This window comes from Magnolia sinica, chromosome 11, assembly GCF_029962835.1.
Source record: "Magnolia sinica isolate HGM2019 chromosome 11, MsV1, whole genome shotgun sequence".
NCBI lineage: Eukaryota > Viridiplantae > Streptophyta > Magnoliopsida > Magnoliales > Magnoliaceae > Magnolia > Magnolia sinica.
Window position 1 is genome coordinate 72,462,627 of NC_080583.1, and position 60,948 is coordinate 72,523,574.

Consider the following 60,948-nt stretch of genomic DNA (forward strand, 5'->3'; position numbering starts at 1 on the left):
TTTCAGTGTATTAGTTAAGACTTTTCTCATTTGGTATCAGAGCCAGTACCAATGTCTAACGTGAAAGGAGCTACCTAGTCATAGGCCGGAGTGTTGCCCCACGGTACCTTACCTAAACCCCCAACCCCCTACGTTTTTCGTTCCAAATGCAAAGATCTGGATTATGGGTTATCTGCGATTGGGATCACTCTTTTACAAATCCAAAATTATGTTTCTACATTTCTAAGTATAGATTAGCTTACAATCTCAATCTAAATTCACAACATAGACATTTACACCTTGTGCAACAATGTGTGTTTGCTTGGATAATATTGTGCATTTGGGACCTATAACAAAAATAATATTTGTGTGTAATATTCTGCATGTGGGACCCAGGGTAGAAGAGTGGGAAGGAATACAAACACCATGATTGGGTCCCACACACTAACTAGTTGGATGCACTACTCAGTGTGTGTGTGTGTGAGTAAGTCTCAAGTCCAACGGGTTGGACCACAAAGTACAGTCTAACTAGGAGATAACATTCAACCTATTCAGTGCATGTGACATCCAATCCAACCCTTCCAATAGGTTGGTCCCATCATGAGGATCGCCTGGTGTAAAAAATCATCCCTATTTACTTATCAGGTGGGCCACACTATAAAATAATGCCTAGCTATTAATAAATAACAAAAAAGAGGTGTGGTGCATTCGATGAGTATATATTGTTCATCTTTTTTACAAAGTAATCCTCATGATAATGACAACATATTGGACGGGTTGGATGTCACACACACATGAAAGGTTGGTAGTTATTAGTTGGGTGGACCATAACTTATACTTCAACCGGTTGGACTTAAGTCTCTCTCTCAACAATTTTTTTTTTTTAAACACGCACACACACCACCACACACTCATGCCGTAGTGGGATTTCACCACCTATGGGTGTACTCGAACCCTCGACCAGGTGTTGAAACTCTCAACATGTGTGTGTGTGTGCGCGCGCACGCACACACACACATATATATTAGTGCTCCCTTATGAACCGAGCGTAGGGAGCTATGTGGGCACCTAAATCTATACCGACAGTTCCTACCATCAAGATATAGCCTCAGAAGACTCACTCCACAATTCTCTCTCTCACATATGTGTGACTATTGACACTCTTTCTCCACTTTGTTTTCTGTCACGTATGTGAATGCATAAGCATGCTAGAATCGATAAAGCGACTTAATCTAAACCGAATCAACTTTTGACCCTAAGCGCTGAAATAGTCAGATATACCCAATATGAATGTATATGATTAGAATGTTAGAAGATCAGTCACTCAGAAATTTGTAATGGCTAGGCGATAATCAAAGGGTGGGGGTTCTTCCTCCAAAGATGAGTTGCTTCGTGCCTTTCGCAGAAAAAAAAAAAAAAAAAAAAAAAGTTTCAAAATACCGGTGCAATCAAACAAAAGAAAAAACTCACAATTGGCTACTAGGAGCGACTGTAAGAATGTGTTTCTTGAAAGAACTACTTGATATCGGATAAAAGACAAATCCAATGTATGAGCGTTGATTCAAATTACAACTAAGAACTAAGAATTATCGCTACTCCTAAGATAACTGAGATAAAAGTAAATTGATAAATTTAAATGGATTGGTATTTGATTCGAGCTTGGTCTGTAGATTTTCTCTCATATTTATAGATTTATGTTATATAACTTATTCTTCTAGATATTTCTATCATTACTCTAGTGGTTACGGTAGTCAAAAAGCCTTGCTTTGGATCCTTTCCGTTATGTTTTCCTTTTGTGACTGTTCCTCTCCTATCAAATGTACTCTGTTTCCTTCGGTCATAGTTCACTATTCTCGGTTGTATTCCGTCTCTCCACCACAATCCAAACTTCTATTTCTCTCGAATATAGTATCTTGCTGGTCAAGCATCCTCCTCTAATGATGTGTATCATCAAATCAATGCCAGCTATGATTCGATACTAAATCCCTCAGAAAATCTATTATGACAGCTCATATTCTAGGTGTAATGCCACATGTCATTTCCTTATTGGCTTTGCTTTAATCGGTCAAAAATAAGGTACAATAGTGTCTACACACATATAGTATAGATATGCATATGTATATGCATACATACATGCATTAGTGTGTGTGTGTGTGTGTGTGTGTGTGTGTGTGTGTGTTCATCATTACAAAGTCAACTTGTGTATAAAACTATAATGTATTTGCCTAGTGTATGATCCTAACCTTTAAAAAAAAAAAAAAAAAAAAAAAACCCTCATGCACACACCCCCCACACACTCATGCCGTAGTGGGATTTCACCACCTATGAGTAATCGAAGCCTTGACCAGGTGTTGAAACTCCTAAGAGTCTACCACTGGAGCAAGAGTAAGGACCCATATGATCCTAACCTTAGTGTACCACAAATTGGAGGAAGTCATGTACCGACTACCCATTTTTGTACCACATACAAAAGTGATTCGCAATCTAGATAACCTTTGTGCCACCACAAGGAGGGCCACATGGATGTTGGTTAGAAACCTAGTGATGTGTTGCAATTCCAAGTGGTTTAATGGCCCCAACTTTCTCCATCAATCTTTAAGGCTTTTGGTGTATTGGTTAGGTTTGTAAAATCTTTTTTGATACCTATATGTAATATAGGTATCAAAGTGACCACCACCCACTAGTCATAAAATTGCCATAAGAGGCTATTTCACTTTTTTTGGAAGTGCACACCACACACATATCATATTACAATATCTTCAATAGGATTAGGGTTTTCCCTCTCCTCTCTCTATTTATATTAATAAAATAAAAATATCTAGCATTCCACAGGACTACCTAATACAATATACCCTCACCCTAATAATTGTTCAAGATTTTATCACCATGAGAATGGGACCAGTACATGATAAGCTGAAACTGTTTTCAAGGCAATATATCTTTTGCGTGGGCACCAAATGTAGCATAATTTCGAAAACGTAGTTGTAAACCGGGAAGTATGCCATTATAAAACAGCCTTACAAAAAAAAAAAAAAAAACAACAATCACTATTTTGGGGAAAAAAAGGATGTTATCTGTTGTTGTTCAATCGGAACACACGGCCACACGTATTATCCGATTTTGATTAAAAGTGTGCAATTAAATTAGGTGTCGGGTGTGCCAAAGTTGTGCTTGACTTGAATCAAATTAAACGCTTGTGACTCGAGGCACTAAACTAGTCAGATTAAGAACAGATTTGTGAAGATTGGCATGACTGTTTAGTTACCGATTGTTATAGTGATCAAGCAATTTTTGAAAGGGAGGGTTAGTACTTCTGAAAGAGATCTTTTTTCACTGAAGACAATGACTTTTCTTTCATCAATGATAGCTTAGATGTGTTTTTCAAAAAAGTAATAAAGAAAGAAAAATTAAAATAACAATGGATTGTCAACTTTATTAATCAATGTCAGAGTAGAATAATTGACAATGAAATAAAATAAGCATAAAAAATACATGTAGTGGTCTGTGTTGGAAAAACGATCGTGGGAAATACTATATGATTGTGAGACAATCGTGGTGTGAAGTCCGCAAGATGTGACGAAATATGTACTAAGTTAGAATTAAGTACTTTTAGGATCCGACGACTGGGTTGTGGATATTTAAACTACTCCTATGTGTATATTACAGTGATGTACTGGATAGAAGCGAAACTAAGCTAAGATCTAATAGCTCTGAACTTACTGCAGCATGGTTGGATATAAGTAGAGGAATTAAGCCAAGAAACTAAGCTAATAAGTGTCCATTAAAGATGAAAGGGATAAATAACGTAGAGTTGAAAAGAGATTTGATTGATTTGTGTTGATCGGACCTTAAACTCATCTTCGACTGTTGCTTTTATAGATTTGGAGAGATGGTGGTTTTGCGTATGATTCACCAACGTGAGAGATTTAGATAGTTGGCCGTGCATATCCTTGATTCTCCACATAAGCCCAGCCCATTGTATTATGCCACGTGTACAAGAAATCATGTACGCCTCTTGCTATTCCGGACGTGCATAAAAGTGCTTACTGGAGTCTCTAAGCCACTTGACTCTTGCATAGAAAACTTTGTTAGAGTCTTCATGTCATGTCCCGAATTCGGAAACCGGGCTCACAAAATTTTTGATCGCCGAATCCGGCGCCAACAGCTTCCGTAGTACCCCATTCTCGGCTCCCGGTATCTATACACCAAGTTCCAATCCTGGGATCCCAAGAGGAGGATTTCAAATATGATTTAACCATGAGCATAACCCACGAACAATAACCATAAGAACACCATCACAAAATCCACTATGATAAAAAACTTTGAATACAAGGCGTATGAAAGGGAAATATAATATAATGAAAGTAACAAAAACTCCAGAAGCTCGGCTGCACGCTCCAACGGCGGCGAGACTATAGCTGCGTCCTGGCGTCACCTGCACGCATCAATCGTGCATAAGCTTATAGAAAGCTTAGAGGGTGGTGTAAGTGTGTGCGCAATATGAGCGTGCTCAGAATGCAAGGTCAGAGTAATACGGAATCATGCTGATGAGTACATGAATGCAAACAGTCGTACCAAGGCTATGCGGTGTAAGATATGAATGCTATCGGCCATATTAAGACCATGCGATGTGAGATGCAACTCAAGCATGCCAATCCTCATCCAGATCCTCATACAGCTCATCAAATATCATTATAGTTCTCATTCTGGATAATCACCGGGGTCTAGTATACTTTACGCCAGCTTGCCGCCCCTATCCGGACGCATAACTGGAGAGTGGAAGAGACCTCACTATTCGCCTGTTAATATCGGGCCCAGCTCGTCAATAGCAGACTGATTCCTCAAGTTGGTCAAACTCAACCTAGAAATTGCCCCCTCACTCTGGCGGGTAAGGTCACACCCCTTTTCCAACCGACCACGACACAGTGGGAGACGAGGCCTACTGGTATACGGCCCTCGCGCGCTCATGTATCTACTCGATCTCAATGTTGGAGTCATCCTCTGGTACCATTGGGTTCAGGGATTTTCACTCAGGGACATCTATGGTGCCCCGATGCTAGAAACAATATTTTCGGTATCCAATCCGGCCACCCACGATGTGTCTGTGGAGGCTATGACCCTGATATTGTTAGGGCATACAATAATCATAATGACACACATGCAAGTGCATGAATCACTCTACCAGACATGCGATAAATCCTGCGTATACCGCGCGCTCATGAAGGGCAACTCCACATATCAGGGAGCCCATAAACAATCTGTCCGAGGGCATATGCTATGATCAGTTACTCCTCATATCAAGCATACATATGATGCGTATAATCATGAATCATGGATTTATATTAAGCATGTTATATAGTGATGGGCTCTGTGCATAGTGAAAATGGGCCTAGACGGCCTACACACTACAAGTATGGGCCTATCAATGGGCCTTAGGGAGAGTGACAATGCGGACATTTAACCAGCATCATTCATACAATGTGGACGTCAAACCATCATTGCTCCTAAGGCAAGGCCCGTTGCAAACATCATTATATACATCATGAAGGAATCACACATTGTAATGGACCTAAATACATCCCATTGGGCCTTAAGTACATTAAATGGGCCGTATCACATAGGCCTTATGTTCATCAAGTGGGCCGTATCAGTGAGCCGCACCAACGGGCCTTATGTACATTGCAATGGGCCATTCACAATGGGCCTTATACTATTCAAGGTAGGCCTCAACAATGGGCCTCGTGTATATCAAATGGGCTATGTCAATGGGTCCCATGTTTAACAACCGGGCCGCACCCAATATAAGTGGTGATAATAATTACCACTATTAAAATTCTCAAGGCCCGCCATAGCATTTATTTCTCATTCAACCTGATCATAAGGTGCCAAGGATTTCAATAGTTGGACAGTTTGGATGAAGAGTGTGGTCCACATGATAAATAGATTTGTCTTATTTTGGTCTCAAACCTAAAAATTACCTTTAAAAAAATGGTTGGATGGTTGGATGAAACACATGCATCATAGTGGATCCCATAGGGATGGGAAGGATGGATGACAAAGATGAGGTACATACCTCGTGGTGGGGCCCACACTAATGGAAGGTGTGGATCACAATACATACATAAGTGGGTCCCAAGTAGGACCCTCCATAATGTTTATTTTCCACCCAACCTGTGGATAAGGTCACACAGGTCCTGGGCCCACCATAATGTTCATTTTCCACCCAACCTGGGGCCCACTGTAATGTTTATTTGCACCCAACCTGTCGGTAAGGTCATATAGACTTGGGGCCCACCGTAATATTTATCTGCCATCCAAACTGTTCATAAGGTCACGTGGACCTGGAAGAATAGAAAAAACAAATTTCATATTTGATCCAAAACTTTTGCAACCCACAAGGGTTTCAATGGTAGGCGTCCAATCCACTGCTTCCCTGTAATGTGGGCCACCTGAGCCACGTATACGGCTGATTTTTGGGGCGGCCCACTGCCCTGAGGGGGCCCACCAAATGCACCATGTTGATGTTCAACGCACGTCATAGTGGGGCCCACAACTGGGGCCGTGGGTCCCAGCATGCCCATGCACGCCAGCGTCCACGCAGACGCGACTGCGTCCTCGTGTTTGCTGCTGCTTCATGTCTGATTGTTTTTTTTTTGAAATTAACAAATCTTGCGGTTTTTCCCAGTGGGGCCCGCATCAGATAAATCCACTCCAGCCATTGGATTCCACTGTCTAAGACCGACCAAATGAGTCCGATATACGGCGTGTTTTGGTGTATAGAAACGTCGGAGTATATGTTGACGGTAAGGCCACTGTTTTCTACGCTATGGCCCGCCCGATGATCAGATTGGCCTCATTTTTCGGCTCAACGCCTAAAATGGGCTGATCAATGGAATGGACGGCGTGGATTCGATTTGTATATCAAGGTGGGGCCTACATGAGTGGTCCACCCAAGGCTTGGCTAGTAGTACACCCCAACGTTAGTTCACGCTTTCACTGTTAGCCACACCCACGGCTGCACGTTCAGCGTCCAGAGACACTGGACGATGTGGAATAACATAGGTACCATGGTGGGTCCCACATGCAAGTGGCCCACCATGCATATATATATTATTATAATATTATCCTAATATGAATATAATATATTATATATACTATATAGACGGTGGATCTCTCTTAAAATGCGGTGGGCCACACCGTTTGATGGATGGAGTAGATTTAACACAATTCGGTAGGGCCCACTACATTCAAGGGAGAGGAAAAGGAGAGAGAGAGAGAGAGAGAGAGAGAGAGAGAGAGAGAGAGAGACCCCGCCACTATGGGCCCCTCTTGGTTAAATCACATACATCGAAATGGGTCCCACGAACAAGTGGTCCTTAAGATTGAAATCAACGGTGGATCACCCACCTATCGGCCTTCTCCTTGGTCCCTTAGCCTCCTTAGCTCCTTGCCTTCTCTTTTGATGGTGGTTGATGGGATTTTGATGGTGGGAAAGAGAGATGAGAGGGTGGGGAAAGTGGGCCACACTTGTTGTTGTTGTTTGGGAGAGAAGAGAGGTTAGACGTGGGATGCTTGGGAGATTTGAGAAATGAGAAAGAAAAAGGGGTGATGGGATGATGTAAGGAAGGGGATGGGAGGTATGGGTGAGTTTGATGTTTTTGTAAAAAGGGGATGAGTTTGTTTGAAAAATTGTAAAAGAGGGATGGTGAGGGGAGAGAGAGTTGACTTAAGAGAAAAGGAGGGATGGGTTGATGTACTTAGGGTATGGTGTGTACTTGACTTGAGTGATTGATTGATGGGACACATTGTAGAGATTCCCTCGAAATTCGCAACGTGCGGCATTTTTCTCAAAATGAACGTGGACCTACAACTTCTAGCCTGGGTATCGGATCGGTGCGCGAGTCACAACGTTGGAACCGCGACGACAGTGCGGTCGCTAAGGTACAAGTTTCGGTTCAAGCTGACTTCGGTATGCGAGACCTAGCTTAGGGTCGCGCGTAAACGTCGGATATGGGTCGAGGATTGCCGGAATTCGAACGGAGGGACCGCAGAAACCTATGGAACGGTACGGACTAGGATATGGGTCTTACACTTCATGTCATTGGGCTCTTGTATTTGTAAAGAATTGCTTTTGGTGAGACTCTAACATTTAATGCTTGTTAGAGATTTTCTATGATGAGACTTTGCAAAGAATTATTTTTTATGAAAGTCTAGCATTTAATACTCCTACACGTATGTCTCTAACTCCTCTATTCAAAGTTCATCTATGCCATATATGGCATGACTGTCACGTGACATCTTCTAGATTGTTTGATCTGGCTATAATTAGTCGAGTGTAAACACTATTTACAACATAGTTTAAAAACCTGAAAACTCGACTCGATATTAGTTGGTTATTTTGACTTGACGACTTAACTCAATATTTAATTGGGATTTTTATAGTAAAATGCCCTCATGATTCAAAATTTACCAAATAATGGCTCAAATGGCCCATACTCCTGAGAGGTGCTTTCTCAAAGGAGAAATTACAGTACTACCCTCCTTTTTCTTTATGAAGTGGAGTATTTAGAATTGTTGGGCTCATATGGTATGTGTTTGACATTCAACCCATCCAACAGGTGCACAACAACATGATTATTTGATGAAGCAAAAATATTAGGGGTCCCATCACAAGATGAGCCAATAAAATAATAATAATAATAATAATATATACCGTTTGAAACAACCAAATTCAAGTGTGGCTTATCTGATGATTTGATTGACCTAATTATTGGTTCGTACCATTATCATGGTGGGGTGCATATGTTGGATGAATTGAATGTTGCGCGCATACCGCATGGGCCCCATAAGTCTTGACTTTCACTAATTTTTAAAGAAAAAATTAAATGAGGGAAATTTTGTAATTTTCTTCCTTAAAAAGCACCTCCTTGTAATTTCGAATCATTGAGGCACTATTTGGAAAAATGTTGATCCCTCACGATTTTTATTTATTTATTTATTTTTTTGTAAAAATCCGTATTTATGTATTAAATTAACATAAAGATTTAAATATTAAATATGTATTTAATATGAAATAAATACAAATTTTTGGCTGGTAGAGTCACTTGACCCTGTTAGAAAGGTCATGGGTTCGAATCTCATGCTCCTCACCCTTTTTCTTTTGAAAAAGAATCACCCAGCAACAGACTCGGCGAGCCAACTGACAAGTCAGACCAAGTCTTGGTAAGTGAAGCTCACCGATGAGATCCGTAGTGACTTGGCTCAAAATCTTGTCGAGTCGAGTTGATTGAGCCAAGTTTTGAGTCAAGTCACTGAGTTAGAATGATGATCTACACAGGCACTACCACATTGCATAACATGATGCAAAGTGGCCATTCCCATTATGACAACTATAAATTTTTTTTTTGTTAGAACCATGACGTAAGAGCATATGATAAGATTCAACATTTGAAGAGGATTCTGCATACACTTGGTCGATCACGACTAAATTAAACAGTTCAGAAGATGCCACGTGGCAACCAAGCCACATGTGATATAGATAAACTTCAAAGGTAGGAGCTAGAGACATGTACATGTAAGAGCATTAAATGCTAGAGTTCTATCAAAAGTATTTCCCTACAAAGTAAGTCCCATCAGTGCAAATCTCTAGCAAGCATTAAATGCTAAAGTCCCACCGAAAGCTACTCTTTGGAAATGCAAGAGCCTAGTAATATGAAGACTCTAACAAAGTTCCATATGCAAGAATTCAGTGACGTGGAGACTCCAGTAAACATTCCTATGCACGACTGGAATAGGAAGAGGCACACGTGATCTAATATAATGGGTTACACTTATATGGAGAATTAAGGAGATTTGCATGGCCAATTATCTAAATCTCTCACATTGTTGAATTATTTGCAAAGTCACCGCATCTCCAAATCTATAAAAGCGACACTCGAAGATGAGTTGAAGGCCATCTCCAATACAAATCAATCAATTATCTTTTCAACTCTACATTATTTATCCTTTTCATCCTCCATGGACACTTATCAGCTTAACTTCTTAACTTAGTTCATTTACTTTTGTCTAGCCATGTTGCAGCAAATTCAGATCTATTAGATCTTAACATCTATTAGATCTTAACTTAGTTTCGCTACTATTCAGTACATCGTTGCAATACACATGTAAGAATAGTTTAAATATGCATGACCTAGTCGTTGGATCCTCAAACTACTGAGTTCTTACTTGTACATCTGTAATCACATCCTTTTGACCTCACATCACAACCATCTCATGATTGTCTGGTATTTTCCACGATTATTTTTCTAGCACAAACAACTGTGGGTTTATTTCTTCTACTTATTTCATTTCTCTCTACCAATTATACTGCTTTGACATTTTGACACAAATGGATCGAGGATAAGGCCTTCTTATCAAGAGTATTTCAATCATTATCATTCATAGTCGGCTTTCGCTCCTCAAGAGCACCATCTTCATCTTGCTTGGTTAATGAACTAATCATCTTGATTTTCCATAACTCAAAGTTATTTTTACCTGAGTACTTCTTAATGTCATATCTAGTGTTTCCCATTAATGTTAATCCTACAGATTCAGGCCTTTGCCCCAATGATTGCTTTGATATCACTTGTTGGAAAAAACGGCGGAATCACACAGAGATGAATCTAGGAATGCAATCCAAAAGCACCAAACAAACACAAAGAGAACGCAACAATTTAATGTGAAAAATCCTTTTAGGAAAAAACCACGACACAAAGCGATAGAAATCTACTATGAAAGCATAAATTGCAAAGAGAAAGGACTTACTCGATTCGAACAACCTCGAATCTCATACTTGCTACACCCTTTGAAACCCTAGAGCTATTTAGAAACCTTTTGGAATAGTTTAGGAAGCTTTAGAATACTTAGAGACACTTTGGAGTAACTTAGGAACTCCTATTTATAGATTAGGAACTCCAACTTTCGCACCGAGTTGGAATAATCCAGAAACCGCATCAAATTTACGTAGTTCGTGCACAATCTGCGTAACCTTAGGCTGGCCGAACCAGATCTCGGGCTAGTCAACTGACACTTCGGCTAGCTGAACCTGTCCTTAGGCTGGCTGAATTTTTCGTTAGTTCCAAAAGAATATGTTGTTGGATTTTCACCCGAACTTTCTCGGGCTAACCGAATTTCCTGCAAATTTTCACCCGAAGCCTGCTCGATGTTATCGAACTTGTTTGACAAATTTAAGACATCTATCAATAACACTCTCTACAAAGTAAATCTCATTAAATGCTAGAGTCCCATCAAAAACAACTCTCTGCAAACGCAAGAGCCAAAATGGCGTGATGACTTCAGTAAAGTTTCTTATGCAAGAGTCCAGTAATGTGGAGACTCCAGTAAACATTCCTATACACGACCGAAATAGTAAGAGGCATATGTGATCTCTTATATATGTGATCTAATACAATGGGCTAGGCTTATGTGGAGAATCAAGGAGATTTGGACAATCAATTATCCAAATCTCTCATGTTTCCAAATCATGCACAAAGCCATTGCCTTTCCAAATCTATAAAAGCAACTTCAAAGATGAGTTTAGGACCCTACCAACACAAATCAATCAATTCTCTTTTCAGCACTACGTTATTTATCCCCTTCGTCTTCTATAGACACTTATTAGCTTAGCTTTTTAGCTTAGTTCCTCTACTTCTATTTAGCTATGTTGCAACAAGTTTGGAGACATTAGATCTTAGCTTGGTTTTGCTACTGTCCAGTGCATCACTGCAGTATGCACGTATGAGAAGTTTAAATATCCACGACCTAATCATTGGATCCCCGGATTGCTGAGTCCTTGCTTGGTACATCTTCAATTAATTCTTGAACACCTCGAACCACGATCGTCTAGTATTTTCCATGGCCATTTTCCAACACAGATTGTTATAAGTATTTTTATTCTACTTATTTTATTTCTCTATATTGATTGTACTGCTCTGACATTCTAATTAATAAAGTCTGTGATCTAGCTTTATTTTTAATTTATCTTTCTTTATTACTTCGTTGAGAAACATGATCTAAGCTATCGCCATTGAAAGAAAAGTCTATCTTCAAGGCCAAAAGATCTCATTCAAAAGTACTAACTCTCCCCTTCTAAAATTGTCTAATCGTTGTAACAATTGGTAGCTAAATAGTCAGGCCAATCTTCACAGATCTGGTCCTAATCCGCTAGTTTGGAGCCTAGGGTCACAATTGTTAAATTTGATTCGAGTCGAACATGACTTTGGCATATACTCGACACCTAATCTAATCTCACACGTTTAACCAAAATTGGGCCGTTTGTTTTACATGCAGCCACATGTCCAGGATTGAACAACAATAGATTCCACCCTAGATCTCCATATTTGATCCGTTACAAACCTTACAGCTTCATAGAGATGCAATTTTTAAATTCCCACAAAATACCCATGTCTCATAAAGCACCGCACCTTAACTTGACTCCAAACCCAATTAAGTCAAGCCGACTCGAAAACTCAGATGAGTTTCTTAAAAATGCATATGGTTTTTTCTGAGTTTGTTTTTTTTTTTTTTTTTTCAATATTATTTCATATTAAAAAGCATAAATAATATGTACATAATGTCAAAGTTTCATCGAGTTGTTTAGAGTTTTTGTCAAGTTTTTCTCCAGTCGTGGTGAAATCTGGTTGAGTCGAGTCAACTCAGACGAGTGAAATCGGGTGGAGTTTTCAAACTATGCTTGGAACCATGAAAATGCCTGAAACCAGAATGAGCCCAAAATCCAGGACTCATTTCAAAGCAACAATCTTTATTACTTAATCAATAGTGATACCTTCCATGTTCAGCTGGTTGCGGGCCTGTGGCAATGCAGGAAGTCTTTGAAAACATGAAGCTTGGATTGTGCTATTGATTTTTCAAATCACCTCGAACAAACTCCACAATCAACTGGGCCACAAACTCAGGCTTCTCTACATGAGGAAGATGGCCGCAGTTTGGTATTTGATGTAGAACTGAATTCGGTAGTTCGTCGTGCAATCTCTGCATGGGATTAGTTGTAAAAATAAGGATTCTTAGTCGATTATCACAAAAATGATATGGCTCAAAACGAGAGATAAATTGTATTGATACATGCTTTCCTACATACCATTCATGCAAACATCGCCAAGGGTGGCAATGTACCGGGTAGCCCACCCAACCCAATGAACCCAACCCAGGTTTGGGCTAGTCTTGGGCCTTGGATGCATGGCTCGATCAAATTTTCAGTTAGGTTCGGGCTCAAGTCATTTTAGCCCGGGCTGACCCGACTTTATATGTATATTTATTATATCCTACAAATATGCCATTCTAATATTGAATATAGACCATTTGGCTTCATTCCTTTAAAATGTCCATTTCTTGTGCAGGTGTGGCCCACTTGATCATTGGATAGATTAGGAAAATCTTGGATACAAAAGTCCAATTGCTTTGGTTTTTGCAATATGGTCCATCCATCTGGTGGCCCACCAAATTAATGGTCTTGATCACCATAAACAAATCCCATGTGTTATCATTCTTCTTCATTTGTATCTATCATGCCATCCCATCTTCCATTTGTTGATGTATGTGTTTGAGGGCCCATCACCAACTAGAATTTATGCAGAGTAATGCTCCAATGCTCTCCTAGTTGCATCGGTTCACTCGGACAGTCCAATCGATCCATCTGAACTGTCCATAACACTTTTCTAGGGCTACTTAGCAAAAATAGCATTGATCAGATGATCCAATCCATACTTGATTTGACCTAATTTTTTATAACCACCCTTTTTCTAAGCCATGGATGGGATGGTTATGATTGCTTAACAAAAGTGATTCTTTAGAGTTATAAGCAATCCATGATGGTTCCTAACAAAATAGACGGATCAAATTGGTGGTGGGACCTGTTTTGGTGTAAATGATCATGACCATCCATACTAAAGTTCATTGATCAAATGGTTAGTGTTGGTCAAAATGTGGTATGTTTGGATGGTGGCCCATAAAACTGCGGTCGACCTAATGAAGAGTCTGGATAATGAATTGGACTGTATCAGTATCCAATAGAACTAGGAGCACTATAAGCATCTCTCATCTACAAAACCAGAAAGCATCAAAGCTGAAGGAATGAACTAACCAGTGCGAGTTTGTTGCTGATGATCTGATCATCCTCACCCCAAATAATAAGCGTCTTCTGCTTCAACTGTCAAATGCAACCATCAATAACATCAGAACATGAATCAAAGAGAATTCTATAACACTTATACCTAAGACTCATAGCCTACTCTGGTAAAGCTTATGGTGGTATCGAGCAGATGTCGGGCACATGTGATGTATTCACAACATCCGTCTATCAGATGCGTCGCCTCAGAAAACCCTTAAGACCCAAAACTCAGCCCAATTGAAAACTAAGATGGTCCCCAGCATAGGGAATGAACTTAGAGGGAACGCCCATTCTTGAATTGCACAGGGCCTACCTGAGTCGCAAAACATCCTGAATTTTGGCCAAACCTTTCATCTGGACTAGATTAAGGGTCTGACTGGCCTTGATTAACATGGTAGGTGTTCCCTCTCAATATGTTCCCAGTGCTATGGCCCATCTGAGTTTTGAATTGGGCTGATTTTTTGGGCTCTGGGGGTTCCCTGATGTGACATCATATGGATGGATTGGATTCCATGAAGGATCCACATCTGCCCTGTTGATATCAGTACCAAGGTAGTGTGCCCCTTCGTTTAATTCCTTAGGTATGAATTAAGACAACAAGCAAAAGGCTGTTTACCCTAGAAGATGGATAGTTTTCATCATCATCATCATCATCATCATCATCATCATCATATATATATATATATATATATATATATATATATATATAATGAAAGCACTGTTTGGATGTTCAGCTGATCATAGGTGTTTGCCTCCATAGAGACCGTAGATGACTCAATTACTACAGTATCAAACCAGACTGTTTGAATTGTGGGGCCCTTTTTCTTTTTTTTTTTTGATTTGTGGAGCCCATTGTGGATGGAGGAAAGCCTGGAAATTTCAGAGCTTAACACAATTATGACGGTCCAACCTGTGGCCATCAAATGCACAAATAGCCTGGTCAGATTGTCTAAATTTAACTGGAAAGATCTGGTGGTTAAGATGGTCTGGTTGATGTGTTTCTAGCCCATGCCCCATCTGCAATAGGGCCCACATTTTGGATGGGCAGAAGATGATTACAACTACAGCCAGAAAAAAAAAAAAAAAACCTATGATCATAAAAAGCAGCAAATATAAGATCTGGTGGATGAGATCCTCAACTTTTGTGTTCTTAAAGGCCACAAAGTCTCTTTCCTTTGGATCATCTTCCTGAAATCTGCAACCAAATGGGCTTTTTCCTGTGCCATCATTTGGCAATCCTTCTTCTGGGTTTTAAATCATGAATCTTGACCTATCATCAAAGTAACTTATATGGAGCATTGTTTGGAGTATCCCTGATATATCAATAATATTCCTGATATTATCTGTATCTCCAGCTCGGTGATACCGGTAACACTGGTAGCGATACCGATAACACTGGTAATATCAGAAATTCCAGGTATCAATGATATATCGCCAATATTTTTTACTGTGTAAATTTCACGTGTTGCTTGTATTGCGAATGTATTGCCAACAATTTTGACTATGTAAATTCTAGGTGTCTCTTGTATCGCCAATGTATTGGTGATATTTTGATAATACCGCCAAAAATCTGTTTACTAAAAACAAAATCCATTTCAAATTTTTTTATGGGCGCATGGTTGTATGATGGAATGCACGTTTGCATGTGTGTATATGTATGCATGGGATGGATTGCATGTTTGAGTTCATTTAATTTTGCATGTCCTAGTTGTATGGTATCTGCATTCGTAATATATAAACTCATTTTGGTTACAATTGGACTGATTTCTTACAACACAACACATTCTTTTATGCCCCCATTAAATGGAAACTTATTATGCATGCATTCATTTTGCAAAATTTTTTATTCCTAAATATGTAAATATGTGTATTTTAGCATCTCCTAAAGTTTTCATTGAAAAATTCCACAATTTTCCCCATGTTTCCCCGCGTTTCCAACTATCAGCAATATTATTGGTGATAATGATATTTTTTCCGCATTCCCAGCCAGCGAAACTTGTAGCAATACCAATAACTCGAACACTGTATGGAGGAGAGAGAAAACAATGGTATAATTGGTATGAAATGCATGTTAATTCCCTCCAACCATGGTTAAGAGACCTCTGTGACACAGACCGGCTTGTTCGGTCCTAAGTCGAGTTGCGACTTGCCCGAGTTGGGGATGAATTGGCCCAATTCGCCTAAGCCAAGGGTGACTTGTGGTATTGAACCAGATCAGGTGCTACTGAGTTTAAGCCGAGGGTGACTAGTGGTATCGAACTAGATCAGGCACTACTGAGTCCAAGTTGACTTGGACAAACGGGACTCTTCCACATCTTAAAACCATGCCTCCAACATATGATTTGGACATTTTACCCTGTGAATTCAGGAATTATCTCCTTGCTCATTAGGGATCATATTGCATGGATTCTTCTAAACATGAGAATAATTGTACACACAATCTGACATGGATTCAAGAGTGACATAGGAAAGGGTCTAGTGATACGGTGTTAACTTTCATATGTTTGTTATCATAGAAAAAAGATCATGTGCTAAAAAAGAAGCCCCTATGTTGAATCAAGATCTGATAGTTGGTAATTGTCTTTTTCATGGTTTTCTACTTATTGTATTTTATTATTTAATTTGTACTTTGCTTCTTCTTCTTTTTTAATCATCATCATCATCTAAGCCTTATCCCAATTAATTGGGGACAACTACATGAATCCTTTTCCACCATTCCAAACTATCAAGGGCTAGACCTTTAATTAGACCAAAGGTCATCAAGTCTTTTCTTACTACCTCCATCCACATCCTTTTGGGTCTTCCTCTTGCCCTTTCAAAGCCTTCAACTAGTACCAACTCAGTCCTATTCGGCACGGTTCTTGGTCTCCGTTGCACATTAACAAACCATCTAAATCTACTTCCCCTCATCTTTTTACCTATTGGTACTACTCTTAAGTTCCCTTGAATGCATTCATTTCTAATTATATCCTTCCTCATCTTGCTGCCCATCCATCTCAACATCCTCATTTCAAATACACTCCTCCTATGAATATGTCGTTCTTTAACTGCCCAACATTCTATCCCATAAAGCATGGTTGGTTATTAGCTATCCTATAAATTTCCCTTTAAAGTTTGACTGGTACACAATGATCACATAACACTCTAGAAGCACATCTCCATTTTTTCCACTCAGCTTAAATTCTATGGGCAACGTCCTCTTCAATCTCTCCATTCTCATGAATTATTGATCCAAGGTATCAAAAGTGTCATTTGGAAAACTTCTTGGTCAATAATCTTATCTAATTCCTCGTTTTCACTCCTATTATTATTAAAATCGCACTCCATATACTCTGTTCTAGCCAACTAATTTTACATCCTTTAGATTGTAAAGGATCCCTCAATAAATCTAGCTGTGTTTATGCCTTGCCTCATCTTGTCAATCAAAACTATATCATTTGCAAACAAGATACACCGTGGGATCTCTTCTTGTAAATGCCTCGTTAACTCTTCTTGAAAAAGTACAAGCTCAATGCCAACCCTTGGTGTAAGCCCACTGTAATTGGGAACTCACTTGTCTCTCCACTAGTGTTTCTCAAATTTGTTATTGCTACCTCATGCATATCCTTAACAATGTCAACATATCCTCTTGAGACTCCTTTCTTACCCAACACGAACCACATTAATTCTCTAGGGACCCTATTGTATGCTTTTTCTAAATGAATAAAGACCATGTGGAGATCCTCTCTCTCTCTCTCTCTCTCTCTCTCTCTCTCTCTCTCTCTCTCTCTCTATATATATATATATATATATATATATATATATATTTCTCCATTAATAGTCTAAGCAGGACAATAGCTTCAACGATAAACCTCTCAAGCATGAAACAAAATTGATTTTCCAACACATCCCTCTTACTCCTTAGTTTTTGCTCAATCACTCTCTTTGAAAGTTTCATAGTATGACTCAAAAGTTTAATCCCACGATAGTTAATGGAGCTTTGCATGTCTCCTTTGTTCTTATAAATAGGTAGCATGGTACTTTCCTTCATTCGTCTAGCATTTTCTTCAATCTTACAATCTTGTTGAACAACTTTGTGAACCAAAATAACCATTATCTCCCATGCAATTCCAAACCTCATCTAACATCATTTGAATTTATGGTTCCTTCTATCCTTATGCACTCAAAATGGTTGACATTAACAAGTTCTGAAAATAACATCATCTTTCATTGATCTCATTATCTTTTACAAGTGCCCTCTAGTTATCGCTCTTAATGCATCTAATATAATCTAGGTCCCTACATTTTCTCTCTTATTTTTGCAAGTTTGAAGTTATCTTTCTCACCTTCTCTTGTCCCCAATCTATTGTATTGATCATCATAAACCTTACATTTAGCCTCACTACTTTCTTAGCAATCTTTTTGGCATTTCTATATTATTTAATATTTTCATCATTTTTAGTCCCTTGCCAGGCTAGGCTTTGAAACATGAACATTTCTCATGAATAGCTTTTTGTATATCGATATTCCACCATTAAGTTTCCTTATATGATTGGCTTTTCCCTCTAAATACTCTTAAAACATCTTTTGCCACTTTCCTAATGCACTAAGCCATCTCATTCCATATAACATTTGCTTCTTTCTTAATATTCCACTTTCCTTCTCCCATCAATTTATTACTAAATAACATTGTTTTCTTATCTTTTGAATTCAATTCTAACACATCATTTTTGGATACCTATTAATTCGCTCCCTTTCTTCCATCTCTTAATGTAAATATCAATAATTATTAATTGATGTGAGGTGCTCTTGGAGAACTCATAAATTGACTTACCACACTCAATGCATAAGATATGTTTGGTTGAGTAATAGAAATAAATTTTTAAACCAATCTTCTATACCTCCCCGGATTCCCCATTGCATTTTCTTGATCACTTACAAGCTAGTGATTAGGATCCATTTGAGTGTCAAATGCCTTGGTCCCAAGAAGATCTATCTTCATGAGTAAATCCAGAACGCATTTCTGTTTAGATAACTCTTTCTTTAGATCTAGCCACTTCTATACCAAGAAGTATTGAAGATGACCCAAATCTTTTGTGAGAAAATGTTGTTGATGATACTTCTATAGTTCTTCAATATCCTTTTCATTGCCTCTAGACTCTAGTAACAACAAATCATCCTCATACACTACAAGCACAATGAGACTTGAGATACATTTCTGAACAAAAACACAATGATCAGTATGGCTCGGAATGGAAGAGGCAGTAGATGATGGAGATTGGATGTCTTTGTTGATCACAACGGGTATGGGAATAGGTTCCATATTAAGAGATTTGCTATCTTTTGAGAGGAACGGGGTGGGCTAAAAAAATGTAATATCTGCACATACATATTTTCTTCGAAGTGATGGAGTATAACAACAATAACCCCTCTGTGTGCGAGAATATCCAAGAAAAATACATTTAACTACTTGAGGATCAAACTTATCATAGCCATGTTAGACAGCTCACATACTACCTTGTATATCTTCTTACCTTGTATAGATGATTGTAATATCTTTCCTTTCCTGTTATAGATGAGTATAATATCTATATATTCAACCCCATTGGGTTGTCTCAAATACATAGAAAAACCTTTTTGGATTCACTGTTTTCATGGTATCAGAGCCATACTGATCCAAATCCGGCCACTCCCTGCTGCGTCCCTGCTGCGTCCGGCCACCCCCTGCTGCCAGATCCGGCATCCCTGCTGCGTCCGGCCACCCCCTGCTGCCAGATCCGGCCTCCCTGCTGCGTCCAGCGTCCCTGCTGCATCCGGTCACCCCCTGCTGCAAGATCCGGCCTCCCTGCTCCCTGCCCCCTGCTGCGTCAGGCCTCCCTGCTGCTCCAGCCTGCTCCAGATCCAGATCCGATCCACCCCCTGCTGCCCCTGCATGGTTTTCCGGCTCCAGCCTGCTCCAGATCCTGCGCCCCTGCTCCAGATCTAGCGCACCTGCTCCAGATCCAACGTCCCTGCTCGGTTTTCCTGTTCCAGATCAAGATCTGACGCCCCTGCTCCAGATTCGACGCACCTGCTTGTTTTTCATACTCCAGATCCAGATCCAGAGTTGCTTTTCCAGATCCCGATCAAGGTTGCTGATTGCTTTTCCAGATCCAGATCCAGAGTTCCTTTGCCAGATCCAGAAACTGCAATTCCTTGGGTATCTCCTGCTGTACGGTACTTCTACGACCTTCTTCTGCTGCAACTTCTTGTCTGCTTTACATTACTTCAGATCAATGGACAAGAACTCATCACGTACAGAGGCCCCACGTTGTAGTTTTGATGGTACCAACTACTCTCTGTGGGCCATCCATTTTCAGAACTTTCTCAAGGGTCGTGGTTTGTGGGGACTAATTGATGGATCCGTTCCTCTCCCCACTTCCACAGATGCCGACAAATTAGCTGATTGGGAAATGAACAATAGAAGGATTATTACCTAGATTTTTGATTCCGTCGATCGGTCCATTGCTGTTGGTCTTACACCTCATCGCACTGCTAAGGCAATGTGGGAACATCTCCAGACGATTTATCAACAGAGTAATGCGGCCCGGTTATACCGCCTGGAACAGGATCTCGTTAACCTTACTCAGGGTAACGACAGTATTCAATTATTTTACTCCAAAATTGTCACAATTTGGACAGAGATGGCTATGATGGATCCACCATTTCCTCATGACTTTAAAATATTCCAATCTATGCGCGAGAGTACGCAAGTTCGTCAATTCCTTATGAAGCTACGTCCGGAATTTGAGCATTGTCGGGCTGCTCTCTTGAACCGTAGCCCTACTCCTTCATTAAATTCGATTATTAATGATTTATTGGTTGAGGAACAACAACTGAAAGTTCTCTCTCTTCCTTCCTCAACTCCATGATTATCCGATATAGTGCTTTCTGTGTCCACCACTACAGCAACCTGTGGTTCCACTCCTTTGACTTGTCGTGGCTGTAACAAGGTGGGTCATGTTGTCGCTCAATGCGAAGAATGGTGCGCTTATTGTCGACGGACTGGTCATGGTATTCAGGACTGCCGTACACGTGCGTATGCATCTTATTTCGGCCGTGGACGTGGTGGTTGTGGTCGTGGCCGTGGTCGTGCTCTTTCTGCTACTGCTGCCACTATTTCTTCCGAGTCGTCTATTAGTGATTCTGCATCTACTGTTTTTGCTGAAGGTCTTTCATCACCTTTGTCTCCTGCGATGCTCCAACAAATCGTTTAGGCCCTTTCTGCGGCCAGTATGTCAGGTATATCCCCATTTTCTACATGGTTCTTCGATTCACTTTCTTCCAATCATATGACTGGTGCTGCATCCTATCTTTGTGACATTCGTCCTTACATAAAAAATCAGGCTATTTCTACTGCGGATGGCACTAGACTACCTATTCAGTCTGTTGGATCATTGACTTTCTTTCTTTCTGCTCATCGCCAGTTCACCCTTCGTGATGTGTTTCATGTCCCTAACCTCTCCTCCAATTTAATTTCAGTTGGTCAACCACATCCAATAACTGCTTAGTCATATTTCTTCTCAATTGTTGTTTTGTGTAGGATCTGGCAACGGGGAAGGTACTTGGGAGGGGTCGGCGGCATAGTCATCTGTACGTGCTGGATTTTGATCCATCTGTCACTCCGGCTCATTGTTTCTTTTTTCCATCTTCATCAAATATTTGTTCGGCAAATAAATTGTGGAAACTGTGGCACTTTCGCTTGGGTCATCCACATTCTGATCGATTACTTCAGTTAATTTCGTCTAGCATGTTAGGGAATATTTCTCTTAATAAAAATAATTTGAATTATTCTTGTTTTTGCTGTTGTCTTTCAAAAAGTAAGTGTATTCCTTTTTCTCTAAGTACTACAAAATCATCTTCTATATTTGAACTTGTGCATACGGATGTCTGGGGTCCTTCACCAATTATGTCTCTCTCTGGGTTACGATACTATGTTATATTCATTGATGATTTCACACGTTACACTTGGATTTACTTTCTGCATTCGAAGTCACAGGTTTTTGAAAAATTCAAGTCCTTTCACTCTATGGTAAAGACTCAATTTGGGGTTCCAGTTCAAACTCTCCGTTCTGACTCAGGGGGGGAATATCTCTCAACCGATTTTCGTACATTTCTTCAAGGTCATGGGATTATTCATCAGACCACCTGTTCTGATACTCCACAACAGAACGAGGTGGCTGAACGAAAAAATCATCATATTGTTGAAACTGCCAACACCCTGATGACAGTTATGAGTGTTCCTCGTTCTTTCTGGATGGAGGCAATGTTATATTCAGTCTACTTGATCAACCGGATGCTAACCAACGTTCTGAATAGTAAATCTCCATACTTTGTTCTCAACGGCTTACCTCCTGCATATTCCACATTTCGTGTTTTTGGTTGTATCTGTTATGTTCACCTGGCTTCACGTGAACGTCACAAACTATCTCCAAAATCAATCAAATGTATGTACTTGGGATTTGGGGAAACTCAGAAGGGTTTTCGGTGTTATGATCCGGTTTCTCGTCGTGTTCGGGTTTCACGAAATGTTGTCTTTCTTGAACACATTGCTTTTCATTCATCTCCTCCTCCTCCGCACACTCCAAACCCTCCTGGTTTAACCGCCTTTCCAGAAATTCCGGTTGCCTCAAGAACTCTCCCTCGTCCGTTGCAGGTTTACTCACGTCGACCACGTACAGATCCACCACCTATTACTCAACCCGAATCTACTGTACCTGTTGCAGATCCCGAACCTACCTCAATACGACGTTCCGCTCGTGAACATAGAGCGCCTGATCGCTTGATATGCTCTATGTCTGCCATGAATGCTACTCTGGATACTGTTTCTATTCCAACTTCATACTCTCAGGCAGCCACTCTTGATTGTTGGAAGAAGGCTATGGCAGACGAACTTGCGGCATTGGATGATAATCATACGTGGGACATTGTCACTCGACCTGCTGACCAACAGCTGATTGGTAGCAGATGGATTTATTCTGTCAAGCTCAAGTCTGATGGATCATTGGATCGATATAAGGCTCGGCTTGTCGCTCAAGGATACAAACAGGAATACGGAATTGATTATGATGAGACTTTTGCTCCCGTGGCCAAGATGAAACCTGTTCGTACTCTTCTGGCTATATCTTCTGTTCGCTCATGGCCACTCGCTCAGATGGATGTGAAAAATGCATTTCTTCATGGAGACCTCCAAGAAACCGTATATTTGAAACCTCCTCCTGGCTCTTTAATCCCTGACGATAAGGTATGTCGCCTAAAGAAAGCCCTGTATGGCCTCAAACAGGCACCTCGGGCATGGTTCCAACGCTTTCACGATGTTGTTACGAGTGCTGGCTTTACTCAAAGTGGTTATGACCCATCCTTATTTTTGCGAACCACTGCTCACGGAATTGTCATTGTTCTGGTCTATGTTGACGACCTCCTCCTGACTGGTAGCGATGCTACTGGTATTTTGGCTTTAAAGGAAGTTCTGCAATCATCCTTCAAGATGAAAGACCTCGGCCATCTCACATACTTTCTTGGACTTGAATTTTCACGTTCCAACCGTGGGATCCTGGTCAGCCAGCGTAAATATACCAAGGATCTTCTCGCCTTGGCATCATTGACGGATCAGAAGACTGTTCAGACTCCCTTAGAACTTAACGTTCGATATGGCCGTGACGATGGTGATCTACTTACACAGCCCGACTTACACTGCCGTTTGGTTGGGAGTCTGGTTTACTTAACTATGACTCGCCTTGATATTGCCTATGCTGTTTAGGTCGTCATTCAGTTTGTTTCTGCTCCCCGGACTCTTCATATGACTGCGGTGTTGCGCATCCTACGGTATCTACATGGAACTCTAGATCGATCTCTGTTCTTATCCTCCACGGCGACTCTGGACTTCGTGCTTATTCGGATGCTGATTGGACTGGTTGCACTCTCACGCGAAAATCTACCACTGGCTATTGTGTTTTTCTTAGCACTTCTTTCATGTCTTGGAAGTGTAAGAAGCAGACTATTGTTTCCAAATTGAGTACAGAAGCTGAGTATCGGGCGATGTCCGCTACGTGTAGTGAGCTTGTCTGGTTACGTGGACTTCTTTCCGACTTGGGCATTCCTCTGTAGAATCCTACTCCACTCCATGTCGATAATCTCAGTGCAATTCAGATTGCCTCTAACCCGGTTTTTCATGAACGGACGAAGCATATAGAAGTTGACTGTCATTTTATCCGCGAGAAATTTCAGTCTGGGCTCATTTCTCTTCCACATGTGGTATCCCATGATCAGATTGCTGACATTCTCACCAAGTCCCTCACATCTGCACGTCACTCTTTTCTTGTTGGCAAACTATTACTTGTCGATGACCAGCATTAGTTTGAGGGGGGATGTTAGACAGCTCACATACTACCTTGTATATCTTCTTACCTTGTATAGATGATTGTAATATCTTTCCTTTCCTGTTATAGATGAGTGTAATATCTATATATTCAACCCCATTGGGTTGTCTCAAATACATAGAAAAACCTTTTTGGATTCACTGTTTTCAAGCCAAGCTCCAACTGATAGACAAAACAAATACATCAAAAAACTTTAGGAGGTATAGGAAACATCGGAGTTTCTGGGAATAAAATTTAATGAAGTAATTGACCCTTTAAAATAGATGAGGGCATCGAGTTATCAAAAAACATGCTATGAATATTACATCACTCCAAAAACTCTTAAGAACATTCATGTGAATTACGGAGCACAAGTTATCTCAAGGAGGTGACAATTTTTCTATTCTACAACCTCGTTTCTTATAGGGTGTATGTGCATGATGTCTGATGTAGGATTCCTATTATATGAAAAAAGGCTAAAAGCTAGGGATTTGTACTCCTTGGAATTCTCAAACCAAAACACAGACACTTTTGAACTAAATTGATTTTGCGCTTCCATGTGAGAAGTCTTAAAATATAAAATAGTAAAAATCTATCTTTCATTAAATAAAGTTTTCATCTCGAACAACATCAACAAATGGTAATACTTAATCTCAAACTTACTAGATATTTTAAACTATAAACATCTGAATGAACTAGAGAGAGGAACTAAACAACACTTCTCAACACGTGAAAAAGTATTAGGCTGATGCTGACTCAATATGCACACATCACGCTGTAGACATGACATCAACGGCAACGAATAACATTATCAAGAATCTTCAATGATGGATGATTGAGACAACAGTGCCAATGATAAGATGAGATGTCTTTTTGTGTTGTTGTGCCCACGACTTCACGATCAAGATAGTGCAGCTAGTCATTCTCATGTCCTCCACCAATCTTACTCTTCCTCTTTAGGTCTTGAAACACACGGTGTGAAGGATATAAAGTGACACAACAGTTAAAGAATTTGGTAAGTTTGCTAATAGATAGAAAGCTTAAAGGGAATTTTGGAACGAATAAAACAAAGGATAATGAAAGAGATGGACTTCCATAAACGGTATCCATTCCATATACTTTTAGATTAGGTATCGTCTGCCAAAGTGACATAAGAGCCTATTAATGAGCCATAAATAAACAAAAAACACATTAGACTAACTTGTCATATGGTTAGACGTTCCAAAGTCAATTAACCATAGAGTATGAGGCTTAGATCCTAAACAAGTTATATATGAGGTCATAAATGTCTCCGTGGGAGTGGAAGTAGTTGTAGAAGTATAAGGAATAGACTGATTTTGTAGATTATACAACAACTTAGAAAATTCTTCTTAACTCAAAGTAACCATCTCACTAGTCATATGTGCCTATGGAGTAGTAGGTGTAAAATTAGCCAAAGGAGGCCCACTGCTCCCTCCAGTGTGAAGCTTGATAAGTCCATGCAGGCTTCCCATGGAGTTCCTAGCATTTTCAACAAAATGATTGGAAAGCCCACAATGAAGGAACTTCTTAGGTCTGGGAATCTCGCCACGAACACCTCCCATGTCATCATAACCACCTCTTCCACCATAGCCACCACTACAACCTCGTATAGAGAATAGTGCTAGAGATGAGCTGTCATTGGCTCTACTTATAGAGCCTAAAGATACTAGCTAGATGCATGCAAACACCATGTTCAAAGATGGCACATCTTTGCCACCCGAAATCTATGCACGAACTGATTCATATTTGTATTTCTATCAAAATAAGAGCTTGGCCATTTGGAACTCTTTACATTACTTCATTATTTTTCCAAATCCTAGTGTTAAGTTGGTATACATTTAGTTCCTACCACATTCCATAAGTTTTGAATAATATTTGCCTAGAGATTTATCATTTATCTCCTAGTTGAAATCTAAAAATCTCTTCAAACAATTGGTATGCATGAGAGAGGTTTTTGTCAGATGAATACATATCTCATCATGCATCCCACACCACCTTTGCAGTATCCAAAAACATTATGTTAGCATTGATGGATGATTCCATACCATTCCACAACCATGTCATAATTTGAAAATTCTCCCAGATCTTCATATGTACTAGAACTCGCATAAGGTTTCTTTACAGTCAAGTACTTCAATATTCACTTTTCCGTTAAAAATACTCAAATTGACTTAGATTACTAGAGATAGTTTGTTCCATTTAATTTAATAGAGGTTATCTGAAACCCTAAAAAATCAGATGGATTTATTAATCCGGTTTTGGAATCGCTTATCACTTCCATGGGGAAAAGGGACTGGAATATATACCGCAAACTTATACGAGCATGGGCTGACCTTTCGTGACCAATGAACACTCAATTTGTACACTTCACATGATATGACACCACACTTGAAGAGAATAACCAGCCCACACATTCCAACCAATCACAAGGGTTGATAACCACGAACACGGCATCTGACGAAGGCAATCAGCCCATACGTTCACACATCCCACGAGAGGCAATGATCACAAACACTTCATCCTCTTCTCATGCATGGACCATTACAAAAGCCTGGCACAACCAAAAAAAAAAAACTCAAGTTTCTTAAAAGATTTTCAGCAAAAAAGGAATGGGAGTGCCCAAAAGGATAGGGTAGGTGGGAGAGATGGATTAAGATCATAAACAAAATAGTTCTGATACCATGTAAAATAATGTAAAAGGAGATGGAATAAAGAAGAAAGAGAGAGAAGAGGAGAATGGGCTAAAGTATTGACTCCCCGCACCCAATAACCCATCTAAGGTGCCCTACGTAAGCCTGTATCTCATTCATCAACAAGAAGAGGGTCTGCTCTCTTGCTTGCGCAAGGTTGTGTACATCGACATATCATCATCATCACCGAATCGGGTGGGTGAATTGGCTCGTCTTCCCCTCGTGTGGTTGATTTGAGCGAGCCACCAATTTTCATGTTTTGCACCCGATTTGATCATGTAATCACGTCACTCGATCCATAATAATAACCTAAGAGTAACCTGCCACACTATCCGCCAGCACCCAACATAATAGAAGTTTTTTTTTTTTTCTAAAAGACGGTAATGACCATTACGAACCACATCGACAGTGGTGGCCGTTAGACCACGGTTATGATTATTCAATACCTTACTCTAGAGCCTCCAAACAAATTGACCCAAAATATCACCACATAACTACGGATATTAACTTTTTACTTCCTACTGGCTCAGTGTGGTGAACATCATAGATAGGGTTTCCTTACAAATATAGTTGTGGTCAAGCACCTCCTGCCTTTTGAGTAATTCAATTCAAAATTATTATATAAGAAGTATATACACTACTCAATACTAACACATTTCAAAATAGAAGGGTCTTAGAATTTCCTATATACCTGTTTTATTTGGGAAATAACATTATATCCGCCACTAACCATAAAGCCAACAGTTGCATCTTCCCACCAAGGTAGTAGACAATGTAGGCGGGCCACCTAGAAATGAAAATAAATAAAATCTCACACAATATTATTTTAATAAAGTGTATTAATTGCGAAAAACCAACACAAAATGTAATATGATTTGTAATCATTAAACATAAATGCTACAGTCAAAGTACAAGGATCACAAAAAGGTCCTCTAAAAACATGATGTTGGAACAAATATTCAGAATGATCGTCTATATAAAAGTAGTTGACATGACCTACTCTAATCCAATTCATGTAGCCATAGAGGAAAATAACATATTAAAGCATCAATCATAAGCAATGTTCCAGTTATCGTTGATAGTATCAATAATATTGGAATCGGCAGGCGGGCGATACAAAAACTATTGAAAATGCCAAAATTTCCAAGTATCAACAAATTGTCAACAATATATTGTCAATTTATCGATATTGCGTCGTATCACTCAAAAATCGTTACTTTCTCTTTATAAAATCTTTCTTACATCGATTGTATCGATGATATCATCACCGTTAGAGCTTAGGAAGGAGGAAAACGTGCATAAATATATAATAAAAAATTAGAGAAAATAGAAAATTTGCATTTTTTTAAAAAATAAAATTTGGGGGTCTAGTTAGGGAGTGGATTTCGACCACTCGTCAAATTTTGATAATCAAATCCCTCATTTTGGGAGAAAAATCAGGAAGGGCTAAAACATGTGTAAATAAAAAATCAAGAAAATAGGATTTCTTCTTCTTCTTCTTTTTTTTTGAAAATTTTTAGGGAATCTAGTTGGGGGCAGTGTTCGAAATATCGGTATCGCATTACGTATCGCACCCTCGGGATACGGATACATATTAGTTATCGCATGGGATATGTCGGATGTATCGCATAATGTACCGATGTTGTTGGAAACATGAGGAAACATTGGGAAATTGGTCGAATTTTTCAATGAAACTTCAGTGATTGTTAAAAAAGACATCAATAAACACTTATAAATCAAAAGATTACAAAAAACAAGTGCATATAATAGGTTTTCTTTATATGGGGTACTAATCTATGCGTTGTCTAACTGAATTGATGCAAGCATGTTCAAAGTCTATTCATATAATTTATAAAAGTAAGAAGAAGTGTGGGAACACAAGAAATACATTCAAAAGCAAAAGAAGAATCACTAGATCAGGTTACATACATATTTGATTTTATGTTTGGACACAGATTGCAACTGATTTGCGAGACATTGATTTTTTTTCAATTTTCCGCAACCCGGCCCTTTTCCTCCAAATCTCGAAATTGAAGTTCCCAATCCATGATTTTTTATGTTTTCCAAACATGAAAAATCATTAATTTGTAACAATTTGACACTAATTTAACATAATTTATAGAAGAAAAAAAAAATGGTCAAAAAACGATAATGCTCATTGGATCAAACATGTGGGATATATCGCACTACTTGTGCATTTCATTTCGCACAGGTGGTATACAAGATATATCGTGGGATATATCGACTGATATCGTCGATATTTAAAACGTTGGTTGGGGGTACATTTTGATCGCTCCTCTTCCTCTTCTTCTTCTTCTTCTTCTTCTTTTGAGAATCCCACTCCTCTTCAATTTTAATGAACCAAATCCCTTATTTTGGGGTAGAATCGGGAAGGGGAAACCCTGCATGAAAACTTCAAAAAAAATAAAAATTAAAAATAAAATAAAAAAATTATTTTTAATTTTTTTAAAGGAATCTAGTTGGGGAATAGATTTAGACTACTCTTCAATCTTTGAATTTTTTTAATTATTTAAAATTTTAAAAGTGCAAAAAAAAAAAAAAAAGGTTTTATTTAAAAAGATTGTAAAATTGTTTCATGAAAAACTCATTAATTATTTCTATTTATAAATGGATGTTGATGAGAGATATTGATGTGATACATTTTTTAAATAAAAAATTGGTTTTTAGAGTTTTAAAAATTATGAAGAAATTACAAAAAATTCAGTTTACTTCTAAAAAATAATTATGTTATTTTATAATTTTGTATGCATGTATGGATGAATGTATAATATATTTATGTGTGGATGTGTTCATTGATGGATGGATGAATGGATGTATTATGGTGGATGTGTTATGCATGTATAGAAGTATCATTCATGAATGGATTGATAGGTGTGTATGAATGCATAAATGCATGGAAGTATGAATGTATGTGTGCATGGGTGGATGGATGCATGATGGATGATGTATCTATGTATGTATGTAAGCATGGATAAATTTTTGTTACTATTGCACTAGTTTTTTACAACAACACATGGTTTAGGCCCTTATTAAATGGAAACTTACTATGCATGGTTCTTTTTTTGAAATTTATTATTATTAAATATGTAAACATGCGTCTTCTAGCATCTCCTGAAGTTTTACTGAAAAATTCCACCTTTTTCTCCATGTTTCCCTCAATCAGCGACACATTTCTAGGTATCGTCATCTTTAAAAAAAAAAAAAAAAAAAATCTGGGTATCAGCAATATCAGTACATGTTTCGTATCCCAGGTCAAGATACATGTAATGATACCGATACTACGAACAATGATCATAAGCTCCTCAAAATTATGTCTTCCACTAAAAACATGAAAGTTATCCATCTCAGCTCACTCATTTTAAAACTTGTGACATTATGAATGAAGTACATTTGCCCCAACTACAACGAAAAGTTGTCAGTTTTAGTTTTGTATTTAGCACTAGAATTAATAGTTTTTACTTTATCTTATTTTGCGCTAGCTTTATAACTTTTGGCTAAGGCTTTGTTATTAACTAAACTTTATTGTAAGGATATGTACAAAATACTCACAATGTATTAAGTGGAGTGGTAGGGTCACCAAAAAAGAAGAAAGAAAAAACACTATTTCAACACCCTTTCTTGGTAACAGTAATGGCTATGCATTTGGCCTCTCTTAAAATGTGGGGAAAGGATACATTATGACCTTCAACTTTTTTCATTCATTACGAAGGGTGACAACAAAAAAAGGAAGAGAACATATTACATTTGATTAACGGACTTCACCATTAAGGACCCCAAAAAGGAAGAGAGAAATCTCATTTCTTGTCGAAGTTCTCAGGCTTCCACTTTTGAAACTTTGTCCTACTCATGGATCAGTGGTACACTCTATGAGTTTCAACACTGAGATCATTGGTTCAAGTGCCCATGTGGTGTGAGTGTGTGTAAAAAAATAAAAAATAAAAGAGTGGAGAACTCTAGTCTAATTCTTAGTTGTAGGAACTTTCCACCTAAATGTCACTCCCACTTCAGATTTGCTTCCACTTCCACTTTCTGGCCATTTATACTTGCTAACATTATGAAGAAAATGTTTCCTCACTCCCACACTCAAATTCCTTGAAACTGTCCCTTGGACTATGGGCAACTAAGAATTACCCTAGTGGCATTTTTTCTTTTTCTTTAGAAACTCCCTTTTTTTAGACAAGCTTAGATGTTTTGTAGATCTTCCAACCAAAAACTATTTTCAACATTAGGCGGGGTTTTTTTGCATATATTGCAATTAGTCTTTCTTTCTTTCTTTTTTTAACCCAATTTTGGCTACCACCTTCCACTCTTTTGTCATGTTCTTCACCAATATGTCTTGGAATTTCTTTTTAACCATACTATTGCTCATGGGCTGATGATTTTTTCCCTTATCTATTATCTTTACTTGTTTGGCCATCTACGACGGAGACCAAAAACTACACTGGTCAAAAGGAATGAGTTTGTTCAAGTTGAAGGCTCAAAATGGCAAGGGGAAGGCCTAAAAGGACATGGTTTGAGGTAGTAAGAAAAGACTTGAGGACATATCGTTTGACTGAGGATATGGTCTTGAGATAGAGTAGAATGGCGGAAAGGATTCGTGTAGCTTATCCCAATTAGTTAGGATAAGGCTTAGATGATGATAATGATGACGATCTATTGTCTTACCTCCAAGGCATCTCTAAAAGTTCAATGAATATCTGACCTTGTAATTGTCCAGCCCCTAACTCCCAAAGCACCCTTTAGCTAAACTTTCCGTCAATGATTTAAATATTGATAGTACCGGTATTGCGCACCAACGTTACATAATACGGGGGGTATCGTTGAAAATATCGCATGATATCGCTATGTATCGACAATATATTGATACATTGCTATATTTTGAATATATTGCAATATAAAACTCCTGAGTATCATCAATAAATAATGTATCAATGATACTAAGAGACAATGCTCCCTTTATGGGAAAAAAAAGAAGAAGAAGAAGAAGAAAAAATGCCAAAAAATCATGTCTCAAATTTTTTAGGGAGAATAGATTTCTACGAGTATGTCAACCAGTCCTTATGAGCAGTGTTTTAAATAGCGGTAGTGTGATGCATAGCGCCCAACCCTCTATAGCATGTAGCGAAAATATGTAGCGTGTAGCGTAAGCTACACGATACTTCTATTTTTAAATTTAAAAATAGGACAAATATAATAAATAGTGAAAAAAAGGGAAAAAATATAAAAATGCCTAAAAGATGATTCATTTTATCAATTATAAGCACGTTCAAAAAAGTTATTAGTTATCATTTATCAAAAGCCAATCCACATATATAAGCCAAATCAAATAATTATCACATCAACAACTTTCTAAGCAGACCACTTTAATTAATAATGTCTAATTGAAACCACAAGGCACAATTATGAAAAGAAATAAAAATCCCATAGGCTAAAAGTATCAAGTACAATACAAGTGTCACATTCCTCAACATTAGAAACAAAGAAAACGTGAATAAAATAGTAAAAAAATACATTGTAGCTTACGCTACGGACGCTACATGCTACGTAGCTGTAGCGTACGCTACGACCCCTGTAGCGTACGCTACAGGGGATTTACGCTATTTGGGATGCTACGTAGCGCTACGGCCACGCTACGCTACGTAGTGTACGCTACGGGCGCTATTTGAAACACTGCTTATGAGTTGTTGGAGAGAAAAAAGGATTTGGATGGGGAAGTCGAGAACAGAGAGTGGAGACGGGCCGAAACCCAACCAATGAGTTTTTTTCATTTAAAGTGTTTTTTCTTGTTTAAATAGTTTAGAATTGGTGGAACCAACTTAGTGATCCAAGATTTTGCATGTTTTAAATGCAAAATCATGCATTTTTACCTCCAATTTTCGATTTTGGTAAAAAAAAAAAGGAGGAATTTGGGAAAATTTTGAAATTCCATTGATTTCACCATTTGACCCGAAATTAGAGTGTGGAAAAATCATGGATGCTTGCTTGTATGCTAATCTACAAATTGATGAAAATTTGTAGAATTTTTGAAAAAAAAATATTTTAATTAAAAATATCAATTTTTTTTAAAAATATTTTTTTAATTGCACCGAACAACCAAATTGGTTTCTAATATATTTGTTTATCAATTAATCCACACTCTTTTATTTATTTTCAAAAATCAATTTAATTTTTATAGAAAATTAACAAAAAATTATTTGAAAATATTTTATTTTGATACTTACATTGTACATTGTCTAACAAATTTAGTGTAACCAATTAATACATTCGATGTTCTAATAAATTATATACATTATAGAAATATTTGCAATTTTTAAGTTTATTATTTAAATATTTACTCTTAAATTAATTAAAAATTGTGAAAATATTTGAGATGATATTATTTGTTGTTCCTAATATTCTGTGTTTAATTTGGTCGAGCATATTTGGAAAAGAGAAGCAGTCCAATAATAGTTGGCAGCACAACTCACTTCCCGCCAACTAACACAGGTCCAAGCACAACCACAGTGGGCATGCGTCAAAGAGCGGTGGAGCATCTCGTTTGAAGAAACACCTAGCAAGGGGTATCAGAACATTATGGATTGCACACGTGTGCTGGAGGAGATGAGAGTGCAGATGGAACTATTGTGGAAAGGGGTGAGACTAAGAAATGAGCATACCTAGCATGGAAGGGAGTTTAGGGAGGAGTTTGTGCATCCATACAGTGTCATGGGGCAATGGAAGTGGATAAAGATGACGAACCTAAATACAGACGAGTTGTTGAGGAGTCCTTATAGGAGGACTAAGATAGGGACCAAATTAGGTGATGGTGATGGGAGGGAGATTAGGTATGCGCTGCACTAGTAATGATAGGATGCGAAATATACCTTCAAATTCGGCAATATATAGGAAAGAGGTGGGGAATCAAAAGCAACTGAAAGATCTTTGGAGGAAGGTAGGTAATGGTGGTTGGAGGGGAGGATAGGTGCGCCACACTAGTAGCATTAGGATACCAAATATTGGCAATGTATATGGAGGTGGGGAAGCAAAAGCGACTAATGGATCTTTGGAGTAGAGGGGATGCGAGAAAGAAGATTGAAAATTTGTGATAGGGCTTTTCATGTATGACCGCATGCCAACTATGAGCATGCACTTCAAGAATATGATTATTAAATTGCAATGTAAGGCCAAGGGTGTGGTGCCACCTACACGGCTAAACCACATGAGATTGTGGGGCCTTACCTAGATAATAAGGTTGTTGAGATGCACCATTACATCGACAAGTTGAGACCGTCACCGGAGAATAATGAGGTCGCACTGATGTGTTACGGATGGACGGGCCCTACGAAATTATTCATTATAAATGTTATGGTCTATTGTAAAGGGAAGGTCATATTTCTAAAGTCCATTGATGCATCCAATGAAATTAAAAACACAAAATACATATATAAGCTGATGAAGGATGTGATGAAGGAGGTGGGGAGGAAGAATATAGTGCAGTCCATCATAGACAATGGGCATGCATTCATGAAGGTGGGAAGGAGTTGATGAAGTATGATCTATACCGGACTGCATGCACTACCCATGGCATTGATTTGATGCTTGAGGCAATAGGGGACAGGCTGTAGTTAAGAGTGTGATGATTGATATGCTCGAAAAATTACAAAATTCATCTATAATCATCACTGGCTATTATACGAGATGTGTATGAGGTGTCATGGCAATATAGTGCGGCCTGATGTAACACAGTTCGCCACTAATTTCATCGCCTTAGAAAGCCCCATGAAATACAAGCATGGAGTCAAAAACCTATTTTATTCTCAAAAGTGTTTGAAATAGAATCGAAGCAGCTGTGTTCTGGCAAAGGCAATTGAGAGGATAGTCATGACTAACTCTTTCTAGGACTGTGAACATGGTGTGGTTGGTATTCTGGAGCCCATTTACAGAGGGCTACAGATAATAGATAACAGTACATCAATCGATGGGTTCAATGCCAGAGTTCATGTGAAACATGAAAGATGCCATCAAGATAAAAGCCCCAAAGGAATATAAATGGGTATTATAAATGTTTGCACCAAATTTCACGAAATATCTTGAAATTTTGCATCAAATTAGACTGTATAATCATGAAATTTCATGATACTTGGTGCAACCAAACACACCGTAAAGGAAGCTTTTTATTTGGAACTAAGAGTTTCATTTTTAGCGTGTTTCATAGAGGTTAGAACTTCCTTATTCTCTGGCCTGGGCTTGTCTATTTGTTGTACCATCTGGTGATGCTATATTCATTTGGAATAGGAGGGGTAGAATGAGAAGGATCTTCATGCTGCTGCAGAGGTGATTGTATCGTTGAGCATCCAAGAGGGGTTGGATTGTATAATAATAAGAATTGATTTGTTGTTTTGGGGCTGACAACTACAGTAATAAATGTGACCTACATCATGTCCAATAATCCGAACAAGAAAAGTAGACAAAATAAAGGAAGTCCAAACCCACACAAAGAGGAGGGTTTATGTCAAGTAGGGAACCGATCGTTGAACTTCTTCCAAGCAATCATGGATGTTCCAATCTTCTTTTTTTTTTTTTTGAAAGGTGACTACTTTATTAAGAAAAGGAAAAGCCAAAAGAATACAGAAAAAAGAAAGCAAAACGCCAAAAAAAAAAAAACTACGGGGGGATCACCCCAACCCACTCAACTACCAAGGCTAAGGCATTGGAAAATACTCCCTTGGGGCAGGTACATATATCACGGAAACATATATTGTTCCATTCCACCCAAATAGCCCAAAGTCCAGCTAGAAGAAATAATCTCCATCTCCTCCTAGAAACCATCATCAGTCCACCATCATGCCGATGGATGTTCCAATCATGAAACTTTTGTCTAGTAAAATGGGATTCGTAAGCCCAATCCAGATAGATGGGGCAAGGCGATGACCACGATGATGATGTGACTCAAAAGTGCATATCCCTTGTTTATACAACCTAATAAGAGAGACTTTTGTTTCTATGAACAAGTTCTAAGAGAGAGAAAAGCACCAATTGGAAGAAGAAGAAGAAAAAAGCACTATGAAGATGACACTTACATTAGTCCAATCGAGTCTGGTGGAAAATGATATGTGATTAACAGCTAAATAATTTGCATATAACCTCAATGGAATGCTCTTCAATAATGAGACCTGGTGCAAGACAAAGTGATCATTAAGATAACAATATGACAGGAGATTCAATCCCAGATACCAAGAGAATATCAAATGCTGAAAACGAGGGTATATGAATTTGCATTACAAAAATGGTGATAAATATAGAAGGGGGGGTATACACTTGCAAAAAAAATACTAAGAATCTTCAAATTATATGCATAAAGAATCTCACCCCAGCATAGGCTACTATTTTAGGTAATGTTTTCATGTTTCCTGTGCCTTCTGCATATACACTTGCATCAATCAATACCAGCTTTTCAACCTGTATAAAGTTGAAAAAAGAAAAGAAAAGGAAAGAACGATTTGGAGATTATCTCTTAAAGCATGACCTATGGAAAAACCAGTTGTTGATGAAAATTTTAAAGGCCACTTTGAGATGCTTTCAAAGCTTCAGAACATGGCTTTCCGTATAAAAAGAATAAACTGAAAGCTGCAAATTATTTGGTGTCCTTAACTATTCAGCATGCACGTGACATCGATTAAATGAAATTACTTACAGCTTCCGAATAGTTAAATGCAAAATCAATTGCAACAGCAGAACCTAGGCTTGGTCCAACTAGTACCATGGGCTTTTTGATGTAGGACTTCCAGAGCTACAGTTACAATATGAGATAAAAACTAATTTAGTATCTAAAAGATCACCAAAATGAAAATGGAAACAGTACCAAACGAAATAAATATTTCATGTTTTCTACATTTAAAAGGCAATTTTATGTTCTTTACATCAACAGTGCAAGAGATTTGCTCGAATGCATCCCGATGAATTGCAATAAGATACGCCAGGACGCTTAGCCATTGGATTTGGGTTTGTTTCAGTGGACCCAAACCGTTTGTGTGACATGGCTCCACTTGGATTGGGGATGCCTGAAAAAAACTATCGCATTGAATATTTTAACCATCAATTATACAAAGACCCTTCAGTTATACAAAGGTTATGGGGACCATCCATGTTCAAAGCAAAAGATCTCTCAAGGGGTTGAGATGATCCAATTAAGAGCTCTATTCATTGACTTTCCACCATACAAAGTGAGACTTGTCACATAAACGGTTTGGATCATTAGAAGCAGACCCAGATTCAGAGGCTAAAGTCCCAATGTATCATATTGCAATACATCAGGATGTACAGGATGTCTTCGAGCAAACCTCACAATCAAGAATCAAAATGGAGGCATTTAACCAGCGGGAACATAAGAAAGTATGGAAACAACATCTTTTAGTGGTTTTCCATCTCCTAGCCAGGATGCATAATCTAAAGTATGTGGAAACAGAGAACTGAGAAACCACTAAACAAACCGAAAAAGAAAAAAGGCAGAACCTGGCAGTGCAAGAACATGTCAAATTCAAATGAGCACTGTAGTCTTTTTAAAGTCTAATTAGCAATGAATTGAACATAAAACGCTGGTTAACCATATCCATGGATTCTATTTCTACCCACAGCCATTTCCTCATATAGTTACTAGACCTTTGATAGACCATATGTGCTTCTACACGCATGTAGGATTACTTGATCCATGCATTGGATAGGGCCTGCCTAGCTCAGCCCTGAAAATCATCCAATCGCTCCTTAGGTGGGGACGCATGTATGAAAATAATGGATGGTTTGAAAATACTAATGTGTGGTGCATCTGATCAGTTGATCAGCTGATGATGTGCCAGATCATCCATATAGTGGGACCCAACTGATGCAATGCTCAGATGTCCCACACACATCTAGGTTGCCATTTGCATCTGCATGTAGAGGTGTGAGTGGAAAGGCTAGTGTGGGCTTAGCAAAATCTGGTTCTGTACTATCTAGTTTTGTTACAATTTTTGAGTAATTAATGTGTGAGCGGGAATGGTCAAAAGAATAATAGAATAATCAGTCCATATGCGTGGTATTTTGGAAATTTCTTCCTAACTTGAATGATAGAGTTTATGTATATATGTCTTACCAGATTTTGTATGGAAATCACAGATTTGAACAAGAAAGAAGGGTGAGTTTTTGGAGAAAATGATTCTCTTGCAAAGGGAGAAATCCCTAAGAAATAAACCTTTTTGAATTGTGATTTCGTTCAAAAATCGATTCTTCTCCTATTATTTTCTTCTTTCTCACCCATCCTATGTCAAATTGGTAGCAGAGCAATTTAATCTGTGAGATTGTTTACGATCAATGGCGAGTAATGAGAAGGATGTCCTGGAGGAAGTGGTTCGAAGAGAAGATTGATGAGGAGTTACTCAAGTGATCTTGAATAGATTGGATAGAGTGACACTGCCTACACAAGACCAAGGAGAGTCTCCTCATATGCTGGATGGTGGCAACGTATTGGAATCTAGTTATTCGATCATCTCAGTGGTAGGAGAGGTGACCGATTGGATGATCATAGTTACAACTGAGTAAAAGTTGAGATGCCCAAATTGACAGAGATCTACAATTGAAGAACTTCCTAGATTTGTTGGCTCATTTAGAGCAATTTTTTGAATGGAAGGAGATGGCCAACAATAAGAAGGTTAAGATGATGTGCCCTCATGTGGACCCAACTCCATTAGAACTGCAAATGCATCAGTAAGGAGAAGTTGGAGAGCTGGCAATACAACAAAAATTTTGCCCTCAAATTACGATCAAGAACTCTAGCAGAAATTCCAAACTTCTGACAAAAAGATCTAACTGTTGAAGCCTATACAAAGGAGTTATGCCACCTCATGATTCGAAGTGACAAGGTCAATTGATAAAAAGGTACAGTAGCAGGTTGCATTACAAGATCCAATGGAAGATTTCAATGAGAAGGGCTTATCAAGTGGATGAGAAGGATATGGTAGCTTGAAATTCTCTTGCAAGTTTGTGAAAGGAAAGCAGGATGAGTCTCTTTCAAATCCAAACCCACTGATCCCTGCACTAGGGGGCGGAGAAAAGTAAAAGGAAGCGGATCAAAAGCCACATTTTGGGCATAATAGAGATCAAATAAGGTGTAACAAGTTTTTAAATTTGCGCATCATTCCGTGAGGGTCGGGAAAGGAAATTCAAAGACAGTTCAATATGTGGAGAATACGAAAGATTGTGAATGGGAAAGCCGAATGAAGGTAGTGATGGAGAGATGGTTACGGAGGAATCCGTACATGGAGATTGAATGCCAAATCTCCTTGTATGACATGTTATGTTGGCTCCAAAAATCTTCAAATGAAGAAGATTGAGAGGGTACCAGTTCCTTAATGGCAACTTGCATGGTGAAGGGAGAGTGTGCAAGTTGGTGATTGACAACAACAATTGCAAGAATTATGCGTCAACAAAGATAGCAGATAAATTGAAGAAATGTCGAGATGCTTTTTCAACATCAGCCAGTGGAGTGATTTCAAAATGGGAACAAAATCAAGGTGCACACATTAATTTATTTCTTATTACATCAGTGACGAGTACCACGATGAAGTTTGACATGATGTGGTTCCGAAGGATGTATGATGTATTACTTGAAAGGCTTGTAAGATTATCTAAGAAACTCTTGATATCTGGAAAAGGAAATTCAGCATGATTGAGGGGGACAAGAAGAAATGCACGTTACATCTTAAACCGATCAATGGAATGGATCAAACGTCAGGGCTAATAGTGAAGCATACCAAAGAGATTAAGCTATAGAGAATGATTGAAACCTGTCCTTTACCTAAGAAGACGAAAAGTTCAACAAGGTCGAATTCCTCCCAATGGCTAAGAGTGTGATGAAGATTTGGGCCCCAAAAATCCAATTTATGGGTACTATGGCCTGTTCAATAGACCCCGCGCATGGAGATGGGTTTAGAGATTTGTAAGGAACTATGAATCCTATGTGTGGTTGTAGTTTGATTTTAATGGACTCTGGAGTCTTTATTTAGTAAAAATTTTTGATGGATTTGGTTAGGAATCCAATTGGTGGGAGATTTGCTTGTTATTTTTCATAAATAATTTCCAAGTATAAGGAGTTCTTATGTGTCAGTAGGTCATTGCTAGTTTTCTATTAGAGGAGTTTCATGTCTTGAGGGATCTTTAAGAGGATATATGAAATATGAGAGAGAGAAACATGACATAATAAAAGGAAGGGAGAGATTGAGATCCATACATATTGTGTTTTGGAATTTCTTAACTTGGGATCACAGAGCATGTTTGTGTTGAAAATTATCTTATGCGACCTCTCTGGGCCCCACCGTGATGATGTGTTGACGACATCCACTCAGACCATCAGGTTTCAGTTATCCACATTACTCATGAAATCAGTGATGTATTGATAAAATCCATTCTTCTCATTTTCTTTTCTTCTTCCTCATCCATCATTCATTAGTCATCCGCATTAGTAATGAAAAGGGTGTAATGCTTATAGTGCTTTGGGCAAAGTAAATCACATTTGGGACTCAACCAGAACATAATTGAATATCTTTGAGGTTTCAGCAACACAATGAAGCTAGAAAAGAGCAAGTACCTGATAGAGGTGTTCGCGCTTGGAGGCGACATCACATGATGGGAGGCGTTCTATCACATGAAAACAAAACCACAATAGTCAGACGAAGATCTTCTCGGAAAACTGCAAGCACTACTTACGAACCATCCAATGCATATTATTTTTCCATTGACATAGGGGTCGCGCTTTACTCCGGACTCCTGATACATGAGTATGTATATAGTGTCCTGATGCACCGAGCCATACACAGGCGATTTAGACCATTTATCTAATGAGCCCCACCACAGATGAGGGTGCCTCAAAAATCTTCCACATTGGGAGATCCTAGCCATCCAATCTTTGCCCATTTTTTGGAGTTTCTGTATTATTTTCTTGACCGTCTATTGTTTTCCAGTGATCAAATGGTTAGAATCTTCCGATCTAGAGGAAACTTTGGGACATGCCTCATGCATGTCGTACCCGTTAAATCAAAAGTCTAGATCACTAGACCATAACTTGATGATGTATTGTAGTGCCATATGCATTGGGATGCGTCTAGACATGATAATAATTCTTGACTTGAATCTTAGAAAATAACATGTACAACAGAAACACACCTAAATCAGAAAAGCCCCATCCAAGAATATCCACAGCCCATGTCTCCAATCCAGCATCCTCAAGTAACGGATATGTGTATCTCCATTCTAAACAAGAGCTGAGGAAAAAAGATAAAATGATATCTATAAGGTAAGCATATTATAATATTTTCAGTTCCTTTTGCCTGAAGTTGCGACCCATGCCCACTAGCATGCATCGCCCCATTGGGGCCCACTTCTAAATATGGTGGTTGACCAAATGGGCCAACTTCAGGGTCTTGTGATGGATGGGCCACCATCCAGAACTCATGATGAAAATGCATCTCAAAACCATTAAAATGTGTAATTGAGCGAAGATCACTAAAAAAAAATAAAAATCTACTGTTCATATTTGTATTCAATCAAAGGCAATACAAATGAGTAAAAAAGAATACCCTCCCTCCCTCTCCCTCTCCCTCTCTCTACAATATTCAACTCTACAAATCAATGGTCAGGGCCATCCTTCCAGCACAATATTTTACCGTGGCCTATCTACAATAGCACACAGTGTTAGACAGGCCACATGCCTTGCCTTGTATAGCCGATTCTATAGATAGACAATGTATAAATAGGAGATTTTGTATTTATCATTTTACCTTGTATAGTCGTTGTAGAACTCTATAAATTCAACCCTTCAGGGTTGTCTCAAATATAGAAAAGCAAAGGAGAATCATTTTCCTCAAAGCCTTCATTGTTTTGCCTTGTTTACATGGTATCAGAGCAATACCAATCCTAATCCGGCATCTTCTTCATCACCGGCACCACCGTCTGTCAGATCCGGCTCCTCCTCTGTCAGATCCGGCCCTCACGAAGCTCGTCCAGCAACTGTTTGCTGCATCAACAGCCCTGTCCGGCCCTATTATTGCTACGTCCCGCCCTGCATCTGGCCCTGCGCACGCCCCTGCTTCACGTCCGATCATCCTCAATCTCTGTCCGACCTCTGTCTGACTATTCCTAGGCCCGTTCGATCACGCCCTGCTGTCCGATCACGTCCGCGCACGTCCTGTCACATCCGATCACGCCCTGCTGACCCGTCCGATCACGTCCTCTGCCTCACCGATCACCCTCTACTGTGCACGACCTGCTGCACAAGTCCCTGCCTCATCCGATCACCCTCTACGCACGCTCCTGCCTCTGTACTGCGCACAATCCCTGCCTCTGGTGTTGTTGCTGTTCTGTTTCTGTCCCTACAATCGGCTCTCCTGCTGCAAGGTAACTTCTTCCTTGGCGTGGTTTATCTCACTTCCAACCTATGGAAAAGGACTCCCATACAGAGGCCCTACGATGTAGTTTCGATGGCACCAACTACAATCTATGGGCCATCCACTTTCAGAGTTTTCTCAAGGGTCGTGGTTTGTGGGGATTAATTGATGGATCTGTTACTATCACCACTTCCACCGATGCCGACAAAATGACTGATTGGGAAATGAAAAATGGACGGATTATTACCTGGATTTTTGATTCGGTCGATCGAACAATTGCTGTTGGCCTCACGCCACCTCACACTGCTAAGGCTATGTGGGATCATCTCCAGACAATATATCAACAGAGTAATGTGGCTCGGTTATACTGCCTGGAACAAGAACTGGTTCACCTTACTCAGGGTGACAAAAGTATTCAAACTTTCTACTCTATAATGGTTACAATTTGGATAGAGATGGCTATGATGGATCCAAAATTCCCAAATGACTTTAAAATATTCCACACAATGCGCGAGAGTGCGCAAGTTAGACAGTTTCTTATGAAACTGCATCCGGAATTTGAGCATTGCAGGGCTACTTTTCTGAACCGTAGCCCCACTCCTTCAATGAATTCGGTTATTAATGATTTATTAGCCGAGGAACAACGACTGCAAGTCCTCTCTCAGGGGACATCTCAAGGACCATCTGACCTGACACTAACTGTATCCACCTCTGCACCAAACCGTGGTTCCACTACTTTGATTTGTCGCGGCTGTAACAAAGTAGGACATATCGTCACTCAGTGCAAAGATTGGTGCATGTATTGTCGAAGGACTGGTCATGGTATTCAGGACTGTCGTTCACATGCCTACACATCCTCATTCGGCCGTGGACATGGTGGTTGTGCTCTTTCTGCTACTGCAAATAAAATGTGGAAACTCTGGCACTTTCGCCTGGGTCATCCACATTCTGATCGTTTGATTCAGCTCTTTTCTTCTGGCATGTTAGGGAATATTTATCTTAATAAAAGTGATTTGGATTTTTCTTGTTCTTCCTGTTGCCTTTCAAAAAGTAAGTGTATTCCCTTTCCTCTAAGTACTACAAAATCATCATTTATGTTTGAACTAGTGCATACGGATGTCTGGGGTCCTTCACCAATTATGTCTTTCTCTGGACTACGATATTATGTTATATTCATTAATGATTTCACCCATTACACCTGGATTTACTTTTTGTAATCTAAGTCACAGGTGTTTGAAAAATTCAAAATATTTCATTTTATGGTAGACACTCAATTTTGAGTAAAAATTCAAACTCTCCGCTCTAACTCAGGGGGAGAGTATCTCTCCACCAATTTTTGTACATATCTTCAGGGTCATGGGATTACTCATCAGACCACCTGTTCTGATACTCCACAACATAATGGGGTGGCTGAACGCAAAAATCGTCATATTGTTGAAACTGCCAATACCTTAATGACAGCTATGAGTGTTCCTTGTTCCTTCTGGGCGGAAGCTATGATGCATCTAGTCTACTTGATTAATTGGTTGCCAACCACAGTTTTGAATAGTAAATCTCCCTACTTTGTTCTCACCGGTTCTCTTCCTACATATTCCACATTTTGTGTTTTTGGTTGTGTATGTTATGTTCATCTGGCATCACATGAACGTAACAAACTTTCCCCAAAATCAGTAAAATGTATGTATTTGGGATTTGGAGAAACTCAGAAGGGTTTTCAATTCTATGACCCGGTCTCTCATCGTGTACGGGTATCATGACATGTTGTTTTTCTTGAGCATATTGCCTTCCATTCATCTGGTCCTCCTTCGCCCACACCAGACTCTCTTGGTCTTACTATTTTTCCTGACATTCCAGTTGCATCGAGTCCACCTTCTTATCCATTGCAGGTTTATTCACGACGACCACGTACAGATCCATCACCTACTACTCTCCCTACTGTACCTGTAACCGATTCAGATCCTATCTTGGTACGTCGTTCCACTCGTGAACATCGACAGCCTGATCGCCTGATATACTCTATGACTACCATGAATACTACCCTAGATACTGTATCTATTCCTACTTCATATCATTAGGCAACCAGTCATGATTGTTGGAAGAAGGCTATGGCAGAAGAACTTGTAGCATTGGATGATAACCATACGTGGGACATTGTTACTCGACCTCCTGACCACCAATTAATTGGCAGTAAATGGATTTATTCTGTGAAGCTCAAGTCTGACAGATTGTTGGATCGATAGAAAGCTCGGCTTGTCACTCAGGGATACAAATAAGAACACAGAATTGATTATGATGAGACATTCGCTCCTGTGGCCACACTCTTCTGGCAGTTTCATCAGTTCACTCTTGGCCTCTCACTCAGATGGACGTAAAAAATGCTTTTCTTCTTGGAGAACTCCAAGAAATAGTATATTTGAAACCTCCTCCTGGTTCTTTAATCCCTGCCTATCGCCTGAAGAAAGCTCTATACGGTCTCAAACAGGCCCCTCGGGCATGGTTCCAACGTTTTCATGATGTTGTTATAGGAGCTGGCTTTACTCAAAGTGGTCATGATCCATCTTTATTCTTACGAACCTCTGAGCATGGAATTGTCATTGTTCTCGTTTATGTTGATGACCTACTTCTAACTGGTAGCGATGATACTGACATCTCGGCATTAAAAGACGTTCTGAAGTCATCCTTCAAGATGAAGGACCTAAGTCATCTAACATACTTTCTTGGACTTGAATTTTCGCGTTCTATACGTGGAATCCTGGTCAGCCAGCATAAATATGCCAAGGATCTTCTCACCTTGGCCTCCTTAACGGATCAGAAGACAGTTTAGACTCCCTTGGAATTTAACGTTCAATATGGCCATGACGATGGTGAACTCCTTTCAGATCCCACATTATACCGCCGTTTGGTTGGGAGTCTGGTTTACTTAACAATGACTCGTCTTGATATTGCCTACGCGGTCCAAGTTGTTAGCCAATTTGTTTCTGCTCCTCGAACTCTTCATATGACTGCAGTATTGCGCATCTTACGGTACATACGTGGAACTCTGGATCAATCTTTATTCTTCTCCTCCACGGCCTCTCTGGATCTTCGTGCTTATTCAGATGCTGACTGGGCCGGTTGTACTCTCACCCGCAGATCTACCACTGGCTACTGTGTTTTTTTTGGCACTTCTCTCATCTCTTGGAAGTGTAAGAAGCAGGCCACTGTTTCCAAATCAAGCACGGAGGCCGAGTATAGAGCAATGTCAGCAGCTTGTAGTGAGATTATCTAGTTCGTGGACTTCTTTCTGACTTGGGCGTTCATCTCCAAGATCCTACTCCACTCCATGTAGATAATCTAAGTGCCATTCAGATTGCCTCTAATCCGGTTTTCCATGAACGGACAAAGCATATTGAAGTTGACTGTCACTTCATCCGCGAGAAGTTTCAATCTCGGCTCATTTCGCTACCACATGTTGCTTCCCATGATCAGATTGCCGACATTCTCACGAAGTCCCTCACTTTTGCACACCACTCATTTTTAGTTAGCAAATTATTACTTGTCGATGACCCGCATTAATTTGAGGGGCGGTGTTAGACAGGCCACATGCCTTGCCTTGTATAACCGATTCTATAGATAGACAATCTATAAATAGGAGATTTTGTATTTATCATTTTACCTTGTATAGTTGTTGTAGAACTCTATAAATTCAACCCTTTAGGGTTGTCTCAAATACAAAAAAGCAAAGGAGAATCATTTTCCTCAAAGCCTTCATTGTTTTGCCTTGTTTACACATAGAAGATTGAAAATCAGAAGAATGACATTTTCAATCATGAATAATCCTACCATCTTTGCATGTAGGCCCCATGGGTCGATACAAGTTGGATGGGCATGAATCAGCACTTAGGCAAATTAAGGTCACAGTTTTTATAATATTTAAATTGATTTTTTATTTGGGCGGGAAGAAATTCAAATGAACAAAAGATAATAGATATATTAAAGAGTGTGCTCAGGGACCTGTCAAAACCATGGAGGAGAACAAGTGGCTTCCTTTTGCTTTGTACCAGAGGCTTCACACAAGTACTCATAATGCAACTCTCTGAAGAGCTAATCTGCAATGCCCAAACATAATTTCTTTAAACGATTGCGAGATGAAAGAATACGAAGTTCAACAATATAGTTGGAATTTTAATCCCATATGAATGCTTCTTTCTACTTTTCTCTCTGAAGCTATATGATATGGAGAAATGAAAAGGCTTCTTACAAGAGTTGGATTCTTAATCCTACTCGTCGTGTGGCATGCTTGTGCGGTGTGCCACATCCAGCCCATGCTTCAGGTGGGTGCCTTGGTGTTTGTTCCACAATCCAAATATCAGGGAGTTCAGTCATCAGGTGGGCAACACATGTATGAAAATGGCCAACAGTCCACATTCAAGGTACAAGTGTAGCACACCAGATGACTGGACTGCCACATTTATTTACAGTGGCCCATCAGTAGGGCTGACCTGATGAACAACATAGATGCTGAACACCATGCCGCATCTGGCACATGTCTTCGCAAGCTCTATGGTCAAGATTTTAATTTTAAAATGGATGCAAGAATGATATGGCATGGCAAGACAAAGGCTACTATGCTGCTCATGTCATGTAAAAGACTAAAATGTTAGTTATAGAATTATAGTAACTAAAATATATAAACTGCTGTTCTCATTTATAGAAAACATGAGGGAAATTAAAGAGGAACTACTCAAGATGGATTGTCAGAGATGTGTGGGCTATATTCAAAAGGGTGCCCTCTTGTGGTAATGGTACCACTGTAAACTACAGTGGTATACATATACTGGGCATATGTGAGGCCACGTGATGTATGAAGGACATCCAACCTGTCAATCGGATGCATCAGTGCATGTTACGTCCAGAGCCCAAAACTCAGGCTGATCCAGAATCAGATGGGCCACACCACAAGGAACCAGTTGAGAGGGGTCTCCCACCCTTGATTTACTTGGATGGCCCACCATGTTGTTTATATGGAATCCAAGCCATTCAGACCCTTCATCTGGCATGAATGAAGGGTCAAACCAGGAATCAGGCTGGTTTGCAACTCGGCTAGGCGCCATTATAAATTAAGGTGGGTGTTCCATCCCAACTTGTTCCTTGTGCTGTAGTCCACCTGACTTTTGGGTCAATCTGATTTTCTAGACTTGGGATAAAGTAAGGTCAAGCATCGGATGGACGGGTTGAATGTGCTGCATATATCACGTGGGCCCCTCATCTACCTGGTACCACTGGAGTGCACCCCAAACTAAAAATGCAAACATTGAAATATCACATAGATGTGGTTGACCCTCCTCTTTTCAATGTAAAACGCCTCTTTCCTTTGGGTTGAAACCTCCTTTACTGCAACTTTCCTCAATTATCACATTCCTACTCATATTCTTAATAATTGTAATCAATCATCTTGGTGTTCTTTTTCATTGACTTCATGATTATTCTTGTATTAGGATCATTGGATGCCTCTCCTTTCCTAATCTCACATCTTTCGTAAGAACCACATTCCTCAATGTGGGATTAAATGGTATTAAATTGCATTAGGTGGAATTAATGCCATTATTACACAATGATTACATGTTTGGAAATACCATGGTAATTTGATTGTCCAATCCCACATTTGGGATCAAATTCTTCCTTCGGGAAATACACCGTATTAAGGGAAACCTTCATCTGGTGGACCATGGAATTGTAATCAATGGACTAGATTTCACAATTGAAGTCAGTTACCTTTATGCATATGCAACTCGATTGTCATGTGTAAAGCACACATATGGATGGATGGAGTGGATAGAACACGTGCATCAACGTTGGGCCCACAGATGTAGTGGATTTCTAAATCCACCAAAAATCCCACTGTATTTCCTGTCGGGACTGGATGATATGATACCTGGATTAATCCAATCCTTCCCATTGTTTCCAAATGCTAGATGGAATCTACGCTGGACCAAATGCAATTCCATACCACCTAATCCCACGTTCCAAATAGGCCCTAAGAGAGTATCACAAAGGTTATCAATATCTTCATCCACAAACTGGTGTAGTGTTTATATCACATCGTGTTGTGTTTGAAGACTCATTTTCCATATGTTGATGGCTACTGTATTCTTTCATCAAGGGAGCTACAAGTTTATTTAACTTATTTCTCCTTTGTCTCCAAGTCCAGTGACTCTTCTTCCTCTACTTGAAAGGGAAGAATTTCCCACTTCCTCCCTAATCGGTGGAGATTATTTATGTGTCCTTAGTCTTCTCCATCCTATCCTCTTCAGGGATACCATCATTGACCCATGACTAACCTCCATCCTATCCTCTTAGAGAATGGGATTGTGGGAAAATGGTGTTTAAGACTAGAATAGCCTCCCTAATGCAGGGGCATTTTCATACCGGGCTCAAGTGGGGTGGCCTATGCGACGCAGGGGCACACTCGAGGTAGGCAGCCTGTGTGAGGCGGAACCCATATGATGTGGGGCCCACGAGGGAGGTTCGGCATAAGACCTAACCCATGGGATGTGGGCCTGGGCTCTGAGATAAAGGGATTGATTCGCCATGCTTTATCAGTTCGAGCTTTTAGAGCAAGTGGTTAGTTGTCCTACGTCAAAGTGGTATCAAAGCAGGAGGTCTCGTGTTCGAGACTCCTCACTCGGCTAGTTGATACTTGGATTGAACATAAGGTGTAAAAAGAAGACCGGATACAGATCTTTTCATGAATGAAGTGACAATCTACCTTGATGTGCTTTTTTAATTCATGGAAGATTAAATTGGAGGCAAAATGAATTGTGGCTTGGTCTATATCTCACCCTCCTGTCAACCAATAAACGAGGGGGAACCGAACCTAACCACTTACACGAGTTAGTGAATAAATCACACCCCAACCAAACATTAAAAAATTACCTAACATAATAGAACAATTGTAACGCCCAAATGGGTGGGCCCACAAGATATAATGGTATGGCTGGAAATGGGTAATGATTACTTATGCTTGTAATTGTATGGTGACATCCCCTACATTTGACTATAACGATGAGTTTGCTACCATTGTTTCTTTTTCCCAAATGACAATGTAAATATGATTGTTTTCTAATGTAAAAATGAAATGATCACAATTTCCTTTACAGGATCATTTGACTCCTGATTTATGAGCCATAATTCTTGTTTATTAAAACACCTTGAAAATGAGCCATAATTCTTGTTTTTTTTTTAAAAAAAAAAACACATTGTAATGATAATGATGGCTCATTTACTTAACATTACACAAGAAATTGGAAAACCAAACATGCCCTAAGGGACCTTAGGGTTGAAATACAAGTCAGGTCAGGTTGTGGGTTGGGTCCTCTTGAGGTCAAGTTGGGCTTGGGTTAACCCTAAATCCAACTCAACCCATTAACCTGAGCCCAACCTGCCCGAGTTGCACCCATATGGCAAGCAGATTGACAAGGCACGTGCTAACATGGCACACATGACATGGCCAGTGGTTCGCAAAGCATGTGCTAAAATGGTACACGTGTGAGAGATCTGGACTGTCCATCAATCAAGGCACACTGTGAACGCATGTTGACCAAAAATCCATGTTGGTCCACTCATCAGGTGGGTCACACCTACTATTGGACCACATCTAGATAGCTGGGAAAAAACTGAACAGTCCATGTTCAAGTGTGCATGTATGGGTGATCCGATGGCCTTGGTTGAGAAATCCGACCTATTCTCGTAGCAGCATTCAAAGTAGTGCTAGTGAAAGAATTACCAAGGACAATCTAAAGGACCATAGGGGGAAGCTATAGGACGAATAGAGGGAGAGGGGTAGGAGAAGCAGGAGATGGAAGTCCCCTTTTGTTTCTCGATGGTGAAGTAAGACCAAGCTCATAAGCTTATTATCCTAGGATGGAACAAGTTGATAGGATCCCTTTTTTACATCCCCATGCCCAGCTGGTCAAATTTTTTGGTCCACTTCATTGTCCAAGTACAACATCGACACGTGTGCAACAGAGAGAGGGATAGGTGAATACCAGAACACATGCCAACCCAGTATGCACGAGGAGATCCGACCTATCAATATATGGAACCGACCATGAAATTTCCTTGGCCCATCAATCAGGCTATCAACGAATCAAGTGGGGCACGCTTGATGGACAGCCATAAAGAATTATACCAACGGATGCGTCCACCTCATGAGTGGAATGGTCTAGATTTAGGGAAATGCATTTTCCACGTTGTGCACCCCACCTGGAATATGAACTCCAGCCCTCCAATGTCTTAGTCTGTCCATTTGCTTGGCGCAAGGGATTAGCTGGTATTAAGTGGGATGGAACTTCAATCCCTTGTAAGAAAAACCATCCCTTGTTTGGTTCGTCATATCAAAGCTAGGGTTTCCAACATAGGGTCCTGCGCTAGTACAAATGGAGTTAGGAGTAAGGAATTCCGCATCGGTAACGATGGCCGTAATGGTCACTATGATTACCCATACGAGTATCTATCGTAACGGCTGATACGGCAGCGTAACGACTGTTACAATCCCCATAACGGTTCAAAAAAAATTTTCCCAAAAAATTCTAGAAAAATATCTAGAAAATCTAAAATCATGTAAATTTTCCAAATCTGTATTCTTTTTTTTCTTTTTCTTTTTTTTTTCTTTTTTTTTTTTTTCTTTTTTGTTTTTTTTACATGTTTATGGTAGTGTAACGGTCCACTCTTTGGTTAAAGTGTTGTATTGGGTTATCTGGTCAATTTATGAACATGGCTATGTGTCTCTAATGTTTACACATCATAATCAAGCATTGGAATTAGAAATTGGAAAAAAAAAAGGCATATATGACACTTTTTTCTTTTTTTTTTTAACAGCCTTCGGAACTTTTATTCGCCCAAATCTCTTCAAGCTACTATTTTAATCCTAAAAACTATAGTACAAGTGGTCAAAATATGTTGTAGAATGATGTAGGAAAGTTTTTTGGAATGAGAAAAGTGAAAAAAAGATGAAGAAAATGGATTTACATAGAAAAAAGAAGTGGTTGTTTTTCAACCGTTATAGAAGTAACAATCTTTATGCCCCGTAACTGTTAGACAGACTCACATATACCTTGTATAGCTAGCATACCTTGTATAATTCGTTTCCATAGGTAGATGATTCTGATTTTATTATTTTCCTTGTATAGATGTTGTAATCTCTATATATTTAACCCATTTGGGTTGTCTCAAATACACAAAAGCTTTCAGCTCCTCTTTGTTTACATGGTATCAGATCTTCACTGATCCAAATCCGGCACTACCTGTCAGATCCGACCATCCCTGCTACGTCCAGTCACCATCCTGCTCGTCCGACCGCCCCTGCGTCGTCCGACCACCCCTGCTGTGTCGTCCGACCATCACTACGTCGTCCGACCACCCTACAACGCTCCTGCGTCGTCCAGCCACCCCTATTGCTTGATTTTTTCGAGTTCCAGCAACCCCTGTTGCTGTTGCTCCCATCCAGCCACCCCTGTTGCTGTTCCAGATATCGTTTTTCCCAATCTAGCGCCAGATCTCGATTTTCCAGATCTAGAGCCCCTGTTGCTGATCTACATTTTCCAAATCCAGATCCACTGTTACTGTTGCTATTCCGCCAGATCCAGATCTAGCTTTTCCAAATCTCGATTTTTCAAATCCACCAACCCTTGTTGTTGTTGCTGTTCCGCTAGATCCAGATCTAGCTTTTCCAGATCTCAATTTTCCAGATCCAGCAACCCCTATTGTTGTTGCTGTTCCGCCAGATCCAGATCTAGCTTTTCCAGATCTCTATTTTTCAGATCCAGCAGCCCCTGTTGCTGTTGCTATTCCGCTAGATCCAGATACTGCAACCCCTTGGGTATCTCCTGCTGTACGGTACATCTAAAACCTTCTTCTGCTGCAACTCTTTGCGTGCTTTACATTACTTCCGATCAATGGACAAGAACTCATCACGTACAGAGGCCTCATGTTGTAGTTTTGATAGTACCAACTATTCGCTATGGGCCATCCATTTTCAGAACTTCCTCAAGGGTCGTGGTTTGTGGGGACTAATTGATGGATCTGTTACTATCCTCACTTCCACAGATGCCGACAAATTGGCTGATTGGGAAATGAGCAATGGACAGATTATTACCTGCATTCTCGATTCGGTCGATCGGTCCATTGCTGTTGGCCTCACACCTCATCGCACGGCTAAGGCAATGTGGGAGCATCTTCAGACAATTTATCAACAGAGTAATACGGCCCGGTTATACCGTCTGGACCAGGATCTCGTTAACCTTACTCAAGGTGACGACAGTATTCAATCATTTTACTCTAAAATTGTCACAATTTGGACTGAGATGGCTATGATGGATCCAACATTTCCTCATGATTTTAAGATTTTCCAAACTATGCATGAGAGTGCGCAAGTTCGCCAATTTCTTATGAAGCTGCATCCGGAATTCGAGCATTGTCGAGCTGCTCTCTTGAACTGCAGCCCTACTCCTTTATTGAATTCGGTTATTAATGATCTATTGGCTGAGGAACAACGATTGAAAGTTCTCTCTCTTCCTTCCTCAACTCCGGGATCCTCTGATATAGTGCTTGCTATGTCCACCATTACACCAACACGTGGTTCCACTCCTCTAACTTGTCGCGGCTGCAACAAGGTGGGTCATGTTGTTGCTCAATGCAAAGAATGGTGCACTTATTGTCGACGGACTGGTCATAGTATTCAGGACTGCCGTACACGTGCCCATGCATCTTCTTTCGATCGTGGACGTGGTGGTCGTGGTCGTGGCCGTGGTCGTGCTCTTTCTGCTACTACTGCCACTATTTCTTCCGAACCGTCTGTTAGTGATTCTGCATCTTCTGCTGAAGGTCTTTCATCACTTTTGACTCCTGTAATGCTCCAACAAATCGTTCAGGCCCTTTTTGCGGACGGTATGTCAGGTATATCCCCATCTTCTCCATGGTTCTTCGATTCGGGTGCTTCTAATCATATGACTGGTGTTGTATCCCATCTTCGTGACATTCGTCCCTACACCGGCAATTAGGCTATTTCTACTGCAGATGGCACTAGACTACCTATTCAGTCCGTTGGATCATTGACTTTCTCTCCTTCTGCTCATCGCCAGTTCACCCATCGTGATGTGTTTCATGTCCCTAACCTCTCCTCCAATTTAATTTCAGTTGGTCAACTCATATCCAATAACTGCTTAGTCATATTTCTTCCCAACTGTTGTTTTGTGCAGGATCTGGCGACGGGGAAGGTACTTGGGATGGGTAGGCGGCATGGTCGTCTGTACGTGCTAGACTTTGATCCATCTGTCACTCCGGCTCGTTGTTTCTTTTCTCCATCTTCATCAGATATTCATTCAGCAAATAAATTGTGAAAACTGTAGCACTTTCGCCTAGGTCATCCACATTCCGATCGGTTAATTTAGTTATTTTCTTCTAGCATGTTAGGGAACGTTTCTCTTAATAAAAAAGATTTGGATTATTCTTATTCATCTTGTTGTCTTTCAAAAAGTAAATGTGTTCATTTTCCTCTAAGTATTACAAAATCATCTTCTATGTTTGAACTTGTGCATATAGATGTCTAGGGTCCTTCACCAATTATGTCACTTTCTGGGTTACGTTACTATGTTATATTCATTGATGATTTCACACGTCACACCTGGATTTACTTTCTGCACTCGAAGTCCTAGGTTTTTGAAAAATTCAAGATATTTCACTCTATGGTGGAGACTCAATTTTGGGTTCCAGTTCAAACTCTCCGCTCTGACTCAGGGGGGGAATATCTCTCAACTGATTTTCGTACATTTCTTAAGGGTCATGGGATTATTCATCAGACCACCTGTTCTGATACTCCACAACAGAATGGGGTGGCTGAACGAAAAAATCGTCATATTGTTGAAACTGCCAACACCCTGATGACAGCTATGAGTGTTCCTCATTCTTTTTGGGCGGAAGCAATGTTACATTCAGTCTACTTGATTAACCGAATGCCAACCAACGTTTTGAATAGTAAATCTCCATACTTTGTTCTCCACGGCTTCCCTCCTGCATATTCCACATTTCGTGTTTTTGGTTGTATTTGTTATGTTCACCTGGCTTCACGTGAGCGTAACAAACTATCTCCCAAATAGATCAAATGTATGTACTTAAGATTTGGATAAACTCAGAAGGGTTTTCGATGTTATGATCGGTTTCTCGTCATGTTCGAGTTTCACGATATGTTGTTTTTCTTGAACATATTGCCTTTCATTCCTCTCTTCCTCCTCCGCACGCCCCAAAATCTCCTAGTCTAACCACCTTTCCTGATATTCCTTTTGCCTCGAGTACTCTCCCTCGTCCGTTGTAGGTTTACTCGCGTCGATCACGTACAGCTCCACCACCTATTACTCAACCCGAACCTACTGTACCTGTTGCAGATCCTGAACCTACCTCGATACGTCGTTCCGATCGTGTACATCGAGCGCCTGATATGCTCTATATCTGCCATGAATGCTACTCTAGATACTGTTTCTATTCCTACTTCATACTCTCAGGCAGCCACTCATGATTGTTGGAAGAAGGCTATGGTAGAAGAACTTGTGGCATTGGATGATAATCATACGTGGGACATTGTCACTCGACCCGCTGACCAACAGCTAATTGGTAGCAAATGGATTATTCTGTCAAGCTCAAGTCTGATGGATCATTGGATCGATACAAGGCTCGACTTGTCGCTCAGGGATATAAACAGGAATACGGAATTAATTATGATGAGACATTCACTCCCGTGGCCAAGATGAAAACTGTTCGTACTCTTCTGGCAATATCTTTCGTTCGCTCTAGGCCACTTGCTCAGATGGATGTGAAAAATACTTTTCTTCATGGAGACCTCCAAGAAACAGTATATTTGAAACCTCCTTCTGGGTCTTTAATTCCTGACAATAAGGTACGTCGCCTAAAGAAAGCCCTGTATGGCCTCAAACAGGCACCTCGGGCATGGTTCCAACGCTTTCACGATCTTGTTACCGGTGCTGGCTTTACTCAAAGTAGTCATGACCCGTCCTTATTTTTGCGCACCACTGCTCGTGGAATTTTCATTGTTCTCGTCTATGTTGATGACCTACTTCTGACTGGTAGCGATGCTACTGGCATCTCGGCTTTAAAGGAAGTTCTGCAATCCTCCTTCAAGATGAAAGACCTTGGCCATCTCACATACTTTCTTGGGCTTGAAATTTCACGTTCTAAACGTGGGATCCTGGTCAGCCAGCGTAAATATACCAAGGATCTTCTCGCCTTGGCATCATTGACGGATCAGAAGACAGTTCAGACTCCCTTAGAACTTAACGTTCGATATGGCCGTGACGATGGTGATCTACTTGCATAGCCCGCCTTATACCGTCGTTTGGTTGGGAGTCTAGTTTACTTAACTTTGACTCGCCCTGATATTGCCTACGCTGTCTAAGTCGTCAGTCAGTTTGTTTCTACTCCTCGGACTCTTCATATGACTGCGATGTTGCGCATCCTAAGGTACCTACGTGGAACTCTAGATCGGTCACTGTTCTTCTCCTCTACGACGACTCTGGACATTCGTGCTTATTTGGATGCTGATTGGGCCGGTTACGCTCTCACACGAAGATCTACCACTGGCTACTGTGTTTTTCTCGGCACTTCTCTCATCTCTTGGAAGTGTAAGAAGCAGGCCACTGTTTTCAAATCAAGCACAAAAGCCGAGTATCGGGCGATGTCCGCTGTGTGTAGTGAGCTTGTCTAGTTACGTGGACTTCTTTCCGACTTGGGCATTCCTCTGCAGAATCCTACTCCACTCCATGTTGATAATCTAAGTGTCATTCAGATTGCCTCTAATCCGGTCTTTCATGAACAGACGAAGCATATTGAAATTGACTGTCACTTTATCCACGAGAAATTTCAGTCTGGGCTCATTTCTCTTCCACATGTTGCATCCTATGATTAGATTGCAGACATTCTCACCAAGTCCCTCACTTCTGCACGTCCCTCGTTTCTAGTTGGCAAACTATTACTTGTCGATGACCCGCATTAGTTTGAGGGGGGATGTTAAACAGACTCGCATATACCTTGTATAGCTAGCATACCTTGTATAGTTCATTTTCATAGGTAGATGATTCTGATTTTATTATTTTCCTTGTATAGATGCTGTAATCTCTATATATTCAACCCCTTTGGGTTGTCCCAAATACACAAAAGCTTTCAGCTCCTCTCTATTTACAATAATGCCCCCCGTAATGGCCGATACAACTCAAAAATACCAACTGCCCTGTTTCACCCCCGTATCGCGTAGCGGTCATGATCGTTACCTATACGTATCAGCTTTTACGGTCGTATCGTAACAGATACAGAACGAGCTTTCCACAATCACTTCCGCTGCAAGCAAGGATTTCAGAATCCTTCAAATTTCCTGCTAAAGCTTTTACGCAGGAAGTTCTTGCGTTGGGAAAGGGAGGTGGGGCCCACCTTGATGTTTGTGAGGAATCCACCTCATCCATCCATTTTGTGAGATCATTTTAGGGCATGCGACCAAAAATGAGGTGGATCCAAAACTCAAGTAGGCCACACAAGAGATTGAGTGATCACCAAAACATTCATAAGGCCACAAAAGTTTTGTATCAAGCTAAGGTTTTTCGTGTTGTCAGTTCATCTGAATGACCTTATAAACGGTTGGGATGGCATATAAACATCAAGTGGAGCTCAAGAAGGTTTCAAGGTAGGAATTTCTTTCTCCATTGTTTCATCTCGTATAACCCACAAGAGTTTTGGATCTGCCTGACTTTTGGTGGCATGTCCTAGATTGATCTTGCAACACAGGTGGATAGGGTGGATTTCTCACAAACATCAAGGTGGGCTCCACCTTGCTCCCCAACATGGGTTTCCAAACATGGTTTTCAAGATTGGAAGCTGTTTTCCACATACAACCAAACACTATATGGAATCAAAATAAGTATTTAAGCCATACCTCGTGGACGACCCAAACACCAAAGTGAATAGGCCAACTCCCATGGCATTAGGAGACAATCCACCTACAAGTGCATTTATTAGAAAAAAGCAATTCCATCCCACTTAATACCAGCTAAACCCTTGCACCAAACACCCAAATCGGAAGCGAGAGCTCTTAAAAGAGCCTTTAGGCGCCCAAAAGATAATCCGTCCGGGCAGGGCTCTGTGGGGCCCACCGTGATGCAAGGGTTTTATCCATGCCGTCCATCCATATTTACAAATCATTTTAGGATGTGAACTTAAAAAATTGAGGCTGAACCAAGGCTTAAGTGTACCACAAAGTAGGGATTGAACGCTCACCATTAAAAACTTCTTAGGAGCTGCATAAGTTTCGGATCAAGCTGATATTTGTGTTTTCACTTCATCTAGGTCTACATGACCTTATGAATAGGTTGGATGGTTAAAAAACATCATAGTGACCACTAGAAAGGTTTCAATGGCGGGTGTCATTATCAAAACTGATTCTTTTGGTGTGGTCCACTGGAGTTGTGGACCTGCCTTATTTTTGGGATCACGTCGTAAAATGATCTGAGAAAAGTGATGAACGTCGTGGATAAAACCGTTACATTACGGTGGGCCCCACAGACCCCTACTCGGACAGATTATCGTTGGCGCAGGGTAAGACGCAATCCGCTTCCCTTAAAAATCGGACGCAGAATGCGCCCTATCCCGCCCGTCTCTAGCCCCGAACTGGCAGTTCTGTGGGCGGACCCACCGTGATGTATATGTTCATCCCTGCCGTCCATTCCTTTTCTCATATCATTTTAAGGCATCAACATAAAAATGAGGTAGATCCAATGCTCAAGTGGGCCACACCAAATAATAAGCTTAGTTGCATTAAATGCCCAAAGCGAAAGTTGCATCAAATGCAAGAGTAATCTGTGGTGTGGTCCACATGAGCGTTGGATCTGCCTTATTTGTATATTCATGCCTTAAAATGATCTGGAAAAAGGGATGAACGGCATGGATAAACGGATAAATCACGGTGGGCCCGCCCACAGAACTGCCCGTTCGGGGCTAGAGGGGTCGGACGCAATCCGCGTCCTTAAAAAACAGGGTTTAGGCTGAGTGCATCCGGAAACGGGTCATTCTCGGGTCCCACTTAAGCAAACGGGTCGGGACCGGAACCGGAATATTCCTATCCCTAGTTCCACACGCGTGCAAAGTTGACAAGCGTGCAGCGATTTAAAGAGAAATACTTTGATACTCTGGCAGAGTGTGATCGATGATACGCATGCACTTAAAAATGGCATACGTGGAATACAAGTGTCACATAAACCGTCCAAATTATCACCCTCAGTTTAGATGTATCACGAACCAAAACCCAGAGTAATTTGATAATCTGACTATCGGATTGGTGGGCATTTACTGTACGGTTAAAAATGAAAATGATCTAACGGTCCTATTTTCACGAATCTAACGTGGATTGCGTCCTACCCCTCTGTGGGGCCCACCGTGATGTAAGTGTTTTATCCACGCCGTTCATCGTTTTTCTGGTATGAATAAGGCAGGTACAGGCCTTAAGTGGAACACAAAGTGGGGATTGAACGTCCACCATTAAAAACTTCTTGGGTGCTGGAGAAGTTTCGTATCAAGCTGATATATATATATATATATATATATATATATATATATATATATATATATATATATATATATATATATCGCTTAATCCACGTCTACATGACCTTATGAACGGTTTGTATGGTAAAAAAACATCACGGTGGCCCTTAGAAAGGTTTCAACGGTGGGTATCATTATCACTGCAGCTTCCTTTAGTGTGGTCCACTGGAGCTGTGTACCTGCTTCACTGTTTGGGTCATACCCTAAAATGATCTGAGCAAAGCGATGAACGGCGTGGATAAAACACTTACATCACGGTGGGCCCCACAGAGCCCTGCCCGGACGGATTACCGTCCGGACGAGGGTAGGACGCAATCCGCGTCCGGTTTCATGTGACTTGATAAATGCCACGTGCAGAAGTTCTGAGTTGCCTGCGTATCAAGCGCCGTACGCAGCCTGAGTATCGGGATAACTCGAAAGAAAAATCCCACGGCCGAGAGTGTACGGTTTTGAGTATGCACGGTTCTCCAGTTTGTGCAAGCAAGCCCCAAGGATCACTAATCCAAACCGTTGATTTGATGGGCCTCACTTCAGATGGTCCATGCACCTATAATTCGCCACGTTGCTACATCTTCTCACCTACTTGTCTACTTGATCGGCCACCTAGTGAAGGGCTAGGATTCTTCCTCACACGATACATGTGGGTCCCACAACATCAACCTTTTGAACTCGAACATGAACTGCGCCGTACAAGCATTCCACCCGAGCATGGTATAATGACTCGTATAAAAAGAAGTTGATATTTACACCCCTATTTTTTATAAACCGATACAACATTTCTACACTACATAGAGAGAGAGAGAGAGAGAGAGAGAGAGAGGGAATGGTGCACCTGTACGGGCAGCCTCTCGATCCGTCTGGCCATCCTACGGGCAGATGGGTCTCTGATTCGTTCCACTTCCTTGGGAAGGAACGAAGGGAACCATCCTTCATCTCCGACCGTCGAAACGCTGCACCTCAATGCCATCCTCGCCACCGCTGCAGTCGGCATTCTCTACCCCCCCAGCGCAGATTCGCATCCGCCAGCTATATTGTCTATCCCCGCCCCGAATACATCTGTACATAACTGCAGTTGGGACGGACGATCCTGTCCTTTCACTCGCTCTGAGCTTCAAAAGAGATTTGGGTGCGACTCCAATTCGCGGAGGCACGTGGAAGGTTTTACATGCGCTAAATGATCACTTCAATGGATAATATTTCATCAGATCTGATCTGTCCATCAGGTGGGCCATCACATTTTTCATATTTTGTTATGAAATTAAAATAAATTTAATACTTGGATCGCCCACACCGTATGCAAAAGTGTAAAATCGTTACTAACTGTTAATTCACAGACTGGGGCCCATATGACTCTTCTAATGTCCTGATTTTCGGGTATTTCATTCATCCTAGTATTCTACATCAGATTAATGGATTTGATGAAATATACACATGACCGTGGATGCTATTCACAGTTTAAACAATTTTGATGGTGGGAGTTCCATCTCTGACTGTTTCCCATGGTGTGGCCCACATATAGTGTTTATTCTTTTTTTTTTTTGAAAAATATCTAAAAACATGGTGGATAACCTGATGGACGGAGTGGATTTTATCCACATGAATTCATTCTGTCCATGTTAACAAAAGTACCGCCACCTAATGCGTAGGAGACTAGAGCAAGCATTTCGTTC

The 60,948-nt window shown here is 40.1% G+C and overlaps 1 protein-coding gene across 2 annotated transcripts; it reads right to left on the reverse strand.

Annotated features, from left to right (window-relative positions):
• Positions 1 to 12,525: 12,525 nt before the first annotated feature.
• On the reverse strand, positions 12,526 to 60,440 carry LOC131219334 (alpha/beta hydrolase domain-containing protein VTE7). 2 transcript variants are annotated; one of them, XM_058214414.1, is made up of 10 exons: positions 60,111 to 60,432; positions 46,637 to 46,731; positions 41,424 to 41,521; positions 40,849 to 40,898; positions 36,925 to 37,020; positions 36,600 to 36,689; positions 36,311 to 36,403; positions 27,922 to 28,017; positions 14,117 to 14,182; positions 12,526 to 13,008 (listed from the first exon to the last, which is right to left on the reverse strand). In XM_058214414.1, exons 1-10 carry the CDS (start codon positions 60,267 to 60,269, stop codon positions 12,874 to 12,876), a joined length of 978 nt encoding a protein of 325 aa, XP_058070397.1. In that variant the 5' UTR covers positions 60,270 to 60,432; the 3' UTR covers positions 12,526 to 12,873. The 2 variants fall into 2 exon arrangements, with proteins under 2 accessions (XP_058070397.1, XP_058070398.1); XM_058214415.1 differs by lacking the exon at positions 27,922 to 28,017 and having other exon boundaries at positions 60,111 to 60,440.
• Positions 60,441 to 60,948: the final 508 nt, after the last annotated feature.

Bases quoted from the DNA above. Each gene is read 5' to 3' on its own strand.
- LOC131219334 (XM_058214414.1), bottom strand. From the start codon at position 60,269: ATGCCGACTGCAGCGGTGGCGAGGATGGCATTGAGGTGCAGCGTTTCG. The intron at 40,899-41,423 runs GTGTGTTTCTGT...TTCATGTGATAG, and splicing joins ATGGGGCTTTTCTGATTTAG to AACGCCTCCCATCATGTGAT. The intron at 36,404-36,599 runs GTGAGATTCTTT...GTCTTGCACCAG, and splicing joins AAATAGTAGCCTATGCTGGG to GTCTCATTATTGAAGAGCAT.